This window comes from Cyanistes caeruleus, chromosome 1 (genome assembly GCF_971803275.1).
Source record: "Cyanistes caeruleus chromosome 1, bCyaCae1.hap1.1, whole genome shotgun sequence".
Lineage (NCBI taxonomy): Eukaryota > Metazoa > Chordata > Aves > Passeriformes > Paridae > Cyanistes > Cyanistes caeruleus.
This window is the reverse complement of record NC_141701.1, coordinates 46,545,576-46,617,664: the sequence shown is the minus strand read 5'-3', so window position 1 is coordinate 46,617,664 and position 72,089 is coordinate 46,545,576. Positions and strand designations below refer to the sequence as shown.

The window sequence follows — 72,089 nt, the reverse complement described above, 5'->3', positions numbered from 1 at the left end:
ACGTACTGTGTGACTGGGCATAGGAAATTTGCAGGAAAACAGAGCTGCAATCTGCAGAACACGTGAAAATCCGCACCCTCCTGAAGCTACCATATCAAAGAACATCTGTTTTAAAAACAAACAGTGAAAACTATTTAAAACAATTTCAGCAGAAAGTTTAATCCAAGTCCCATGCTTGGAAGAAACGACCTAATTTCTGAGAAATAGGAACTCTGGGCCAGTTCTGTAATGGATATTGGTCTTTTCCAGATTTTAGTAGAGTTTGTAACTGCCATTAATTCCATCTGTGCACTGTACTGAGAATTTAGCTCTTCTTAGTGAATCTTGCTGAATGTTTCTGAAACAAAAATATGCACCATATCTTCCTGTGCAAGAATTTTAGCTGTAGTTTAGCACTTTTTATGCTGGTGGGTTATTCTTTTTTAAAGGCATTTCCAAGCTGGATGCAAGCATTCTTAGAGAAGAAAATAAAAATGAGTGGTGGGTGGTAGCTTAAAGGAAAAAAAAAAAATACAGGAAATGGTAAAAATGGGAAAGACTGCAACTATTTCCAATTACTTCTCAAAACATTCTAGATCACAAAATCACTATATTAAAAATGATACAGAAAAAAAAAGTGTTTTTTTTAATGAAAGTATAATAACAGAAATATTTAAAATTTAATTTTCATTTAAATTGCAAATAAAATTAGCTGGGCAGTAATTAATGATAATTAGGTCTTTCTGTCCAGTCATGAGAGAATAAAACCTTTTTAAGAATCCACATGATTTTTACATTTCTACCAATAATAGCATCAGAGGATATGTTGCTCTGTGCACCAATACAGGATTCTGGGTTCCTGCTGAAATTAATTTGGATCCATCTTCACTGTATCCAGTACAAAAATATGCTTGTGTTACTCATCAGCTTTTAGAGTTCCACTGCATTTTTTCAACTGTATTTTGAGTGGATGGCATTAAAATATATCTCTTGTATAGTATTTTTTATTGGTAAGGAACTCACATGTGAAACACTTTTCTAAATGTAGCCATGCCTTTGTTGGAACAGGACAGACTTTTAGCTCAACATTTCACTGTCTGGCATCATACCACTGAAAGTGAAGAGGAGGATAGGAAAGTGGAAAATTAGCTTTGGAAAGAATTTGAATAATCAGAATGCTATTTACTCAGTTGGAAGAGAAGCAAGGTCAAGAGCTTGGCCTTGGGGAAAAGATAATGGGATCCTTAAAAGATACTTGGTTTCAGAAGGGTCTTGTACTCCAGTGGAAGCCTTTCCTCAGGACCTTTTGAAGAGCAATCATGCTGATGTAGCACATGACAGATATGTCTAAGACAACACCGATAGTGGGGTAGACAAGAAAACAGAATAGGTCTTGCCCTCTTCTATTTTCTGTGACTCAGGAATCTTGGCTTTTTATTTTTCTGAAAGATCTCACCCACAATAGTGTGGTACCTCTTGTGGTTTTATATTGATCATGAAGATTTCCACTTCTGGAAGCCCTTGCTTTGCTTGGCAGGCTGCAGCAGGGATCAGACAAGACTTGGCTTACTTTTTAAGCTTTAATAAGGCCATACACCTACAGACAATAAGAATTGAGTTCGGTGCCACTATGTCAGATTACATCTCAAGATTTCTTGGGCTTTGCTTGATGCTCTCACATCTATTCCTTTTCCCTTTTGTGTAAAGAAAGCACATTACTTCCTCCACATCTTTCTCTTGTGTTGCTATAATGAATTCCTTGCTATTCCCTCAGGGGGCTGACTCACACTCTTGCATTTGAAGTGAAGTAAACTGGAATTTGTATCTTTGTGAAGGTCAGTCACAGTGCATAAGAACAGGAAAGAGGGGTCAGAATGGTAATGCAGATCAGAGATATGCTGGCAGTACAAATGCAAATGCTGACCATTGGAATATTTCAAGGCTGTCAGTGCCACAGCATTTGTTGGGCTGGGCAATGTGGTGCTAGCTGATGCCCATTTAAAAGGTTCCAATCAGCCAGTGGGAAGCTTGCCCATATAGCAGAAAACTCTTCACATCTATCAGAGAAGGAGGAGGATAGCTATTAAAAAAATAACCAAGCAAAGCACCCAAGCAAGAGCAACAATAAAAAAAAAGCCCTAAAAAACCAGAGAAACAGACCTCCAATAACCCCACAAACCAAACCAAACCAAACCAAACCAAACCAAACCAAACCAAACCAAACCAAACCAAACCAAACCACAAAGCAACTTTGCTTCCTATATCCTAGAAAATTCCTTATCTCTCAGTATACATAATCCAAAGCAGAAATGGCTGCTATTTACAGTGGCCCTGCAGCTGGAGAAGTAACAAGCCTAGTTTTGCAGAAACTTTTTGTGTAATCATGGAGTGGCTTGGGTTGGAAGGGACCTTAAACATCATCTAGTTCCATCACCCTGCCACAGACTAAGAATATTCCATGAGAACACACTGCTCAAAGCCAATTTAACCTAGCCTGGGACACTCCCAGGGATGGGGTATTCACAGCTTCTCTGGGCAACCTGTTCCAGTCCCTCAGCCTCCTCACAGTAAAGAATTTCTTCCTAATATCTAATCTAAACCTGCTCCCTTTCAGTTTAAACCCATTTTGTCTTGCATGTCGCCAGTGTAGGATTATTCTCTGCAAATGCTTTCCCTAGTGCTTGGGTGGGTTCAGAAACATAGAAAGTTTCTTCCCCTTTTTCCTTTTTTTGGCTCATCAAGAGCAATCTGGTGACCCTGGCCCTATAATTCAGCTTTGTTCTGGATCCTGAACAAAAGTCCAGAGAGATGAAGAGTTGGTGGCAGGTTCCAGTTTCAATAATTAATTTGCAAGCCATGAAAAATGGCTTAGTGCCTAATTGAATAGTCTGGCCTTGTGTTTTGAGTAACTGTGAAAGATCAAATCTTTAAAATAATCATCTAAATACCATCTCTCTTTCCTCTCTGCTTGAGTTCTCAGTGTCGTTTAGCAAGTGGTCTTTGAAACGGGAGTTGTAGAAAACAATGCCTTTTACACTCCAAAACAATATCCTCTGTTGTGGCATTTCAACAGCTAAAAGAAAAAAATTGGAAGGAAAAAGAGAAAGTCAGATAATGATCAAAGCGAACATGTAGCAGCTTTTCATAATTAGTTGGCCAGAACAAACTATTTGAAGTTCAAGATAAAATAGTGAAAATAAATGAAAGGAAAACCAACAGAACTTAGCCAACAAATAAACAAAATATAACAAAAAGATCAGCAGCAAAAGAGAGGAGGAGAAGGAAAAAGACCCAGCCCTAACCTTCACTAACTTCAGGTTGACACCTATGTGTTTTCCTTTGCTCCAGTGTCCTGCCTGGTGCACTGCATCACCTGGTAATTCCTTCCCTATTGACATGAATTTTAGGTAAATTTGGGTCAAGGTCATTACTCTGTTTACTAATGAACACCTCCTTTGTTTCTTCAATTTTTGGTAAAGAGATGTTTTCACACACCATATAGGTCAACTCAGCTGGTTCTCTTTAACCCTTCGTCATTTAGAGGTGGAAAAAAATGGTCATGCGAGCACTCACCCAGCAGTAAGGCCAGCTCATAGCATATGCAAAGTTGTCCTGCTTTTTCTTGGCTCACCAAGCTCACTGAAGGAGACAGTATTTTCAGAACTTTCTGGCAAGCAGCCATGAAGACTGCAGACCTAAGTACTCCCACGAGCAGGGGCTACACACAGCGTGGGTGCTCGAGCCTCCGAGGAGCAGCACTCAGCTTCTGCAGCCCCTGGCTGCGTTTGAATTTAGTTTTTGTTGCAAGATTCGAAATGATTCCCACTGTGCTGACCTGCACAGGGCCAGTGTGAGTTGGTGCAGTGAAGCAAGAAGAGTTAACTTCTAGGTGTTTTTTATACTGCCTGAATAAGGAATTTTTCTTCAAAACACTATTTTAATCAGAGAGAAAACAACTAGTTGCATGGGTCCTAACTTCTTTCAGAGCATAACAAATTCAGTGTATCCAGAGGCTATCCGTCCCCTTCTGTCTCTTCTTGATGACTGTGCTTTTTCACTTGCACAGGCATCTTCTGAAACTGAAGGAGAATTATTGTACACATGTAAAAATGAGAAGGCTACTATATGTTATATGAAACTATGTGAAGAAAAGAGCATCTTAAGTAAATACCAAGCTACTTATTTTATGATTTTTAAATGTCATTCTTTTGTCCAATATTGACTTTTTTTTATATGGAAGATGAATTATAGATCTTAGAGCACAGGGGAGTCCATGGAATCCTTGCTTTGACACAGCTGGTCAAGATAAGAATTGAAGTCCCAGTAATTAGGTATGAGCTTCTCTGGACGGGGAAGCCAGGCCAGGATGAGAAAAGTTCATGATGTTACTCCCCCCCTGAAGTAAAGCCAAAGGCACTGGGAGAGAGTGGGACTGTCCTCTGAAGGAGTGCACTATGACATCCCCATCTCATTGCTGCATAGGTATTTCTTTGGGCAGTGAATCTGTGCACAAAAATTTGTTGTGCAGCCTTTTGCTGCTCTGACTTTTCTCTCCAAGAACATCTCTTAGAGCATCTGTATTCATAATGGAAATCACAGAGTGTGTTGAAAGCTAAAGGTAGAGCTTGAATTTAACTTCAGAAATTGTTTATTGAGGCAAAACCCCTGGGCTGATGCTGATGGACTATGATTGGGGAAATTAAGGACAACGGGTGACAAGGGAGAATTCACTGCTAAAATTTGAGCAAAAGGAAGGAAATTAAAAAGAGAAGGAGGGAGGGAGGGAGGGAGGGAGGGAGGGAGGGAGGGAGGAAGGAAGGAAGGAAGGAAGGAAGGAAGGAAGGAAGGAAGGAAGGAAGGAAGGAAGGAAGGAAGGAAGGAAGGAAGGAAGGAAGGAAGGAAGGAAGGAAGGAAGGAAGGAAGGAAGGAAGGAAGGAAGGAAGGAAGGAAGGAAGGAAGGAAGGAAGGAAGGAAGGAAGGAAGGAAGGAAGGAAGGAAGGAAGGAAGGAAGGAAGGAAGGAAGGAAGGAAGGAAGGAAGGCTGGCTGTTTGGTGAACCAATTTCATGGTGGACATGCAAATCTGTAACAGTGTAATGATCTGATTGCTCTGAGAATATAAAATTGCCACCCAGTGTGGTAATTCCTTGGACACACACATCTCTAATCTACTTCTTTAAATGCCTTTAATTGAAGTTTTAATATTATCCTGTATGTGGAAGCAGGAAATCAACATTTCACAAATAATTAAAACAGACAGTGTGATCTCTCTGAACACTGGACAAGAACTCAGAAGATCTGGGATTTCAGAGCCATCACTATCTAAGACAAATCCTTTTCTCTTTCTCTGTCACCAGGGGGTCATTAAGAGCTCTCACAACACAAATAAATCATGGAAAAACAATACATTATGCTACTCTTGGAGAGGAAGGGTCTGAAATCCAGATCTTCTGCTTCTTGCTCTGATATGCTTAGCTCAGGACTATACTGGCTCTTTTATTTTATTTAACCTTTACCAATAAATGAAGGTTCATTTCTGACAGGTTTGAAGAGGCACCCAGACTTTAGCGTGTTTTTCAGTTATAATCTGCAATATTAATGTGTTGTGGGCATTCTACACCGTGCAGGAATTCTGTGATAAATTCATTGTTTATGTTGGTTTTTCATAATGAAATAGTGTTTGATTAATACTGAAATTTGGTCATGTTTCAAAATATTTTTTAAAATACGGGAAACAATTTATCAGTATTTATATATTAAAAAATAAGAAAAGGCAAAAACCCTGATAATTATGTCATAAATTTCCTATTTGTTTTCACATGCAATTGAAATACTGTCTCTCATAACATCCACATAAAAGATCAGAAAGCTGATTGAAAAACTTGGTGATATTTCTAAAATACTATTAATACTAACGATATTTTTCATGAAAATGTCCAAAAATGTAATTATTGATATCTTCTGAGTAGGTTCAGAGAACTGGTTGTATGAATTTTTTATGAGTTTGTTCTCAAAATTAAAACATTTTTATATTTGACTTGGGGGTTGTCAGTATTTTTCTTTTAATTATTATTTTCAGTTTCCTATTCTTTCCATTTGTCCTCTGTTTTCCCCCCTTTGTTTCCTGTATTGCTATGGAAGAGAAAAGAAGGAGAAAATAGAAAAAAAGAACCCCAAAACTATAAAAGACTGTTAGATGGTAATTTTCATATTTCTGAAAAGAATAGATATATACAGTGGCAAATTTCAGAAAACTAATAAACCATTTCAAGGAGACTGACAATTTTGTGACTAGTCTCTTTTCAAAATGACTTTAATTCAGTTTTATGAGATTCAAAAATATATAATGATGAATGGAAAATATTTTAAACGCATTTTTTTACTAGACTGTCCATTTAATTAACCATAGCTAGCATTTCCTTTAATTGGAATTTAAACATTCTTTACAGATTTAAGATTTCCAAAGGCATTGACCTAATAACTCCAACTGGTGTCAGTGAAAGACATAAATAATCTGCAAATCTGTGTTGCATGGTTTTCATAAAAAAGGAATTAACCATACACTTCTTATGAAATTTGAGTGTATTTCATTTTCATCTTTAAACTTCAACATGCTTTTCTTCAGAAAGAAATTAATACTTTATGAATGGTATTTTTTTCTTATTATTATTACTTTTACTATTTGAAATTCTTACCTAGCCATGCGTGCACTATGTAAGTTCTTGTGCAGACCTTCCTGTACCTAGAATAAGACAGCTATGGCATGTAAAATGTTACCCTTGAAAACTGCTACTTCTCATTATGACAGAGGCCCAGCAGGGGACAGAAGGAAAAGCCAGTGGCCCATGAACTAGGAGCCCAGGGCATCATCAACCTTCGCTGCTGCCCCGGAGGAAATGAAAAGAAAAGGGTGAAGAGTGAACCTACAGGACCCAGAATGCCACTTTCCTGGACAACAGATTTATTCTGTCCCTCCTCTCTGCTGCTTTGTCAGTTGCCTGTCGAAGGACGACTGTAAGAGGCTGGAAATGAACACTTCTTAAGAGCACAGGGAAGGACACTTTTTATTTCTCCCGCTATATATTTCTATCAGGGGACTGTTGTTTTGTGGGGTTTTTGTTTTGCTTTGTTTGCTTTTTTTTTTTTTTTTTCTTTTCAAGCTTTACCTTCACTTAGGTTAGCCTTGGGAGAAGAAGGGAATGACAAAAGGAGCAAAGCCTGCAGCCGCGCAGATTTGTGTTTTCACACGTAAAGCAGACTCTGAGGAGTGCATGCCCCAGCTGCTCTGGCACCATGAGGACTGGCTTGTTCCTATGTCAGACTTGGAGGGGAGACACTAAATGTCTCTTTGCTTGCACAGAACTGTGCTCACTGTGTCAGCTGTATATAGGTCTAGGTTACCCACTCTACTCAAATAAAGCGTGGCTTTTGGAAAAGTAGCAGGATATCTTGACTGCATGGTGTATTTGAGACTGGAGATACCTTGTGGTTTAGATTTATCTGAAAGGACTTAAAAGGGGTTTTTGTGCTCATCTTCTTAACTAGGTAACACAGATGCATGAGCCATATCCACTGAGGCATTTCAGCATCCTGCAGCACCCTTAAGATTTTATCATAACCATGTCTTAACTTCCAGAAACCTTTTCCTGAGCAACATGACATTTCTACCTTTTCAGTGTCTGGAGAATTGTGGATTTTCTCTTTTGTACGGCTGTACTACTCATGGGTCTTGTGGCAATGTGCATCATGATGTCTAAATAGAACTGACAACATTGAAAGAAACAAAAGTAACTGATCCAGCATAACATCTGCCTGCCATATTACACTTGTGCTGCACAGTGGATCTGCATATGCACCACATGGTTGACGTGCCCCACGTGCAAAAGATTTATTCTCTATAATAAGGTCAGCTCCCAGCATACACTGTTGTGTGTCATGGCCAATCGTCCAGGGAGCGATGAAGCCCAGCTGAAGTCGCACCAGGCTCTTGGCAGGCAGTATTTGGGTGATTTCACTGGAGTGATGTGTGCCACTGGCGTCAATACAAACCCAGAGAGGAAGCTACACTAGAAACAGGAACACTGAAGACCCAGATTATGTTCTGTGATTGTCATGGGAGTGTGGATCTAAATAATACTGCTGTTCTTGTTTTCTTTCTGCCATTGTCCACATTGTTCTCCTGCATTTGGTATTGCATTTTGTGTTTTGTTACATTACGGACCTTATGTCTGCCAATTGCACTGTTGTTATAACTCTGGCTCAGGAGTGTAATAAAATCAACCTCTGCCACGTTTTTTACTGAATGCAAAACTTTGCTACAAGCTAAAATTTTTCATTCATTCATTAATGGATTTATTCCCAGAAAACGAGGGTGTGGTGCTGCTCTGAGTTGGAGACAACTAGTTCAATTGAACTAGGAAAGGTCTCAAATCATATCCCTGTTATTTCTTCATTTGTGGAGTCAACACAGGACATAAGATACTTTTCCCTTTCTATTCTTAGACATATTTATTAAGGCTGCCAATGTAAAATCTATTCTACTGCATAAATCCAGTACTACATTTATCATTTTAATTTTTAACTGATTACAAAGTAGGTACAAAGTGTTCTAGGAAATCCCCTTTACTGACAATCACAATCATTGTCTTAATTGAATGGAATGAAGAAAACATCCCAGATTTAGTCCAGGGTTATTTTTGATCAAATCTGCATCCGGAAAGGACTTTGCGCAAGAGTTTATGAAGGGCACCTTGAAAGTCAGCATTTTTGTGCTGATAAAATGCACAAGTTTGGTTGTTATAATGCATTTTCATCAGAGTTTCAGCTTGTCTATTCTTGACCTCAGCTTTTCAGACAGCATCTTCAGTATAGCCACTGCATGCAGCTGTAGAGAACATGGAGACAGTGGCTTTCAACCCATCATCCAAAGACACTCAAGGGCTACATCTAACAGGTTCTTCAAATAGAAGCAAGGGAAGAAACCTGTTATCAGGAGTCCACACCTCCACCAGAACATTTTTAAGGTTATTGTAGTCAAATGAGATCAGACATCAATAGATAAAAAAAATAAAAAACTACTTGAAATGAACTCAAAAGCATGTAGAATGCCACTGCAACAGAGAAAAGATGGCATATGTTTGACACAGCTACCTTTGGTAAATGAAAGAAAAGACATTTATGAGCATCAGCTAAAGTCTCTGGGAAACTTCCAAGCACAGCACATCACTGAGATACTCAAACCTAAAGAGACTTAAGAACCTATCTCGAGAGCCAGTAGAGACACAGTTATCTCTTGACAGATTTGTGTGGGGTACATAGCCTTGTTTTTGAAAATCTATATGTTGTTATTACTTTGATGCAAGCTGTTGTTTGTGTGGCTGGGCGTGGCACACCTCCAGAAGCACTCAGACATGAAAGGATTTATTTTCATTTGTGACGATTACTAAGTGACAGTCTGTACCATATTTGTCCAGGCTAGTCAGATAACATCTCCATAACTCATTAAATCTGGATGATAAACCTTGTTTGTCAAGACAAAATAATGACACAAGCTGCAGTATTTTAAAAGTACAGCACCCTTTTGGCTCATGCAGAATTGGCTGCCCAATGATGGGTAAGTTTTTGTGGCTTACTGAGATTCCCTGCATCGGCTGTGCCCTGCCAGCTGTCTACATTAGCTACCTGCTGAAGTGAAATATTCAGGAATAGTATTGAGAATGGGAAGAGGTCTCAGGAAAATGTCTGGAAATAGTGAGAGACACAGAATATGCTGTTTATTGTGAAAGAATGAAGATGTTCAAGCCTTTTGGCTTATCAAAGAAGAGTAGAAGCAGAAACTTTATCCGACAGCTAATACTTTCTTAAGGAACAGAACAGACTAAGGGATGATTGCAGTCTGGCAGATAGAGATATAACAAGAATGTAAGTCAAGAAAATAGACAAAATCAAGTGGGAAATGAGGTGAACGTTTTGAACTGCAACAGTAATTGGTATTTAAACCAGTGTATTGTTATTTCAGTGGAATTTCTAATGCTGGATATTTTTCAAATGTAGAATGATTTTTAAAAAGCCCAGTATAATTCAAGTCAGGAGCGTCTGTTGATCTCAAAGTAGCAATTAACACATACGAATCTTTGGCCAAAGGAAAGCAGAATATAAGATGATCAGAACGTTCTTTTTACAGCCTTAAAATTTGTATGAGTAGCAAAATACAGAAAATATGCCCATTAAAAGAAGAAACTTAAACCAAACCCCTTTAAATCCTAACACTGTTTGAAAAGCACCCTGCTTTTGATTGTTTGGATCAGCATTAGCTTCTGAAAACAGAGAGGTGACAATCCCATCCAGCCTCCTTTTCTTTGTTAGTGGCTCTGTTCTTACCAGGTTTATTAATGGTTTTTTGCTCTTGTTATACCTCTGTCTAGTGGACTGAAAATTTATTATCTTCTCTGTGTTTCTTCTTGAAATAAAAATAGTGTTTGATCAAGTTACCTCTTAACCTTCTCTTTGATAAGCTAAGTTGCTGAAGCCTCCTAGGTCCTCTGACTTGGAGAAATTCTGGGGGAAGCCAGGCTGGGGGTGAATTTGCTTAGGTAGCGTAAGCCTAAAGCTTGTTTTCTCAGAATTGTTTTATGAAATGGACTTAATTGCTGTTAATAATAATTAGAATCAGCCAGAAATGTTCTAATTGATTTTTATCCATGCTTTGGAACGTATTTTGATTGTTTCGTCCAGCTGCTTCTTTTCACTCTTTGGTAATGGTTAAGGAACAATGACTTCCAACAAATGTCTGGGTTTTCATGTATGAATGCAAGTCTGTTCTTTGCCCTACTCTTTCAACAGCAAGAACAGCGAGATCTTTTCGCCTCTGCACTTAGATGTGCAAAGAAGATGCTCTGCGTGCAGTAAAAGCAGAACAATCAAAATCCATCCAGAGAAATCCCACAGCAGTGATTTGGAAAGCAAACGGAGAGCTCCTTTTCAGATGGTCCAGCCCCACCCCCTTGTCATCCGGATTAAGACAGTAAGGGTGCGGGTTGCATATTTGCAAGTGTATCAGCTGCTTACCAAAAGACTGTTATTTTTTCAGTAAAATAAATAGAATATCGTTGTTAACTTAATATTTAAGGGAAAAGAATGTTTTGAGGAAGTGTCTTTTTGAGAGGTAACTAAATGGATTTTTTCATGTATTAAAATATCGCAATATTTGTTTAAGTTTGAGTTATATGGACTGTGCTTTAATTGTTTATCAATATGTATAAATTGTAGAGAGGTCACTGAATTATAGGAAAAAACTTAATTCCCCACTGTCTCTAGAGTCTCCTCTTCCCACATGTAGCTCTCCCAGTATATATGAGTCTAAATGGACATGTGTTCTGAGTGCATTCCTTTGACTCTTCACAATTTAGAAAGATGAGGGTTCAGTGTTACAAAAAAAAACACAACATATGTCTAAAAGATTTGTAAAGGTGGGTGAATATGCAATAAGAGATTCAAAATCACAGTTCCGTGTATGTATCTTCTCGTAAGTGTAACAGCCTTCTTTCCAAAAGAGCCTTCTTCCCCTAGATGCAAAATTATACTTTACTGCAATTAAGCATTAAAAAATCTATAAATTTCTATATTAATACAGCTATATTAAGATATAAAATATATAAATTTATATATATATATAAAATTTCTATCTGCCAAAATTTGAAAATCTGAAAGCCGTGGCTTTCATATTCTCTGCAAAATTTCCTGGATAGAAACAAGTGCCTAAGATACAAACATGGTGAGTTTGTAGGACTCATCAGACCAGTTGCGTATGTGCTGGATAATTGATCCGTGCTTACACAGCAAGTTCAATGAATGAGGGATTTTCTGGGTGCATGCACAGAGGTGCAGGGGTGCAGAACCACAGGCTGTGGTGTTGCACGTGTGTGGGATTTGGAGTGCAGACTGCATGGAACCAGGTCTTGCACATGAACAGGCTGTCTGTGCAGGATCTCTGCAAGCCCAGCAGTCCACACAGGGCTCCAGCAACCTGAAACACTGAATGCTTCAAAACAAAACAAAACAAAAAAAAGGAAACATGAAAAAGAAATACAGCCTACTCTTGTACAAATATAAAAACTTCTTCCCTAAGAGATGTTGCCCAGATGACTAGAGAGTGCAGCAGGGCAGTATGTGATGTATAAGTGTGGTGGAAATGGAAGGTATCTTTGAAGGATTTATTGAGTTTAATGTGCCGTTTTTCCTCATCACCGTGGCAGTTCTTGGTGGCAGTAACAATACCAGTGCTGATGTATGGACCAGCAGATGTCAGTGTAGTTCTGTTCATTCATCTTCTCTTTTGATGGAATTCCAGTTATTTTCCTTTATCCCTGCCGTTCAGCTTTCTTATTTAACCATTGTCTTTTAGCTTAATGCATCATAATATTTGTAATTCATGTATTTTTTCAGTGTGTTTGGAAATGGACATACATCTTAACATACATCTTAGCAAACAGTCCAACACAAGGACTAATGCCAAAACACCGGCACTGCCAGACGGACCACAAGACAGCAGGAGAGAGGACAGGAAGACAAAGCACGGGGGTGACGAGTGAGGCATTGCTGCGAGAGACACCAGAATCCTTGTCAAGGCTCAGACCTCCCCAGAGGTCAGGTGTGTTGCAATGCAGAGCCACCCCCAGCTCTTATGATCCTTTCCACTGCATCTTTAAGGAGAAGAAAATACAACATGGACAAGAAAAGAATGTGCTCCCATGTCCCACTCTTAGAAATTGTTTCTTCCTCTCTTGATAGTTCCATCCAGGGTGCTCTTTTTAGTTGGGCTGAATCTCCATGGAAAACTCGATGATTTACAGCATGATAACCAAGCTACATGCTTTCTAAAACAAGTAATAACCTCTGAGACCTCAGCAGAAGAAGAGAGAATTGGTTTAACCACCTGGTTCCAAGGCTTTCTGTAGGAGCTGAAGGTTTGAGATAGAGAGAAGAAATTCCTGAGCTAGTCATTTAGAACAGTTTTCCATTGTAGTCATAAGGGTGAAGGGAAAAAACTAATGCCAAAGATGATTAGTAATGATTAGTACCAAAAAAAATAAAAAAAAAAAAGAACTGTATTTTCATGTGTGGTGATACTATATTTTTTGGATGCCCTAAAACTTGATGACATGAGAAGTTTGTCCTTCTTCATGTTGGACAGACAGTTTCTGGATGCACAAGCAGCTGCTCTGTCATTAAAGCTAAACAAGATTCATTGGAAGAATGAGCAGTGGTACTTGTCATATGAGACAGCCTATTCAAGCATCCAACCATGAGCAGTCCAGACCCTGAGCTTTAAATCTTCTCCCATCCTTCAAAGGACCATAACCAGGAGCATGGAAATGCACAGTAATTGCCATATAGCTCATCTTTTGCAACCCCTCACCACAAGGGATGGGACTGTTTCCATACCCTCAACAACTGGAGATAAAGACCCAACCCAACAGACTCAATGCCAAACCCCTTCCCTTCCCTTCCCTTCCCTTCCCTTCCCTTCCCTTCCCTTCCCTTCCCTTCCCTTCCCTTCCCTTCCCTTCCCTTCCCTTCCCTTCCCTTCCCTTCCCTTCCCTTCCCTTCCCTTCCCTTCCCTTCCCTTCCCTTCCCTTCCCTTCCCTTCCCTTCCCTTCCCTTCCCTTCCCTTCCCTTCCCTTCCCTTCCCTTCCCTTCCCTTCCCTTCCCTTCCCTTCCCTTCCCTTCCCTTCTGTCAGTGATAGCTTCACACTACTGAGCACTCCACAAAACAAAGACAGGGCCACATTTTGAGAAGTTTTGGATCTGCATGGATATGATCCCAAAATAGATAGGCTTCTGGTCCCAAATTTTGGCACAGCCTGTTACAGTCTAACTGGCTTTACAAAAAGGTGGACTAGGAGCCAAATCTCAGAGGCTGGGATTATCTTGGGTTTTTTTTCAGGTCCATTTTAGTGTAAGAGAAATTATATTATATGCTATGATAAAATTGTGACATAGCATCATTATCAAGTTGTAACATGACGGTATTAATTCCTCACACCCTCTGCAAGTTGCTGTGGCCACAACCCTAATTGTTTTCTCAAGCTCACAGTATTGTGGCCTCTGGCTCATTATAAAATTACATGTAGAATCTCATGAGATGCAAAAGGAAAAGAAAAAGAAATGAAAATCTCTCTGTGGATTTTTTTGAGTTGTACAAGTCGTGGCTTTAGAGAGGGAGGAACATTCCAACAACAGAGATTGGCAAATATTAGAAAATTTGGCTATAGATTCTTGGAAGTTTCTCAGAAGCTTTTCCAAACCTCATCTTTAGATTATCCAAGACACTACACAGATCTCTTGGGTTACAATTTCTGGTCTTTGCTGACTCCAGCAAGCACAGACTTATGTGAAAATTGAAATATAAAATAAATAACTACCTACCCCAGGAATGCAAATCTCGTCCCTTTCTTAAATTTTGACTGACTAAATCTTTTGAGCTTCAGAAAAGCATATGCATATGTTCACTTGGATAGAAGATTTGGGTCATGTCCTAATATTTAGTTGAACCAATCTGAACAGCCATTCTGATCCAATAATTTGCTTTTAATGAATATGACAGGAAGAGCCAGGCTCCTTATTCCATTTAGCTTTCTCTGAGTAGTCCAGTCTTTGTTTTTCCCCCTTTGTTTTTCCCTCCTGCTGATCTCACAATACCAAAGTACCTCTTTGATCCATGCCAGACGACAGTAACTCTTGGGCTGGCAGTGCAGGACCGTGTTGCACCCTGGTTTCCACATCACTGCCCTGGTAGCAGATTTACCCACCACGGGAACATGCCAGAATGGGTCTCCATGCAGTCACTGCTCCCTTCCCAAGGCTGTCCTGGTGTTTCCACCATCATGTTATCCAGGAAAAACATCAGGGTGCCCTCGGGGTTGCAATGTCCCCTTGAGCACGTTTCCTTTGGCTGGAGTAGAGCTGTCCCCCATACCCTGTGCTAAACACCCTTCCACAAAATGGTGCTGGCTTGTGGGGAAGAGTTTGGCAGCTAATGGATTCAGTGTGTGGATTAGAGGCACTAAAAATGGTTTGGAAATTCTCCTAAGCATCTCCAGGTGTTCAATACATTAAAATAGCTGTAAAATAATAAAATGGAGGGATAGGCTGTCAGTCATCTTGAACAACATTGTGGACACTTCTGACAGTCAGTGCTATCTCATTCAGAGAGAGCTCCTTTTATTTTGTATTCCCAAGAAAGGTTTTGTTTGGTCTATTAGTCTTTGGGCAACCCAGAGAAGGGATGTGACATGAATTTAATGTGCCCCTTCTTAAATCCTCACTGTTCTGATAATCACAAAGAGTTAAAGTAACACAGCAGAAGGTTTCTCTGGGCCTCTAGGAGGTTCAGCAGATTACTAATACACTACAGGCAGTTTTAATGACAGAGCTTCCAGCTCAAATCTGGCCTTTTTATTATGATGAAGGGCCTGGCCCCAAGTGGTACAGAACACCTGCAGCTCTCATTGAATACAATGGGATCTGATGCTGATGAAAGGGACCGTTTTCAAACTTCCTTAGAAGTAGGCGCTCCCCAGATGTTATGCAAAAAGCCCTGCAGAACAGGCATCAAGTGCTGTGATACTAGGCAGGCCAGCCACTCTTTTCCTCAGCTGGATAAACCCAGGAGTTTGTGCAAGTGGTTTATGTGATCAGATCTCCTATCCAGGAGCAAGCAAATTAAGGTCAGTGCTGACTGAATTAATGGAAGTATTAGACATTCCTTGAGAAGAACTGGACATTCGAACAAAGAGGATTTTCTCTCAGTGGGAAGGTGCCTGATGACATCTGAGTTCTGTCACTGACAATAGTCATAGCAGGACTTTGAATATAATCCAGAAGAAAACTTGTGAGAAACTGGGAAGCTTGTGTATGAGGAAAGACAAAGGGACGTGCACAACTTCTCACGTGTAATTTCAAAGCAGAGCTTCCACAGAGACTTATTTTATCTGAACTAGTTCATATCTCTAAATTTCACTGTTCACCCACGGTCAAGAGGAAACAATGCTTTCCACACAGTGCTATAGCACTTTTGAAATTCCCCTTTGCAATTCCCCACAAAGCCCTTGGTAAATGCAGATGGAGATCCTGAGCCCTGTGTGGTGGTGGTGCCCCTGGGACAGATCACCGCTGTAGGCATGGGTGGGATTGGTGCTGGCAGTTATGGGTGAAATGCTGTAAAACTGTTGATGAAGTGCAAGGCTGCACCATTCATTTGGGGTCCTTATTGAATTTTATGTAGTCACATTCTCTATGCCTTTTAGCCATTTCTCCCTCCCTTCCTCATTTAATATATCTACTTATTATATAGAGAGCTGGTTCTAATTAAAGTCAATCAAAAATAAAACAATACACAAAAATTCGAATATATTGTATACTTGATTAGCCATGGCTGGGCAATAATATACAAGGGAAAAATCTACATTCCTACTCCTCTCAGCTGGGGATAAGATCCAGAATCATATTACCAATATAAACAGCATAAAGCAGTCTGCTTTATTAATACCTAATATATCAGATATCACACATTCATTGCAAAAGGCAAAAGAATAAAAGCATGCCTGCATTCTGACATTGACACAGATATTAAATAACACGTGTCCTGTTCTGGATTTTCCTTTCTTTGTTACAGGGGAAGAAAAGCATAAATACAATAATAGTAAAAAAAAAAAGTTCTGTGACAGTTATGTGGTGGTGGCAACATTGGCCCATTGTATGCAGTGAGTAAACATAAAAATGCAACAAACCTCTCAAATAATATCCATGTATTGGGCCAATTCCCAGCCACCACCAGCTGTCCAAGCACTGTGGATTTGCTGTGGCAGTGCAGTATGGCTGGAGGAGGGAGGCAGTATATGAGGACTTGGGCAAGTGATTTGTACAGCTCAGGAATGTCACAGAAGTGCTGGGTGTTGTCGGTTTATTTTTCTGCTCTTGGGTTCTCGTAGGACTGGTTTATTCTTTTCACAGGGCTGTTGTAGCTCACATCCCCAGTGCTGAGGGACTACTGTCAGGAAGAGAAAAGCTGAAGACTTAGTATTCCCTAGTGATGTTTCCTTTCTGGTATTCTCCCTCTATTCCCTAATCCCTTCCTCCACCATCATCCTGAGGGTGGAGGGGGAGGCGAGGTCCTGAAAAGGGAATGCTGAGGCAGTGCTAGATAAATGCTGCCAGATAAACCCCTCTCTGTCAAAGTTATTTCCCTGGACAGTTTCTTTGTGTCTGTGTAGCTGGCATAAAGTGGCCAAAGCATACAACTGCCTCTCATCAGAGTGATTGTGTGTACAGTGTGGGTATGTGAGTATAGAAATTAATAAGGTTGGACTCTCTCTCTCTCTCTTACTGGAATTTAGGTTTTCTCCAAATAGGAAATCCAGTAGCTGGGTTTCACTGTATAGAAATAAAACTGTGCACTTTGATAAACAGTGAAGTAAAACTTCCACAGTAGCTTTGATATGGCTGGTTCTTTTTTAAGCCACTTGGACTTGGCATTGCTTCCTGACAGTCTGCCAGCCTTGGATGCTGTTGTTTTTATCCATGCTGGAGAATGAGACAGCTTGCTGATGGCTTTCTGAGTACGGTATTTGTATGGGCTACCTGGCATCATCCTGAACTCAAGGAAATTGCAGTTCTTGACCTTTTACACATGTATGGGTACCAGCAGTACAAGGCTGAGCCATGCACAGGCATGTGAAAGCCTCTATTTCCTTTCTGATGAATGTAGCAGTCCCTCAGACAGGGGTTATGATATTACTGCCTTCATTCCCTTCCCACCACTGCTCTCTGAAGCTGGTGACCTAGGGCAATATTGTACCCATTTCTCTCTCCTCGCAGGCGATCCAACCCTATACCTCAGCCATCTACCCCTGCCCCTCATGCACCTGCCTTGACACTTCAGCCATCCGCCCCTGACACACAGCAGGACTCTAGGAGCTGACGAAGTTACCACCAGACAACTGATTACCTGCTAATCTGCTGCTTGGCAGCAGCTGGTTGTGTGAAAGCTCTTATCCTGCAGCTCAACTTTTTCACAGAGGGAGGTACGGCTGAACACGAACTCCTGTACAGAGGCAATTACACAAGCTACAGGGTTACTGCCTTGATATAGGCAGTTGAAGACTGCTGCCTCCAAGTATCATTTGAAGTATTTCACACACCAGCAGTGGTGCACATATCTCAGCCTGGTTTGGTGGACTGGGCATTCATGAATCTGTCAGGTTCACTGAGGTCGGCTCTGTGCTGATGTGTGTGTGTGTGTGTATACAGTCAGATTGTTTTGCCTCCCATTTGTAAGCTTGCTGAGGAAGATTGCTTTCTGCAGCATTTATTGGGGTCCTGCATAATGGGCTGCTCGCCTTGGTAGAGCTGTGAGATACTACCAATACTGGCACTCACCTAAAGAAATTCAAGGCATTTCCTTGATTGCATTTGCCTGACTGATGCTTTGGAGTGTGGCACATGGCACTGGGTTTGTTGATTAAGTATTATGGTAAGCCAGAAAGTGATTCACTGTGACATAATAAGATGTGACTGATGTGTCCTGATGTGATACAAACTGAGCTGTTGCAGAGAGATTCACAGTCAGACCCACACGAAGGTAAAACCTAAAGCACTTTTTCTAACACCCAGTTCTCAGATATTTGACTTGGACAATTACAGATTTGCCACCAAAGCTCTGCTGTCCTCAGTCACCACACTAAATCTTCCTAATTGGCAAATACATTAGTGAGAACTGACATCACCATGTTAGTCACTGCGCAAACATGGAGGTTGGCGGAGAGGTACAATCGTTCAGAGTTGTCCATAATTAATCACAGGCAGGTAGTTCAGAAAGGCTATGGGAACAGTCTCCACATTCACTTACTAACACTTTGTGATCCAAAACAGAATCCAGAAGTTATTCTGAGACAGGTGGTCATAAAATCTTGAAAACTGGTACTGAGAGTTGCTTTTGTTGTGCCCTACATAAATCTGTCATATTTTGGCTAAATTATATACTGTTTAAAGTCAGCACTTATAGTAAAAACAACCTGTGTTGTGCTTGGAAGAACCTTTGCTGCTGAAACCTCTGAGTGTTTGCAGGATGCTCTGTGCTGCAGAAGATGAAGCCTTGAAGGAGCTGAGCTTCCCCCACAAGGCAGTCCAGATGGGGCATTGCAGAAGACCTTATGGCTATATGCAGCCATCTGTGATCAAACAACAAGCAACACAAGAGCTTTTTTGAGCAAGGGCATATCCACCCTGCACCTGAGTGGAAGGGAAAGCACTGAGAAAGCTCAGCTCTGTGTAACCTACCCTTTGTCTCATGAAGTGCCTGTTCTGCAGCTGACTGTGTGGTATGGGCAGATCCAGAGTGGCCAATCAATGCCATATGGCACCAGGCAACAACAAAAATAACTTCCATAAAAAAAATAAAAAAAAAACAAACAAAAAAACCCCCAAAAAAACCAGTGCAAGTCCTGTAAGCATTAAAATGCTTTGGGACTATAGAATACAATTGGAGAAGGTTTAAAAAGTTCTTCTTTCTGTTTCTGCAAGTGGTGGGGACAATCACAAGGCAGCCTTTTTTCTAGCTGTAACTGGTGTGTGTGCCAGACTGCTGAGTTAGAGAGCAAAGGCTGATTGTGAAGTTGTATTTTAGAAATTTGAGGAGTTTCCGTACTTCATGTAAGAATGAAATACAGGAGAGGAATGTTATTAAACAAAATGAAAAGGAAGGGAAAAAAATCACAGGGGTGCTTGTGGCTGGGCTCAGGATGAAGACTGGGTTTTACAGTTCTGGAGGCTACCTGAGACCTGATAAGACTGTGACTGTGATCAAAACAAACTGGAGGTGATTACTGGCAGATTTCAAATTAATCCTTTAAGAAAACATTAGAATGCATCACAGCACAGCTTATAGAGAATGGACTCTCCTATGACTAGCTAGGTATGATAAAAAGAAACTCAATATTACTATAAAACTGAAACTGGAGGCCAGAAAAGTCCAGAAAAGAGACACAGGATGTTGCCCATGCTGGGCTAACAGCACACTCTCAACGAAGGACCAGCAGGTGGGAGAAGGCGCAAGAAATCCCTTGAAATTATGTCAGTTTGCCAGCTCTGCAGGCAGCAGGACAATATTTGTGGTCAAACAGAGGAGGAAGTAGACAGTGACTTAGTCAAACTAACACTTTCTAGGAGCAGGACATTGTGTTGCATTAGACCATTGGACTATAGTTTGGAAAGAAAATGTGTCCTTAACTCTACATGAGTTGAAGAACATTAAGTGCAAGTTACCACAGAGGGATTTCTTCACACTGCAGAAAAAGCTGAAGCACTAGAGAAAAGACAGCTAAGACCTCAAAATCCCCATGAGGAACATACCCTGGATGATTGTGGAAAAGACTCCACTTTCATTGCTACCAGAGAAAAGGGACTACTGAGAAAATATTCTCTTCTAGAACCTCTCAGTGGCTGACAGAAACCTGTTCTGCCTTCACTTCCAAGCTCCTTTGATGCGAGCCTTTTGTGCCTGTCCAACATTCTGGGTACATTTTGCTTCTACACTTTCCCTGAGCCTTTACTTTTCAGATGTATTTCTTTAAGTCTAATAGGTGGATATATTTCCTGTAGCTATCTGTTTCCTTTTCTCCTTCTCCTTCCATCTCATTCAGTGTTGGATCATTTGTTCCAGTGTTTCAGGTATTATTCTCCATAGGAGAATCACAGAATGGGTGAGGTTGGAAAGGACTGCAATGAGTAATCTCCTACAGCCTCCCTTCTAAAGCAGGGTCATCCCAAAGCACATTGCACAGAATTGCATCCAGGTGGTTCTTGAATATCTCCAGTGAGAGAGACTCCACGACTGTTCTAGTGCAGGGTCATCCACATGCTTCTTGTGTTCAGGTGGAACTCCCTGTGCACTAGTTGCTTCTTGTCCTATTACTTGTCACCACCACCAAGGAGAGTCTGGCTCCATCCTCTTGACACCTTCCTTTTAGATATTTATACACATTGATGAGGCCTCCTCTCACTAGTCTCTTCTCGATGCTGAACATGCCCAACTCACAGTGTGTCATTGTGACAGAGATGCTCCTGTCCCTTAATTGCCTTTGTTGCTCTGTGCTGGACCCAATCAGGGAGATCTCCATGTTTCTCCTGTACTGGGGATCCCAGAACTGGACATAGAACTTGAGGTGTGATCTCAATAGCGCTGAGGGCTGGAATCACCCCCCTTGACCTGACAGCAATGCTCTTCCTAGTGTACCTCAGGATGCCATTGGCTTTCTTGGCCAGAAGGGCACTGCTGGCTCATGGATGGCTTGTTGTTCATCAGGACCCCCAGGTCCTTTTCTACAGAGCTTCTTTCCAGCAGCTGAGTCCCCAGCCTGTGCTGCTGTGTGGGGTTATTCTTTCCCAGGTATTATTCCCCAGCCTTTGCTGAGCTTCACAGGGTTTGTCTCTGTCCTTCTCTCCAACCTGTCAAGGTCCTTCTGAAGGGCTGCAGAGCCTGCTGGGGTATTGGTCACTCCTTCCAGATTTGTGACACCAGGGAACTTGCTGAAGAAACATCTTTGCCTTCATCTAAGTCACTGATGGTTAAGTTGAGCAATACTGGACCCAGTACTGGACCTTGGGACCACTGATGCCAGGTCCCCAACTAGACCCTGTGCCACTGATTTTGACCCTCTGGGATCTGCTGTTCAGTCAGTTCTCATTGTGATGTCTCTCTTCTCAATAGTTTTCCACAGTAGGACACTAAGTCGGTGTTAGGTCTCCGTTCTCACCCTTCCACCCCAAAGCCATCTTTGCATACAGCTGTAGCTCTGGCTGTGCTTATCCACTCTCCCAGAGTTTCTTCACTTGGAAATTCAGACCTCTCAGTGGCTTAATTCCCACTGCAGAGCATCATAGCTGTTTCTCACTGCTGCTTTCTGTTCCTCTCTGTCCCCAGATTTCAGCAGGGTTTACTTGACCAGAGACTGCAGCAGGTATCCAGAACCACCTCCCAGGCAGTAACAGCCAGGGATCCTGTGCCTGTGCTCTGTCACTTGTACTTGACTATTTACAGAGGAAAGAAACTAAGGAAGAGAGTGGTTTCTGAAGAAAGGCAGGGAAAGAGAGGAAACATGAACTGCTGGAAAAAGAGCAAATGGTTTTTACGTGCATTGTGGGTAACAAGAAACATGTGGATGGAGCTGGATGGAAGGAATCTAAGTTGGTGTGGTTTCCCAGTTTTACAGGGGAAACCAATGCCTGGCTGCTTGAAGGTGGGAGGCAACAGAGACGGCAGGAGAATTGTTTTGTGGCTGTCACTATGAGTAGGGACAGAAACAGTAAGACTACAGTATTCTTGGAAATGTTACAGAAGATCAAATGTTAAATGAGAGTTCTTCCTTTTTCATTCCCTTGCATTCCTTGATTTACTTCATACTGCAAATTCTCATGGACACTGGAGGAAGAAAAATTTAATTCTTTAATTTCCAGACTCTTCTGTGCTTGCTTTGCAACCTTAATCTTCCTTTAATTGATGTTTTTGGATGTGGAAAAAATACATATAATATTAGCTACAGTTAGACATCAACTTTTATCATATGCCTTCACTCTTTCTTCCACACATTGCCCACTAATTCATCAACCTGTGCCACAGGTAATGGCTTCACACAACTCTTAAAAAAAAAATCAGTGTGAAATACCTTGGTTTTTCAGCACGTACTTGTATGGGTAAAATGCAGTAGCAACCAGCTTTGAGAACAAAGGGAGTAAGATACTAGAGTGGAATCGGTGAGGGAGGTTGGAGAGGAGGGCAGAGCAGGACAGGGCCAGGGAAGAGTTCCCACAAGTCAGGACGTGGAATTTCCTCCACTGTTATATAATATTTATATTGCAGCAGTGCCAAGAGGCTCCAGTCAGGATCAGAGCTATCTGACTATATGAACTCCACAGAAATGTACCAAGACACAACCCTTGCCCCAAGGAGAAGATAATTTAAAAGAAAAAAAAGCACAGACCACACTAATAAGAGGAGGGGTACATGTGTGAGTGGAGCTGATGAGAGGGAGGGACAGAGACAGCCATCTTAGAGTGGGAGCTGTGTCTCTTTCCCAGCTATAAAGGACTGGCTACCCACAAAGTATCCAAGGCAAGGTTCCTTCTGTAAGCAGAATGATTAGCCCCACAGGGAATTCCCACAGTAAGTGGTTATTCATGAAGAAAGGTGCTTGAAGAGAGGGGATGAATGCTTATGAGTTTCAAGAAAAAGGTATTTGGTAAAAACTAGTAGATTTGAAGACTGACTATGGATTTTGATGGTAAAGAAGGGAGATTTTTTCCATTTGTTTTCTTCTGGATAATATCTGGGCTGTACTAGCCCAGACACTGGTTAAATCTGTAATAAAAATATACACTTTATGCTGATGAGTTATAAGTAAAGAAAGTTTCAAGTCCCAGCTGGCCTCCTAGGAAAGCTCCATGGAACATAAGCTCTGAACATAAGTTTGGTCTTTCAGTGTCAAATGGAGCCATGAAGCTCTTGGTGAGTGCTGTGCAGCAGTACAAGGTCTCTCTGTCAGGGTTTGTAGAGGAATGTGACACAGTACACAATGCTCACAAGAGGGCTTTAGACCTCTGAGCCCACCAAAAAAAAGTGAAAATTTCCCACTGAAAGCAACATCGTGAAACAAAAAGCACAGAGAAGCCAACAGCATGGGGGCATTAGGCTGAACTGGCAGCACTTACCAGCTTAATTTATCCATAATACCTGTTGATGAAATGAGTAATTACACAGGCAAGTGTTCCCTTAGCTATGGAAATGAAAGACTGTCCAGAGGAATTTGGTGGGAGCTGGGCTGGAGTGCTTGTAGCTGCCCTTTGCTAACTTTGAAAAGATCTCCAAAGTAGCATGTGCTTTAGGGTGGGAACCAGTGAAGAAACGGGCCTGAGGAGGCTTGATTTTGATGAAGCCTGTGTACTTCTCCAGTTGGTGGCATTTAGGGGCCATGGCCGCAATTGCAGCTTGTGTTGACAGGGACGATACACTGCAGGGTCTAAAGGGAAACCTTTTGAACCTCAGTTGGTGGCTATTTGCCACACACTTCATCTGTAATTGTCTCTAATCCCAGGCACTTTACCTTGTCTGTTGGTGAAACATGGTCACATTCATTCTAAACAAGTAGAGATGTGAAAGCAGATTTGGTGCTGCGAGCATTAAATGCACAAGTAAAGAACATAAATTGCAAAAAGCAATAACAAAGCACCATAAAGTCTATGTGTTGATTAGTTTTGAAATAAAGAATTACAAAATAAATTAATTCAAGGGAGAAGTAATTGCAATTAATAAGTTGCAAATTCATGTAATGAATGCATCAGAACAAAAAGGTTATCTCTATAATCACAGCTGTGACCCTGATGTCCTTAGGGCACAATGGCTCAGAAATATATTTTTTTTTTCCTGCAAATTTTATAACCATTCAGAAATAAAGGTACAGTCAGAATGTTCAGTTTTACAGTACAGCAAGACCATATAATTGATTATTAATACCAAGGTAGGATAACATTTTGTTCCTAAAGCTATTTTATAAATGCATGGTGTCTCTTATTTTATGGCATAACCACAGTGTATAATAACTAGCTCTGATTCAGTACTTTAATCACTTGATCGTACAAAGCTCTTGGTTTCATGAGGTAATCACAGGTGAAATTTCCTTGTGCCTCTCACTCTCTTGTCTGAATAATCTAATGCAAGGAATGGCAGGGCTAGAGACTGAAAGGTATCCAAAAAGCAATCTCCTTGGAAAAAGAAAGGACACTTTGGAGTTAAAGGGCACATATTCTATGAGGCTGGACTCCAGAATGTGTTTATGCTGCATGATGTGCTGGTGTAGAGAGTAACATGCACTACATCTCACAGCATATCAGAGGCACCAAGCACTAGCAATTTCTGTGACCTTTCTGAAGGAGAGGGACAAACTGTCTCACTGTAATTGTACTTCAAAGTCAACATTTCTGTTGCCATCCTGACCCTTCATCCCTCTCCTCTTCAAACATCCAGCGTGTGTATGTATAATGGGATCTTAATAAAAGGCAAAAGAAAATTATGAAAGAAGACTATGCTTTTTCCCCTTTCAATTTCTAAATAGCAGTGAACATCCCAATTATATCAGCTCCATAAAAACTATGTCATTATAAATGTGACAAATATTGCACATACTTTCACCTACTAAATCATTAAATAAATTGCTGTTAAGTGCATAAATACATGCCTGACCAAAGTAAAGAAATAATCACAAAAAAGGACTTACAACAGAATTCTTTAAAACTCATGAGAGAAATCATACTACACCAAGTTAAATCCCAAGAAAGGTTTAAAGGTCAAGTTTTTCTTCACTAAGTAACTCAGTAAATGTCTATAAAGCAATGTAAGGGAGAATATAGAGAAAATCAAGAACCTGAATCCTCTGTGTAGAGCAAAGTGGCAAGCAGCTCTACATTGGGTAGACTTTTGATTTGATGACAGTGGAACCACTTATTTCTAAAGAACCATCTTGGACATTTTTCCACAGCCTGTTGTCCCTGTCCAGTGCTAATGTCAATAGGAGCTAGATGTGTGCAACCTTCACTAAAATGGAATGACGCAATTTTCTTAGTTGTTTTGGGACTATTCACAGTGAAAATTCAAAACTAAATGCTAAAAATCAGCTAACAGGGCAAAATGAAAAGTGGAATTACATTGGAGTATGTGGTCAGCAGCTCCAAACAGTAGCCAAGGTTTGCTCAGTCCTAGAGATCTTCTGTTTTTGTCCTGGGGGTAATTAATTTTGTCTATCTATTACCTCATACATTGGAGACAGAAGAATACATCAGCTTTGTTTGAGGTCTCAGAAAACTCTCATTTTTTCTCTGCTGCCTGTTCAGGGCAGAGCCAATGTACTGGAGGGCTTGATTTTATATGACAGAAACTTGGTATATTCTGGATTTCTTGAGTTGCTTTGTCTCTCTTCTTCTTTAAATAAGTTTTATGTCATAGAAAGATAGCAAGAAGCATTATAAGTTGGTGCACTTAATAGGACTGATCTCTGGTATTAACAGAGAGGACACATTTTCTGGTATTAACAAAGATAAAGCTTGCATCAAGTATCCTCCCACTGTCAAAGCACACCTGTGAAAGAAACCAGCAGAAAGAAACATCATTTCGTGCCACAAATGAAATATCTTTACAATCAAAATACATGTGAAAGAAAAAATTCTGCAAGGAGCTCATCTCTGATTTATCTGTGTTGCAGCCTGTTTCATCTGTGTCTCCCCTTGTGTCGGCACTTTCCTCCCTGAGCAGCAGTGCTTACCTGTGTGCCAGTCTGTCGGGTATTCCGGCTCTCCAGGGGCGCTAATAGATTTCTGCTCAATGTTGTCAGTCACCTGAATTTCTCTGTTCCCTGTTCTTGCCAGCTTGTGACTCCTGACATCACTAGGAAAAAAACAGCACTAGAGAAAAACACAGCTGATGCTCATCACTTGCATTAAGGTCCTGAATCTCTCCAGAGGTTAAGTATCATTAGGATTAATGCCAGTGGTGCTATGTGTTTGCAAAACAGGTGAGAAAAGAGAGTCAAGGACTCCAAATATAATCCTGTCTCTTGTTCCCCCAAAATGAACCAGGTGAAAGAAAGCCTGGTTCAGAACAAAACACAAACAGTCTTGTGAAGGGAAAACAAAGCCCATTCCATCTGGGGGGAGCTGATGTTTGCCAAGGGCTTGGTGGGTGTGAGACAGACAGACAGACCTGCAATGAAGAATATCATGATTCCTCTTTTTGTGTGCCAGATTGATGGGACTACAACAATAGAAACAAAAGATGGCTTGGATGGGCAGCGAGGTAGCAGAGACAGGCTGACACACCTTGATACCAGACTTGCACAGCTGCACATATGCCACTGCTGATCCATCAGCCCAGCATGCTGCCCACAATGACTGATCAATCTACACTTGCCATTGCTTGATGTTAGCAGCAGCAGATAGTGAGGGAGAGAAATATTCATAATGTACTGGAGGATATGTCTTTGTTTCCCTTTTGTGTGTGGCTTTTTTTTCAGTTGAGTTGTTTTTGTGTGTGTGTGTGTTTTGGTTTTTTGGTTTTGATTTTTAGTTATTGTTGTTTGTTTGTTTGCTTTTTCCTCACAGAAGAGCCTTATGGATTATAATAGTGAAAATATACCAGTGCAAGTATAACATCTGCTGACTTCAGGGACCATGTCTGTTACTTCAGTAAGATTGTCTGATGTCTTTTATTTCAGTAAGATTCTCATGGACCTAAAACATGGGACTTTTGTCCCCTCCACTCTGTGAAATGCAATGCTTTTCTGCAGGAAGCTGGGGGAACTAACGAGAAAGGAAAGGCAAAATGATACCTGGATCAGATGATGACTGTTATGATCAGCAGTTGCTTCAAATGAAAAGGAGAACTGGCCAAAGGCTGATACAGAGGAACTGCTGCAAATGGATGAGGCAGATGGATCTGCTTGCTTTCCAATAAGAGTTTTGAGCAAATGATTTGTATTGGAAAGATATGCTTCAAACTAATATGTAGAGTCTAGACAATAACCGCCACATAAGGGAGGCTGAAATTTTCAGATCAATAGATGAGTTTGCAGCACCCCTTCTTCTTATTATCTATATTATCTACTGCTTGAGTTCACAGACTCAGCAGTCATTCAGTAAAGACCTTCCATACTTCCATTACGACACTCTTTGCCCACTTTTTCCTCTACTCTAGATATGCTATTGGTATGAAGGAAAGCAAATTTCTGTAAGACCAAACAATCAAAGTGTGAAAGCTCTCTATTGCGGTTAGTGCTTGCTGATTATTTGGATGTAGCTTGGTACTGAGAACCCAGTAATGTTCAGAATATTCAAATATCTTAGAAGAATATACTGAAATTTGACACAAAGGAAAAATGAGGAAAAACCTGTCATTCTAAGGTGAACCAAAGCCCCATTCATATATGGGAAATTGGTGCCGACTTTAAGCATAACCCATGCTTATTAAAAATCTGCAAGTTTTATTTCATTTTGCACATGTATTTAATCCATCTGTAAATTGTTCATTGGATAGCACAGGACAATGATCTCCTGGGACCTGTAAGGTATGTGTATTCAACAGTGGAGAATAAACACAAGATTTTATTACAAAATGCCACTGCTGCTCCTGGCATGAGTAATTTGTGCACCTGCATTTTTAAAATGTTTCAAAGTTTTTCTCCTTTGTGAATTCAGTGGCAACACACATTATCTTTCAGGCTGCCACAACACAGTATTTGCAGACTGGGTCACGTCAGCCCTTGTTATCCAGAAGCCACTGTTTTCTGAGCAAATAGCAACTGAAAATGACAATGGTTTGCTCCAGACAGGGGAGAATAAGACAGTATTTCCTTATAGCCTAGTAATGTGTGTCTTCAAGATGAGCAGGAGACATATAGAGGGCTTAAATCCAAATTTGGTGTGGGTTCTTGGAGAGGACGTAGGCCCAAGGAAACGTGGAAGGAATGGAATCTATCTTGACAGCGCTTCCTCCAGAAGTTTGCCCCACATTCAAGCACATTCCGCCTTGCAACATGCCTGGATTTGCAAGCGTGGGGAATGAGAGACTGGGTCTGGAGATTGAAATACACTCTCTGGTGTAGCTCTGCACAGCCAGAGTGCTGGGCCAGCCATAGATATCATTAAATGTAGAGTCCTGAATAATTACTACTGTGCTTTAAATACACTGTCACCTTCCGGAAGGCTGCGTCCCCATGGGATCTTGACTGGCTGATCAAGGTTTGGCGCAGGTAGGGGAATTAGGACATTTTAGTTAGTTTAGGCTTAGTAATTTAATTTTTAATAGTTATTCTGCAGGTGTCTAAAGTCGGCTCTATATATACAATTTTTAAGTAAAAATTTCCCTTGTGTTCCCTGTAATCTCTCTGAAATGTTCCTTGATTCTCTCAGAACTCTCTCATTCAAATATGCAAAGTGTATAATTCCAAGAAATCTTATGTATTTGTACATCTTAAAGTCATATTATCGTCTTAAGGTCCTATATCATGCAATTCCCCCATTTGCCATGGATCTTTTGCAAAAAGGTATTGAGGTCTTGTGTTGTACCAGTCTGATCATCAGGGACTATCTCTAAGGGCAGTCACAAGCAGATGAGCAGCGTGTTTATTTAACTGATACAGCTAATGCTGATGGAGGGATGGAGATGAGGAAATTGCCTTGGATGAAGTTTTATTTTCTTGATTTCTTGAAGTGGTTGAGTGGCAACCAGCTTGTGGTTTACAAGGTCTCCATGGCATATACAGATTTTGAGAATGAGATTTGAATAGTTTGCAAGAGACTCCAGCTCCCTGGAGATGCACTTGACATTTCAAATGGTACAAATCTGTAGAGTTGGAAACACCCAATTCTGTCTGAAAGGGGACAAACATGACAGGAATCAGATTACTTTGCCATCAGGGCCAAGTGTCTGTCTCCCATCCTCACCTGTATCTGTATATAAGACATGTTCAGGTCTCTATTTATCTTCAGTCCTCACAAAACCTTGGTACGTTCCTCCTCCTTCAGGCTTTACTGCAGGTCAGAGTAATAAATGTGGAGCCTTGTTCTTTCCCTCTTTTGTCATTAAGAGATAATGAACACTATCAAGACATGTCAATGGAGGGGAACCAGAGAAATGGGAAATCACTGAATGGAGTCTCAATACCTGGCTGCTGTTTCCTCTAAACCCATTTGCAAAGCTCTCGCTGTTTGAGTTCATAGAAAGAATCAGAGAATAAATAGCTTGGATTGGAAGCAACCTGAAGGATGATCTAGTGCCAACCCCTCTGCTGTGGGCAGGAACACCTTTCACTAGGCCAAATTGCTGAGAGCCCCATCCAACCTGGCCTTGAATAGTTCCAGGGACTGGGCATCCGCAGCTTCTCTCGGTGACCTGTTCTAGTGCCTCAACACCCTGACAGTGAAGAGTTCCTTCCCTTTTATCTAACTGAGGGCTTATCTTACTCAGTTTGAACCTATTGCTCCTTGTCCTGTCACTACACACCTTCGTACATCAGGGTCATTTAAGTGCCGGTTGGCATTGGAAAGGCTGAGGCAGAAGGGGCTACTAGGGACTGTAAACAGGTGCCTCTTCTTTACTAGAAACCCCTCCTAGGATCAGGGCAAGCACAGCTGACCTGTTGGTGCCAGCTACCAGCCCAAAGCTGTTCAATAAGCCTATAAGCAGCCTGAATTTCCTGTAATGTTCATACAACAGTCCCAGATGGTGGGGCAGAGACATTTTCCAGCACATTCCAAGGTGCAAAGGTCATGCAGGACATGCCAAATTAATTGGGCCATGAAAGACCACTCCCCACAGCCACCCTGGTCATTGCTAAGGAGTGGTTATAACCAGAAACACCAGGTTATAAGAAGATTTGGACACTATGGAAAAAGAAGCCAAAAACAGGGAAATGGTTGAGAATAGAAATAGTTGGATGAATACACCAGGTTATACTAGGTGTTTACAAAGTAATGCAAATAAAGATTTCCCACATACTTCCACAGCACTGATGACAGAGAAAATCTCACTCTGGCCAATGAGAGGGAACTGGCCAACCCTGCTATCCATTTTCTTGATCAATGCAAAGAAGACAACATAGTAAATCTGTGACAAGGAGTAACTGGTAATAAAACAGAAGTACATTGAGTAAAAGTAATTTTCAGTTTGTGTAAAGTAAAGGAAAGTGGAAAACAGAGAGAGAGAGAGAGAAGGAAAAGCAATGAAGAATATTTAGAGTCCCTCCAAACAAGACTAAAGCCTTACTTCAGTCTCTAAACACGTGACTGGAAAGTTTGACTTCACTTTGAAGTTTGGAAATACAAATATAACTTGATTTTCTGTGAAATTTCTGAAAATGCAGCTAATCAACAAAACCAGCAAGTTGCACTTTGTCTGACTGAGCATAATTTGCTCAGGACTGTGATTGCTGTCCTGTCTGAATAGCACCTCAATTTCTGACACCTCCATCCATGGTGGTCTGGTCTTGTAGCACTTGGGTGAAGCAAAGACTGCAAGGATGCTGCTCAATACTGATACTCCCAGAGTATCAGTATACTCAATACCCAATACTGATACTCCCAGAGGATCAGTTTCGGCAAATTCACAGTCTAAGGAAGTGTGTTAAGTAATTTCAAATAAATATGAAGACAGTGCTATCTGCCCTCAGATATTACGCAGGCAGAAAAGTAGGCTAAATTCATCAGATTAATTATTCATTGCAAATTCTCTCAGCTCTATCATTGAGGTCAACAGCAAAAGTGCCACCAAAGTATAATAGGATACAGTTTCCAAAAGAAGGTAACACTCCTTTACTCCACAAATATGAGAAGCTTTACTAGTTTTTGAGGAACAGGCAGAAGAACCCAAACAATCAGAGGTGTGTGCAAATAAGCAGTTTTATTTCACAAAGATTGACTTCTGTTTCAAACCATGAGGGACTGTATGTCCCATATTCTGCTCAGAGCTTTGTTCTCAAATGAACCTAAAATCTCCACTCTCAGCTGAGTTAAAATATATACATATATATGCATATGAACACACATACAAATATATGTATTTGTATATATTTACACATACTTATGATGTGGTTTTTCATCAGAACTCTCCAAAATCATCATTTTGATGCAAAACCATAACCTGACTGGCACTCTATCAATGGCTTGTGACCTATTTGGTAAGGAAGCTCCAAACTTTTTGAATTTACAGCGAAACCCCAAAGCTAGTCAGTTTGGAAGTGGGAGGAGGGCTGGTTGCATCGCAAACACTTTACACAGCTGTTCAAATGAAAACACAGAACACTTGAGCCCTCAATCTCAAGAATCACCATGCTCTTTGTACTCCACAGAGGTCTTTCAGTCAGTACTGTACACCTGTATTTTTTAGACCCATTAATTATGTGCCTGAGCAATGTAATTATAACCTAAGCCATACTTTCTGATTAAATGCATCAGCCTAAATTCATGTTTATTTTAACTGCCTCCAGTTATCCAGCCCAGTTCAACCTCAAGAACACATGAAAAGACTTTTTAGAAAAATTCCTTAATTTTTCCACTCCCCTCCCTGTAAAACTGCGGTGAATATTTTCATTGGGGTAGGAAGGAGAAGAAAAATAAACAGGGAAGGATATGTAATTGAAGGTGGCATGAAGAACATGGCCTCTTTCTTCTCTCTACTGTTAAAGCCCCTGGGGGATTTAAAGGCCACAAATGATCTAGGTCTTCTTCTTGAACCACTGTGAACTTTATCTGCTTGGGTTTAGTATCACTAAATGTGTATTAATGCCAAAGATTGTTTGCGTGGATTATTTATAAGGCATTCACTTCAAATTAGTGCTGCTTAAAGCATGTGAGTTCATAACTTGCCAACAGCAGATGCAGTCTGCAGCAAGTGAAACAGCGAACGACTCCATAGATGCACACACAACAGCTGGGTGCAGATCAATAATAGAAACATTAACAATGGTACTGTTTTAGAGGCAATCCTTCACTTTGGAGATGTATTTTATTCCACATTAATGGCACCTTAAGTAAAATGGTAGAAGACATGTAAGAATGAATCTCCAAGTGGTCGACTGGGATTTGCCCACTCCTGCCTGCTTGTTACTAGCACAGCTTCTTGTTGTGCTGTAATTCTGCACATCTCCCCTCCATCCCCTGCCCCACTGCAGCGAGCACCTTGCTGTCAGCATGCCTGTGCTGCCACACCACCTCCCCTATTACCAGTAGCCATGATTTCAAGCTTTAGTACAGAGCCCAGGGCAGTTTATCCTGTGCGTAAGGGAACTGCTGTTTCTGCACCAGAAGAAAGAGTGAGCTGAACACTGTGTGTTAGTGGGAGTAATGCTGTCTCACAACAGTGACCACATGCAAAGCTGGGGCCCTGATGTGACTCTCGTTAATGATCTGATTCATCAAGCTCTTTGAGTGTCTGGAAAAGTGAATTTTCAATGACCATCTTCTTGAATGGGTTAGAGAGGTGTCCATTTGACTACCTGTAAGTCAATCAAGTAAAAGTCAGCTCCTCAGGGAAGTGATTATAGACACTAAAGGTCATAGTTCAGGCTTTTCAATGAACATTAAATATGCCTTGACACTACCAAGGGTACAAACAGAGATTTGGTGTGTATATATGAATATACAGAAGCCTAAATATGCCTCTCGCTTCCTCAGGTTCAATCTGAGCCTTGTTGAGGCTAAGTGAGAGTTCTAGACTGTTTTGGCCATGGCTTTGGGGAACATGCCAAGACTAGGTTGGGAAAACTTAGCCTTACTGGTCTCCACACTGTGGCTCTTCAGCATGGTCCCTGTGTGTAGCCCAAAACCAGTGAAAAATTATTTTTGTTCAGACAGATCATTAATTTTGGGGTCCCAATGTAAACTTTGGCTTTCTAGTGAGCCAAGTGGATGGGTCTTGGCAATGAGGCCCTTGACACTGTAAGATCTGCATTGTCTTTATATGTTTAAGGAACACCATTCCAGTTGTCACCAAATTAATCTAACAGAAATAGTTATGTTTAGCTATTTAGTGATCATCTTTGTTATAGTCAGGCTGTCTTTGCATAGCTGGATATGTTCAGCAGCTCCTCCACTGACCACTGACTGACAGAGCCATGAGAAAACATTTAGGAACGTTCCTTTTGAGCACTAATTCATCAATGATAGGCAATTAAATTCTCTTTGTAAGTGTTTGATACTAACCAGCAATGTACTTTGAAAGAATCTATTGAAAACCAGCATTGGTGCCCCCTTTTTATCTTGGGAAGGCATGTAAGTCATATCTTTGATTTTACTTCTGAAGAGAGAACATTTTCACCATCTTGTTCCTACCTTCTCTCTCACACTTGCTTTTTGTTGCCTCCCAGTCTTGTGGGCTCCTACTGTTTCTTAGTCTTGCTCTTCCCCTTCCTGTGGTGTCTCTGACTCCTGCTGAGTCTTTCTTGGGCCCCTTGCTGTGGTATCTGAGTGTTCTCCTCCTCTCCTTTTAGTTACTTTTGTTTTTCTCCACTCTTTCTTAAATCCTTTATTTTTCTCTCCAAGCTGTATGTCTCTCTTTCTGTTTCACTGTGTCCTTATTTTGATCTTGATAATAACATGGGCTTTCACTGATAGTACAAACCAGGCCCAAATATTTTCCAGAAGTATTTGGAGGTGCCTGGTGGGTGTTTGTTTACTCCAAGGCTCACTTTCTCTGTTGGGACTTTGGGTCTTCTTAATGAGCTTAATGGGACTTTCTTAATGAGCACCTCCTTATTAACTGCAAACCTTCCCAGCATATGCATCCACACTTGTGAGCTGTAGTAAAGGCCTGAACTGACAAAATTCAGAGTTGTCCCTCAAAGATCCTGAGTGTCTGTCCTCACATGTGATTTCTTGGGGAAATATGGACCCTTTGCACCTCTGAGTAGCTAATCAAGACCTTGTAGGATGGCACTTCCTGCAGCAGGCATTGCTACATTAAGCAATTAATAAAGATGATTACAGCTCAGGGCTATATATGGTATATTATGGTGTTGTACTTCACTTATATTACCCTCATGGCAAATGAGTTAGAGAGGCACTGCCATGTATTTTAGAGGAGTAACTCTATACTAATTAATGATATCAATATGCAGATGGTGATGCTGGTATAATTAGCACAGTGGATAGCACCAATATAAAAACACAGAAAGAATCAGACTTAGAGAAGCCAATACGGTGGATACATACTTAAAGCTGTATGAAAATCCTTTAGCAGAACCAAGGAGGTTCAGTTACCATCTCTTCTACCTGAGACAAGCTTATCCAAGGCTTACAGATGTATTGACAGCAAATCAAATTTGGGATTACAAAATGAGCTAATCTAGAAGGATCTGGATCAGGATTTGTATTGGTTTGGGGCTAGATCTCAGAATAGGCCTCAGATGTTACCAAGCATAAGACAAACAAAACTGAAGGGATAAACTGTCTGTGGGAGCCCTGCAGAGTCAGCCCAAGGTGTTTCCTACATAAATCTGGGAAGAAAAGTCAGTGTACAGACTATTGGCTACCTGTCAGCTGACACACTCTCGAGGAACCCCTACACAAGTTTTATGGGCTGGGCTCACAGCTGGCAAAAATGGATGCAACCCCACCAAAGTCACTGGGGATCAGCCAGCTTCTATCAGCTACATCTGCAGCCCAGCACCATTTACACTTCTGTAGTTCCAATAACCAAAAAGAGCAAAGCTGAACCAGAGAGCCTGTGCAGCCATTAGGGGCCTTCCTTGAGTTAACCTATGTGGATGATTTTAAGACATTTTCTTCGGTTCAGCCTCTCACAGTTCATTGCACCCAGGCAGGCCCCAGTACATGCTTACATTTCTCTCAGTGGTGGTCTTTTCTTAAAAAACATGTTGGAAAAATCACTGTTCTGTTATACTCTCTACCTCCTATTTCAAGCCAGGCTGTAACCTGTCAGGAGAAGGAGCATACCCTAGTAAATTTTGACAAAACCTGGGCTGCTCTGGTTATTCCTATTTAAAAAAAAAATACAACCCAGGGACCTTGGAAACAGCTATTTCATCTCAGAGTGCCTAAATGGTTCAATTTATTTTTTGCAAGGGATCAAGGCCTTTACATCTGGACATGACACACCCAGTGAAATATCAGCTGTTAACCTGGAGTTTTCTCTAGAACCCTGAGTTTTGTAGAATCTTCAGTTATAGCTTAAAGACTTTAGGTTAATCACTTAAATATTTGTGCAATGAAACTAGCTACAACAATTTTGTACAGAGATCATCTGCAGTATGTAACGATACCTAGAGAGACAATTTAACAAAGGTCTCTACCTGCTGCAACACCTTAGCACAAGGGTGTGATTTAAAGGTAATGTGGCAGGTTTAATGCAGAATTTCCTTGCTTTTCTAGGTTTAAGTTTCAACCTTAATGGTATAACTTGCATTGACATTGTTTCAGTTTGTTTTGACATCATAATTGAGTCTAATCTCCACAGACTTGCACTGCAGTCTTATTTCTTATTGTAGTCTCACAATGTGATTTTACCATAAGAGCACGGTAGTGAGGCCTTCTCCAAGTCATGCTTTGGAATCACGTTGTGTGTGTAATACTGCCTTGTAATGGCTTTGTAAGGGGGTCTCTAAAGATCTTCCCTGCGACAATTTGGCCATCTTAATCTCAAACTGTAATGACCTCACAATTCCATGAAGCAATTACCATTACAAATTTAAATGGTGTTATGTAGGAACTTCTGTGCTGCCTCATTAGGTGACACATTTTGCTGTGCCCAACCTCTTATTTAAATACAGCACATCTACTGGATAACCACTTCTCCTTTAAATTCCAAAACTGGGCTACATAATGCTTTTTATTACCTTTATTTTTTTTTTAACTGCAGATGGGCTGATGAGAATCTTCTCTAGCAGCACATTTTATTAGAACTGGGCTGGGTTAGTGGCATCCAGATCTGGATGCCACCACTGCTGGAATTTCTTTCACTTGCTGACCATAAGCCAAATCACAGCTAGGAATTTGCTTTGAAACCAAAATAACAGAAATCTGCTATGGTCTGTTGTCACTTGATACAGCTTTCCTTCCTCACTCCTTTGTTCCTGAAAGGGCTTGCAGCTGGGGCATTGATTTCTATTTTAGCGATTCTTTGGGGAAGTGATGGCCAGCACAATTCCCGCCGCTTTGTTAGACACCCAAGACAGTAGGAGATGGTGATATATGTTGGGAGGTAAAATAGGCTGCTCTGTCTTTTATAGTTAGAAATCTCAGAACTCTTTATTTCCCATGAAAATCACAGGCTTATCTAGGACACCTGTAAGACCAGCTATGGAGGACCTCAGGGTGCTTTTCCAGCCTCACTGGGAAGTTAGATCAGTTCCATTAGACAGAGGAGATTGTCCTAGTTTCTATGTAGCTCTAGAAAATGTGAAACTGTTCCATTCTTACTCCTCTAACTCACTTTTTGCTTAATTTCTGACTCTCTACAGGTGTATTTAAGGTGGTTTTATGGCTCATGCAACATCAAAAAACACGCGGCATGGTGTGAGGATGAAGGGCCCACTGCCACCACTTACAGCCAACTTCCAAGAAGCAGCAGAGACTTATAACTTCTTCAGTTCAGAGGCAGGCTCCTGAGAACATGTTCATCATTTTAATTCAAGTCTTCGTTGCTGGCTGACTGCCAAGTGGCCTACCAGATGTCTCTCTCTTTACTATGGTTGAAGCAGATTATGATGTTCCAGTTCATTTTTCCTTCACTGACAGCCTGGTTCTAAAAATGTGCCAGACTTTAAGGGCAATATTTTCAAAAGCCAGGTCAACTCACAACAGTACACCAATGACAGTGCATGCAGATACTACAAAACCGTATGATAGGCAATTAACTCAATGTTATTTCTGCTAGGTGAGTAACTTTGATTTTGTTAAGAGTCTTTAACACTAAGGAGAATTCTTAAAGTGCCAATTCCTAAAGTGAATATGGCAGAAGTGGAATTTTCGCTTGGAAAATGAAAAATTTTGGCATCTGTAGTTAAAAGGGAGAACCTAAATCTGGCATCTTTCAAAAAGAGTGAGGGGAGTAAAAAAAGAGCAACCTCCAAACTGATTTGATTACTTTGAATTGCATTTTTTTTCAGAACCATTAATTGTATCACAGGTATGGATGTACTTTTGGTGTATGTGCTTTTGCACACAGATCCCACAGTCCTGTTCCTGAAGCATTTCTGTTGTGTCTATTTTCTCTCTCTCATTCCCTCCACCCAGAAGTGAAAAAGAGTTTTACAAAACAAAAGTTATTCTTTATCAGGTCAAAAGTCTTTGAGGCATTTGCAGTACTTGGTTTCAAGGGAGGTCCCAAAGTCTTAGAATTTAGCCAAAATTTAGAAGGTTTCTAATGCCCCATAAGAAATGTTTCTTACAGAGTTCTCTCTCTCACTATAGGAACCTGCAGCCATGTGCCTAGTCATCTCTTTCCAGCCTTCAAACACATATTTTTTTTTACTCTTTTTCACCTGCTCAGGTAGACTCAACTGCTTTTCAACTAACTCTTCATCCATCGAATGTTCTGTGGATGTTTGATCATGAATGAATACACATTTCATACTGTGGCTGTGCATCCTGCAGAACACTGTATGTGCCAAAACAGGTAACTAGAACAGTAGGGAGATTTTTTCCACAGTCTCTTTAAATTGCTTTTGGTGTCTGCTGTCATCTTCAACATAGTCCCCTGTATTTAACTTAAAGATTATTTTCCAATGTGCATATGAGATGAACACACTCACTCTCTGCCTCTGCCTCGCTCTTTTGCTTTCATATGAAGGACTTCATGCAGTTTTCTTTTTATGAATTGCAATTCTACAGAAATTAGAAACCAAAATTACATTAGATGGTAATTCTGTCTCGAAACTTTTAATAAACCACATGGCTTTTGAGGCTCTTTGTCTGCATGTGTTCATGCACTTCCATTTCCTAGTTGTGATCTATCTACTCAGCAAAATATTACTATTATATTATCTTTATGCTACTTTTACGTTGCCCTGAGTCATGACATTGATACAATACTTCTTATCAAAACTTTAAAAATCCAGAACCATAACCTCTAGACAACCCCCTGATATGAAGCAGCAAGTTCACTGTGTTAAACAAGGGGCTTGACTGGAAGGAGGGAGTGCTTTGCTAATAAACCACATTGTCTGAACAGTTTTACTAGTGTGAAGACCCTTGTACTGATGATTTATTTGGAAGTTCTGGGTATATTAACTTTTGCTAAGAGCTGAGACTAAAAACTTTATGGGGAATGCTACATACACTCCAAAGACCGACAAGAGAATTTAAGTTAGATGTGATTAGTATGAAGAAAGTTACATTTATTATACTCTTATGTATAATTGATCATATGAAAGGCCTTTTGTAACTATAAAAGAGACAGCACATTAAATTGTTTTACCCTGAGGATTATACAAATTTGTAGAAATCGGATTGGAATATCAGCCTATTGGTTTCATTGCTATGGTAAATCATTAAGATGTTCCATGTTAATCATAAATCTTTGTATCTATTTATTATTAATCAAATAGCTCCTCCCAGCTGCTGCTTTGCTTCATCCATCTGAGCCAATCAAACCAAGCCGTGGTAGCATTAGCTGTGATGAGGGGTGGCTGCATGCACATAATATGCATGGCACATAGCACAGATTATACAGTGCTAGACATGGGGTATGAGAGCTGATGGGGTGTTAGCTCTCCACAGCAGGGGGGCCTGGTTGCGGGATTTGTGAGTAGGCATGCCTCATTAGTAAGATGATTCATGGTGAAAGGGAGTTTAGCTGGGAATAATTTAGTGTCTGCAGTGGGGGAGAAGAAATATAGTTTGGGATAGTGAGGTTATGAACCTGTATTTATTTGATAAAGTCTTGAACACTGACCGATGCCAACCTGCGCTAGTGTTACTGTTTGAGTTTAAAAAACAGTGCCGCAAAACCTTCTCAACTCAGAAGTAAGTAAATGAAAGAGACAATCTGAATACAACATAACTGACTGTTCTTGTATTACTTGTGGATTATCCTAGATTTCATGTAAAGCTAATTGGCTTTCTGAGCTGGTATGTCTACACAGACTAATGCTTCATTGCCAAGAAGAAGTCAACTCCAACTCAATGATATAGCATATTGATTACTGCCTATTTCCTTCTACTATATCCGGTGAGTGTAATGATATCTGATGTATCATTTCCCCGAAACTGCTGAAGTTGACATACTATTTAGTTTTGGCCCACATTTCTTCAATTAGCAGGAGTATTATAAATGATGTACTGCTCCAAGCCTTAGACACTTATTGCTCATGCCATACAAAATTAGGTAAGTGTGGAAACTCACTTTAAGAGGAGACAAAAATATTACTGGAAGAACTAGATATTTTCAGTGGTGCCATAAGATGATGAAAAGCAAGAGCAGTGACAATAATACAGCCCATTCAAAACTGAGCATTGAACTTTACTGTGACAGATTTTCCTTAAGTAACTCAATGTTTAAAAGCAAAACATCCCTACATTTCTTTAAGGGGGCCTGTCCACAAATGTAAATACACATTTTTCAAATGGTGACCAGGTCCCATTCAGCTTTACACTTTATGTGAAAGTAACTACTTGCTGGGAAAACACACACAGAACATACATTTCCTGCTCCGATTTTGTGCAAAATGAAATAGGAAAATTCTTGCTGATATTAGTGATGAGATTTTTTTTCCGATAGCAGTATGCAGCTGTGAGTTCTTCTGTGTGACTTTGCTTCTCCTCTGGTGTGTTCAGTAAGCTCCTGTGTAACATCAGTAGCTGGTCTGGGCTGACACTCTTGCACACATCGGTTCATGTGTTCATACATACCAGGAAGAGGGAAAAGTAACAGATTAGCCAAAAGTGGTTCAAACTTCCTATGCCATGAAAGTCCACTTCTTTTTTATCAGTGCCTGTCCAAGTTCTCTATTTTGCTTTTATTTCCAGAGATGAATTTTTCTGTAACTAAAATACCAATATATATTTATTTGGTCCGTGCAGTTCTGTGATGTATAGGAGCATGGGCTTGAACTGCATAGGTTGTCAGATCATGTCTTCTTTATTTTTCTTCATCTCTTAATTATTTTCTTTCTTGTTTTTTCCTTTCCTTTAAACAATGAACATGGTCAATGTGCAAAATTAAAAAAGCTATCCTTTCAAGTAACTGGAATTGTATTTTAAGACACAGAAAGGAGACAGCTTTGCAGCCTGCCAAACACATAGTGTTATATACAGGGCTGAAGGAACAATGAACAGATTAATCTTCTGCTCCCTGTCCTGATCCATCAGTATTATTTATTTATTCTGAAATAATTCAGTGCACAGCAAACCGACCACTTCTCACTTCTCACAAAAACCTTGAGCTTGCAGATTAGACTTCCTGTGCCACCTGATACTGTTGTATAAGAAATAAAGGAAAAGAATAATTGTCCCTGGGCTAATGGATGCCATGCCCATCAGAGACATTTTGCTCCTGTCTTTACGGATGCAAGGGGAACATCCCCCAGCAGGATGGGTCTGTTCCTGTAAGGGGACAAGGTATCACATACTGAGGAAGACGCTCTGTGCTGTAAAAGATGCTCTTGTCTTTCCATCTCAGGGAACTGGTGAAAATTAAGTGATCGTCTTGGAATCATACTTTGTCCTGTACTGAAGATATTTAGCAACAGCCAGTGTTTGAACTGCCATTGAGCTGAAGAACTTACTCATACACCATAAGGTGTAAACTTTTGCTCTAATCCCCACCCTGTCTTGGTTATTAGGTGAAACTGGCTTGAGGTTATGTTCAAGTAGTGCATGACGATTCTTCATCTGGCACTCTCTGTGTCGTCATTTCACCTTCTCCCAGACAGTGTCTACCTGTCATTCTGGCAGTTTGAGAGACAAGATGGAGGGATGTTTTTTCTGAGTTCTTTCTTTGTCTTTTTGTGGCATCGTATTCTGAGATGAACACTTTCTCCTATGCCTTTAGTCTTTGCCACAGCTTTGGTGTTGTTTTATCTTTGTTCCTGCTACCATGTTTTCAAGAGAAAATATTTTTCTGTAATCTGCTTTTAAAGCTAGTGCCAGTGGAATAAAGAATGAGATATAAAGAGTGGTACATCCAAAATTGCAACCCACCTTGGATGTGGGTTTGGTTATCAAAATATACAATCTGTGGATCCCAGAGCTGTGTGGAAGAAATCCTCTAAAACAAATCCTGTCGCAAGTATAAATTGGTGAAAAATTATTTGTGGGTAAATGTTTAAGAAGAAACCTCTTAAAAGATACCAACTACTTGTATGCCAGGTTCATCAGTCTAACAGGGGTCATACCAGTAGAAAAAGATAACCGGATTTGTATCCCATTTATACCTCTGAAAGGTCAGAATAAATGAGAACAACTCAGATATACCTCCAGAGGGCCTGAGATCAGAGCTGTATGCTCAATGACCTAACATTTTAGCATAGCTCGGGTAGAATATACAATCATTTTGACTCCTTAAAGACAAAAGACCAAATTTTATTGACCCAACAGGAGAAGAGACAGCCCAAGAATTGTACAAGTACTGTTGTATCTCTACCAGAGCTTGCAAGGGCTTACAGTTATCAATGATGCTGTCAGCAAGCACATTTGAAACCCGCCTGGCTGACAACAACTGTGCCTAGAACTGACTCTGGATGCTTCATTCTGCATTTTCCTTCAGAGACGGGGAGCATGTGGATAGGCTGCACATTAGCCAACTCTGGGATTTGGGCATACTCCTGATGAATAAAGAGGATGGCATGACGCCTCTGGAGGACTGGAATGCAGGGCAACAAGTTTGCTCCAAAACAAACGTCATGTACAATATATGTATAAGGTTAGTTTGGTTTAGCTGTGTTGTCAGGGTGTTGCCTGGCAAAGACACTGAAACATTTAGAGCCTTAAAGCTAAATGGTTTTGTTTGAAAGTCCCCAGGCAGCATCTCTCCGACCCCACATTAGGTAACCAGAAGTAACTGTAGGAGCTGGAACTGCGCAGCCTCAATGGTATGAGGAGCAGAGCGCATAGGCATTGATTGCACTGGTGGCAGAAGCATGCTGAGACTGAGAAATTCACCTCTGGGACCAGTCCCAGATTTTAAGCACGCAAATGGGTTAGGGAGTTCATGGGGATTTGGTTTGGCCTAACATAAATAGGCTTTCTGCTGAATTCAAAGCCACTTCAAGGTCCACATCCCAGAAAATGCTGAACTTCCAGGAAACTTGCGTTTATGAATTTTCACTAATTCCTAGTAAAAGATAATGTTGGTGTTTTCCACTTAAACACCTCATTTAATGTATTGCAGAGGCTAAAACACTTTACAAACCAACAGTAAAAGTAAGAAACCCTGAGATGCACCCTTCTTTTTTGCAGTGACATTAAAACCCCATCAGCCCTGCAGGGGAGCTGAGACCCAAGTTGAAAGAGGACTTGACCTGTTTCTCTTTTTTTTTGCATCAATGGCTACAAACACCTACAGCTGGCCAGGAAGACGCAAACCCAGGTAAGGACAAACAATGTTTCACAGGTGTTTTTCCCTTGCCTTTTATTGAGTAGCTGGAGTGTTTCTAGTTAATCATTTTCAGATGGAAATATACTTTACAGGCATATCAGGTTAGAAAGATACTAAGAAGCTCAAGAGATGTGATCACTTGCCAAACTCTGAGGTATGAAAGTTGTTAAATTAGGCCATGTGATGGGTCCAAAATGGGCTAATTTATGCTACTTTGAACATCATTCTAACCCTTTTAAAACATTTCCCCCAATTAAGCTGTTCAGGCCACAGATCTAAATAGCTGTCTGCACAGGCTGCCAATTGATTAATTCCCTAATGATGGATTGAAGCTACAGCTTTTGTTTCTTAATCTCTCCTTTCTCCATTAATGGCAAATCATTCATAAAACAAATCTTATAAATATAAGTAAACACACAGGAGTAGAGGGGACAGATTGCATGTAGATTTATTGCAGAACTTATTCTTGATTGCCCTTAACAATTTATTATTTTTATTTTTGTTTTCTCTTTTCTCACAGAGCCACAGGAGTCTGGTAGGCAATTTTCTGAACTTTAGCTTGTGGTTTTCAGGCTGCAGCCTACAAAGAGCTCAGATGGCTACCCATGCAGGAGACACACTGAGGATGCTCTTCTGGGGGGGTACTTTATAGGATCAAAGCTTCTGTGAACAAAATGTGGAAGATCAGACTGTAAGGAGATGACTGCTTGGTCCCTCTGACAAGCTCTGTGATTGCACTGCACTTGCAACAGCAGAATCTGAGTGTAAATGCTGGAAGATGGATGAGGTCCATGCAAACAATAGGAAATGCCTATTCCCTTTAGTAGTCTCCTCAGTGGAAAGAGTCCATTGCCCCACGTAATCACAAATGCCTGGGGGTTGTAGGAAGGTCTTAATCCTCTTTAGATGAGCACTCTTTGAGGAAAAACTTCCAATTCAATAGGCCACCGAAGTGAAATCTGGGTAGTGATCATTAAGGAAGATGTGGAAGAGGTCTAAATAAGCAAAGCAAGAGCAAGGTGAAAAAGTCTCAGTGAGAAGTGCCTCTGAGTCCTGTTGCTGCAGAGGTTGAAAGCTCTTTCACGCAGTGCAAGAAGAATTGCTGCTCTGAAGTGCATCACTCAGCCTGTCACCTCTGTGTCTCAAGCTGCATAGAAAAAGAGAAACAAAATAATGGGTATGAGAACTTAATTAATTCAAGAATTAGAAGAGTTGAGAAATGGGGCCCTTCAAAAGTATGACCCAGATAAGATTCACTGTACGCTATAAATCATCCATTATTGTTTAGAGTTTCCTTTCTCCACACTTGACCTTCATCATCATTCTCTTGCCTGAGTCTGGGTGTCATCACAGAAGTACTGAGTATGCAGATGGAAGCATAGGAGACACATTTGAAAGTATTTCCCTGACTGCTTGCATTTTTATGTAGTTGAAAGGAAACAATGAAAACGGAACTGATTTTGCTGTCTGTTATTTCTCTGAGCACCATGTGAGGTAGACAGCTCTTCAAAGAGAATAAAGTTTGGTTTGTGACATTCCCAATTAAGCCCTTCATCTTGGAGATAATTAGCCAGTGTTAGAGACTTCCCAGTCCTGGACAGCAAAGGATACATCCTACAACAATATATGCCTGTTTAAAAATGCAATGCTTTTCCCTACTTGTACTTGTCCTGGGAGAGTTAGCATGGGCTGATGTGGTGAATGTATTTGCAGACAGGTAGTTAGTTACTGCTCTACATGGCAGGTTTGGATGTAGGTAACACTTGGGGAAAATTGTGGAGTCTCTTCTGGATTAGGTTTTGGTGGCTGAGAGACAGAACATGGATGGACTTTTCTTCTGGGCAAAGGAGAGGTAAAGGACCTGCCTTTGCTTCCTGCTACAGCACTATGAACCCAGACTGGCTCAATTGATTTTGCTCTCAGATGCCCTTGAGTATCAGTCAGTTTACCACGGAGTGGGGAGATAGTGGCCTGTGCCACACAGTGTGCACACCCCCAGTCCTGAGGCTGGCTGGAGGCAGGTTTAACCCCTGGTGCAATTCAGAACAGCCTCAGGGCTGCTCTGGGTTGTGCTGTTTTTTGACAGTCCCTCTGGGACTGCCCTGTCTTGGCATGCGTCTGACATGCCACATCGGAGGAGAAGCAGGAGGAAAGGGTGACAGGGATCATTGCATAGAGCTACCCACTGACATACACACACTAAAATCCAGCTGAAAGTTGTTCCATTACAGAAATCTGCTTGAAAATGCATCTACTGACTGGTGAAAGAAAGTATTATGGAGAAGGCTCTATGGTTGGTCACATACTGTTTGGTTTTTTTTTTAAGTAGTGTTTTATGAGGTATAAACCAATTTGGTTTTTCCTTGGTTTTAAGGTTTCACATAGATTCTGGGTATGAGCTTATCTTATGAACTGGCATGCAGCCATGGCAAATACATGACCATCACCACTTATTTTCCGTGTAACCACTTCACAAATTGTTCCTCCAAGAGAAAAATATTCCTGAGTCCCCTGTCCTTGCTTCATTACCTGGCTGCATCTTCCATGTGCCAGGATACAACCGATGATACTTTCAAATTACAAGTCAACAGTATTTGTATTATTAATATGATTAGTAACAGCCTTAATAGTTCACTTTGATGATAGTTGCTTTCACCCAAGTCTCTCAAAACATTTACAGAGCACAATGCAAGATTTAATACATAAGCAGTAATTATTTATCCCTGTATCAGTGTTCTCTCCTGTTGATTTATTACCCTATTGACAGCAGCAGAGATACTGTAGACAGCCTCTTCTTTCATTCTGCTAATCAATTTTAATCTTTTGTTTGGATATTTGGAGTGCAAGTATTCCAGTCTTGATGTCCCAAAACCTGGCTGTACTACAGGTATGTCTCCTAGTTATTACCCCTTGGGTACCAGGCCCGCAGTTTTAAATGCCTTGACTCCAAATCTGAACTTCAGCAATTCTAATTGGCCTCCATGTCCACAGAAAAGAAGTGGAAGTTCTTGTGAGCGGGGATTAGGCATGCTTTTGTGTTTGTAGAGCACTGAGTGTAACGGGACCCTCACAGGATCTCTGGTTGCCACTCTAGTATGAATGTTAAATACTGTTCTTCCCAGTGCTAGACAGGTTTCGGGTAATTAGAAACACAGGGAATGCAGGCTATTTGGATGAGCAGAGAATGAAGCATTTTAAGCACACTCCCGAATTCTTGCTTGTCTTTTCACCACATATTATGTTGTTAGTCTCTATAACAGGTGATTTGCAGGTTAAATCCCATTTTCTTTCTCTATAGACTAAATTCATCTTTGATATAAGCGGGCACAAGTCCATTAACTTCAATAGAGTTGCGTTCACTCACTCCAACATTGAATCTGTCCCAGTGGGTTTATGCTGTAAATCTATCCCAGAATCAGTGGTTACTGAGGCATTGGTTCTGCTCTGAAATTCATTCGGTCCTTTCAAATAAGCCTTTTAGAGAAGCCTGGGAATGTTTCAGCCTCTGCACCAACACTTAAGCCTCACTCCAGAACCACTTCTTAGTTTCAGCTGCTTTTTTTCTCCCCTACCTTAACTCTTCTTTTACTCTCTGCTCTTCTCACACATTACTATTTGCAGCTTCTCCCCTCCTATCTGGGCAAGACTGGTAAGCAACAATCCCTGTAGCCACAGCATCCTGCTCTGTGTTTGCCTTATCAAACCTTATCAGTTAACTAAGGCTTGGTCTGGATAATACTAGGACAGAAGTCCTTGAAGAGGAGCCTCAGGTGTTGTACATATGAGCACTGGGCTACCAGTAAGTGCCATTCTTCCTTCCTAGGCCAGTGTCCTAAGTAGCCTTAACCAGTGGTCTAAAATACTGTCTAATGGCACTGCACTGCTCTCTTGATATGGTCATCACTGGATGACAAGAAAATTTAAGGTGAATCCTACCCAAACCATAAAATATTCTTCTTTTCAGCTGTAATTTGTCTGTCAGCCCAGCTAAACAGAATATAGAACATGTGTGAGGGTTTAACGCTGCTTTGCCTCTGTTGTATTTAATATTACTACTTCTGCAATACATTTGTTCACAGAACAATATGGAAGCCCTCTGGTGTCCAATTTAACACCTATAAATTTGTCTGTGTAATCTCTAACCAACTGGACAATTAAAATGTTTGTCTTCTATTCCAGTATTCCTGTGTTCTCTTTTGAAATACAGCTCTTTGATAATTTCTTCTTTCCCACTGGCAAGTCCCAGTGTTTGGAGTCTCAGTCCTGTGGGTATTTGGAAAGGAGAAGACCCTCTCCAGCCTAGCTGAGCCCTGGGCTATACCACAGCTGTTACCAGGTTTGCCCTGGAGTCCAGAAATCTCTGCTCTCCTTCTAGGTCTTGCTTCATCTGGAAGAGCCAGTGAATTCCTTCAGCTGGTGGACCCATGCCAGGGCAGACTTTGGCTCTCATTTGGACCCTGCCAGTGCCCCAGCCTTCTTTGTGCCCTGAGTTGGCCACCCAAGGCCAGCTTCTCTCAGACAGGGAACAAGTACATACCTTCCTCTGCCTCAAAGGGCAATATGGGGAAGGAGGAGGATTTGATTTCTTTCTTATGATGGTATTTTGGCACAATGTTTCCTTTATGTTTAACTACATTTCTCCCTTCAGGGCAAATGGGAGTCTAACCACTGTTGGCATGGAAAGCATCCAACCATCTATTTCTCTCTGCCATCTTCAGGTCCATGCTTATCCCCAGGAGAAACTCAGGAGTGATTAAATAACCAAACAACATTACAAAGATCTCTGCTCAGCAAAGGTGGAATAATCCAGAGGTTGAAATGCTGCTCCAAGGTTTTCAGGAACAGCCTAAGCTTGTCAGGCTGGTATGACTGCTCCATAGAGGGAACCAGTGTAACCTGGAGTGGGTTACACTGTGCTGGGTCTGGACAGGATAGAGTTCATCAGACCCAAGTGCCTCTTTTTGCATATGTTATCTTTATGTAATTCACTGAACACTGCTAAAAGGAGTTTCCTTCACTTCTGTCCATCTGGGCAAATAAAGGGTAGATGAAAGGGAAGGATTTGCTCAGAAATCATGGTATGGTCTTTGCAAAAGAATAAGGAGATTGAAGACCATTTCAAGGCAGAGCATAGCAAACATCCAGTTAATAAGGGCCCCAGAGGATCCAAAGGATTTGAGTTCAGAGATGAAGATTATGTAGGCAGTAGTAGCCCTTTAAGGTATCTAGGAAAATTGAGGGTGAGGAGGGGGATGCATTTAATCCCTACACTGAGTACACAGGAGAATTATACAGCATACAGGCATTGCTGATGCTCAGCATCACATTTTAAGATTGAATATAACTTAGTTTCCAGTCTAGAATTTACCCACCAAACAGAGAGGTTGAAAGGCAACATTAATTACACATCTGTCCAGCACGTAGTGAAACTCAGATGTCGGGTGTCATATAAATGTAAAATGTTGCTATTCTACAGGGTGGTTTCTATACAAGTGTAGATTAAACAATGGCTTTGCACAGGACTAAAATCTGCAGTGCTGCTGCTGAAAGGAGTTAATTGTATGGCTGCAATATTATGGACACTGTGGTTTTTCTGAGCTAAAAGAGGACAGTGATTCATGGCTTCATTCATGCTCTTCGTCATGAAATATAAATTAAAAATAGTTGTACTATGGTAGGCTACCTGTATTGTTACATTCATAATGGATATCACACATCCGTCCTTGCTCGGTGTTGCAGGCAAAGCATGTTAGAGAAACTATGGCAGTATTTTTCTTTTAGGTGTAACAATCTGTCAGTATCAAATTCTCTTAGTCAGTAGGGAGCATATAGTGTTGATTTACTGAAAATCTGGGATTATGTCTGCTCTGTGGTGAGCATAGATTTAAGAGGGGAGAGGTAAGGGGTCTCCAAAAGGTGAAGAAAAACACAAATGAAACCTAGCAAGGAAAAAATAGCTTGACAGCTAAGATGCAGTACAGCCACCGTCAAGCCTTCTTGACGGAAAACCCTTGCTCACAGCAATGCTCTGAGCACTGCACACTGTACCTTGAACAACCCACTCCATTACCCACTTCACGCCAAGGAACTGTAAATGTATAAATGAAGCTGTGGGTAGAAAAAAGCCTTAATATTTCTGTGTTCCAATGTACAAATGTTTTCAGAGATGGACCGGCAACACGGGCGTGCCCATTTGGGGACAAAAAACAAAAAGAGAGGATTTCCTTTATCTTTTACTCCTTCCATGGCCAATCCCAGTAAACAAAGAGTGGGTGACTGGCAGGTTCAGCGAGATGGGCTCTGCAGATGCCATGGAGGCAGCAGCAGCTTGACCCCCCCGTGTCACTCTCTGTGCTGCTGCACAGACCCTCTTCATCATGTCCCCACACAGCAGGGGCACTGCAGCTCACCTGAGGCTTCGCACTGTGCTGCATCAGGCCACAAAGATTGCAAGGGCTAATTCAGGCCATTTTGTTAAGGGCTGAAAGTTGCAGCCAGCTGAGGAGTAAACGTGCCGCAGTTACAGTCCTGTCCTAGTGGAACGGTGCCTCCTCCATCACAAAATACAGTTTGGCACTAATTGGTATCTTTAATGGCAGTCTCAGCAGAGAGCCTGGGAAGGCTTTCCTTCATCCTTGTTCTGGGCCTTCCACGCCGGCTGGGGACGCTTTCATTGCTGCTGCCTGCGTTGTAATTGTTCTGGGGATAAGTAAAGGATTTCCAACTCTGGCCTGCCAATCTGTCACCCTTCAATAGCCACAAAGTCACAGAGAAATTAATTTTAAAAAGCCAAATATCACATTAGTAGCCACTGCACAAGCAAAATACAAGCAATTAAAAACCACCCTGCAAATGTATTGAGCATCCAGCGTGCATTTTCCCTTGATTTTATCCCACAAAAAGGGGTGATTCATTTGTGGGGAAGAGAAGAAAAGTAACCCCAAACCCTCTAACCCTCTTCTCCCGTATCAAACACTACAAAACTTCATGGGATTTATTATATCTAAAAAAAGAAAAAAAAAAAGGCTCCTTTCCCTTTAAAAAGAGAGGAGCTACTTGGTCTGATGCTGCTGCCTTTATCAGCCATGAAGTTCCCAGCAAGGTGCTGTTAGTGCCTGATTAAACCTCATACCAATCTCTGTCCCCCATGGTAACCCAGAAGACATCCACTGAGAGTGGCAGCTCTTATTCATTTTAATTGCCAAGGATCTCTCTGTGATGGCCAGTTTTCTTGTCTCTCAAGGACTGGAATGGAAATCCATCTGATTACACGAACAATCCGGGTGCTCTGACAGATCTGAAATATGAATATGGAGATGGCATTGTGGTCTGCACTGACTCCTGAAACCCCAATAGTAAATTATGATCTGCCACTAAAACAATTTCAGGGCACAGTACAGTTCACATAAAAGCCCATTTTCTGTAATGGAACACAAATTATTAATAAATCAGTCCAGAGGGGGGGAAAAAGTGAAAAAGAGATTTTGTCGCTGGTGTTCTCATGAACATCACAAACACAAATGTACATACACATACAGGCATGCATCCCTTTCTCGAATACACCTTTTTCTACAGCTTAGAGTGGAGATGATACACAGAATATAAACAAATCTCCTGGGGCTACCACAGCATTGCTGGAATTAGCCCCATGTCCTCTTGCTGTAAGCTTAACCTTGTCCCATCCCTTGGGTGAACTGACCTCCAGCTTATGCAGCTTAATGTGGAGGGACATTTTTATTGTCCAAATAAAACTTGCAGACCTCATGTTCACAGAGGCAACAGCTCATCTTCCTCCTCAATCCCTCTGACATGTGCTGTCTGGTGTCAGGAGACCCTCTCAAGGAGAGCAGCCTTTCTGGATTTAGCCCAGAGCACCCACTATGCTGAGAGGGAGAATGACTGCCTTTATAAAAGTCCTGCAATGAGGACCTAGCCCAAAATAATGAGATTTACTGCCACATCCAGAAGAAAAGTGTTTGACTGAAAGTTAGAAATGGGGTGAGAGAACATAAAAAAAGAAAAAAAGGCAAAACCCAAAATGGCATCAGAGGTCAGGAAGGAAGTCTGCTCAAGTAAGCCATAACAGCCTAGGGCATCTCCTGAACACTCCAGCACCCCACAACAGCCTGTACAAACACCCAGCTGCTTGGGACGGATTGAAATCAGCACAGAGAGTTCATCAACAACATGCCATTGATCCCAGCCCAGCCTGCTCTCACTGCTCTGCAATGTGCTGACACGAGAGGGGAGGATGTGGCCACACAGGCACCTGGACGTGGCAAACATCCGCTGGCAGAAAGGAAGGCCAGCAAGGCTACTTTGGCTGGAGCTTGCCAGCAGCTCCAGGCAGCTGACAAAGCAGTGTGGTGACAGTATTAGCATGCACAGGGCAGGCGGGCACATTATTATTGCCACATATTTCTACTGAAACAGCGCCTGAGGCTTCAGAGGACCGTCGAGTCAGCCAGCTGAACATACACTGTGGAAACCATGTCCACAGGGCTTTAGGTCCTCTTGAAAGCCATGGAAAGAATAGAGGAAATATAATGCATATAAAGAAGGACAAGGGGGTTTAGTGGGTTTAGAACTGCCTCAGAGGTCAGGAAATGTGGGTTGTAACCCTGGCTTTAGCCCCAGTCTGGTGGATGACCTTTGGTCCCCTGAGTGTTTCCTGTCTGCAAAATGTGAAACTTCCATATGTTTGGCTATGGCATCAGTTTCAAACTGGAAAATTTGCCTGGGCAGGGAAAAAAAAAAAAAAGAGAAAATAGACACTGGAGTTTTGTCAAAAACTTCTGGACATCTGGAAGTCAGGCCTTCACAGTGAGGATATGACCATATGACCACTGGACATACATGGAAAACACAGCAGTAAAAATACTCTCCCAAAAACATCCATCTCCCTATAACTTCCCTCACTGCTGCACAAACACTTTATTTTGTTTTGAAAGTCTCAGAGCCCGAGTAAAATCAGGATAACAAAGCAGGTTTTGTGAAGCGTTTGGAGATATGATGCTAGGTGGTAGACAACAAATCAGAATTTATTCACCAGGTCTGCATTTGAAACACTGTAATTAAAGAACAAGAATAAAAATAACCCCACTGCTTTATCCTTAGCTCTGTGCACCTATCTCTCACCTTCTCTGTCCTGGGGGTATTAGCCTAGGCTGGGGTTTCCAAGTGGGATCTGAAGAGGGCTGCTCACCTCAGGAATTCAGGGCAGGGATGGTGATCCCTTATTAGTGCTCAGAGGTAGCATTACAGCCCAGAGGGTTCAAACATTGGGCTGCCATGTTTGCCAACAGCACAGCTATCTAACACTTCATATTTAGGCTGGCTTTTTGCATTTATTAGCAGCGTGTGGTACGACTAGTAATTAATTTGGTGATCCTTGGAGCCAGTGTCCGTTATCAGAGTTTTCTTTTACATAACAGATATAAACATGCGGAATTTTTTGAGACACACTGATGTGCATTTAACCATCTGTGTTCCTCTCCTCTAGAGAGGAAGGATTCCCCACAAAAAGAAGTGCCTTTGGGAGTGAGGCTTCAGTGCAGCCAGAAGATAGTCTAGGGCAGAAACAGAGATACACAAATACCTGCTGCATACAACAGCTGTGGCATTTCATTCTGCTAAGGAACCAGGAGCATGAAGCCTGCAGAAACTTGTCTCTAGTAGATAATGCTGGTAATAACTGAGAAGAAAGATTTCTGAATCCCTATCACATTTGTTGTCCGAAAGTGAAGAAATAATCTGATTGGTTAGTTTTAATTTATTCTTCAAATGGAAAAGAACTAGAAAGGGAGAAAATAGAAATAGTTTTAATAATAAAAAAAAAGACGGAAGTAAGTAGAGTTCACAACCTCCATAATTCATTTAAGATGCATAAATGCCTCAGATTTTCATTAATTAATGAATATGTGTTGTTTTCTTGGTGTACAAGGATGATATTTTTGAACACCAGTGAACCAGTCAAACGAAAACTAAAACATACTCATTAGGAATCATACTCCAAAGGACTCTTTCAGAGAGATTACGGCAGGAAGCAGCTGATTTCAGTTTTTCCATTATTTCACCCTTACATGAGATGCTTACTTTGAGTGCTTGCAACTGATTGAAATGTAGCTGTTGATCACAGTCTGGAGGGTGAGCACAGAGAATAAAACCCCCGTCTCCACAGTGCTGTTTACTGACCTGCATGGAGCATGTTGGTTGTTTTGGACATTTCAAATTTGACAGGTGAACAAAGCACAAAAACTGAATTCAGCCAAGACTTAAAATTAAGTATTTGCCTTTTTGCTTTACTGAATAGGAAACAAAGCGGTCACCGTAGTTTTCACAGTGTTTAGCTGAGCACTACCTGTTGAGGTTAAACACTGCATGAAACATAAAAAAAGAATAACTTTGGCAGATTTTCCCTTCCCTTCCCTTCCCTTCCCTTCCCTTCCCTTCCCTTCCCTTCCCTTCCCTTCCCTTCCCTTCCCTTCCCTTCCCTTCCCTTCCCTTCCCTTCCCTTCCCTTCCCTTCCCTTCCCTTCCCTTCCCTTCCCTTCCCTTCCCTTCCCTTCCCTTCCCTTCCCTTCCCTTCCCTTCCCTTCCCTTCCCTTCCCTTCCCTTCCCTTCCCTTCCCTTCCCTTCCCTTCCCTTCCCTTCCCTTCCCTTCCCTTCCCTTCCCTTCCCTTCCCTTCCCTTCCCTTCCCTTCCCTTCCCTTCCCTTCCCTTCCCTTCCCTTCCCTTCCCTTCCCTTCCCTTCCCTTCCCTTCCCTTCCCTTCCCTTCCCTTCCCTTCCCTTCCCTTCCCTTCCCTTCCCTTCCCTTCCCTTCCCTTCCCTTCCCTTCCCTTCCCTTCCCTTCCCTTCCCTTCCCTTCCCTTCCCTTCCCTTCCCTTCCCTTCCCTTCCCTTCCCTTCCCTTCCCTTCCCTTCCCTTCCCTTCCCTTCCCTTCCCTTCCCTTCCCTTCCCTTCCCTTCCCTTCCCTTCCCTTCCCTTCCCTTCCCTTCCCTTCCCTTCCCTTCCCTTCCCTTCCCTTCCCTTCCCTTCCCTTCCCCCCCGCCCCAGGGAAAGGCACAGCAGGAGATTTAAGTATGAGACCATCTCCCCAGTAACATGAATCCCTGGAGCAATGGGATAAATTTGAGAAAGACTATTTAGGCTGAATATCAGGAAAATGTTCCTAATGGCTTGGACTGACTGAGCAGTGGAATTGTCTTCCAGGCAAGGATGGAAACACCAACATTTGACTCACTCGAAATTGGACTGGACAGCGTGTTGGCAAGTGCACTGGGGGGAGAGATCCTGCTCTGGAAGGGGAACGGTTTCTTGGACACCAGATCTTTATGACTCTATTAAATATTCCAGTGTGAAGAATGTGAGGAAAGAAAATACTAGGAATCTCCCAGGGACACAGCTAATCCCACAGACATAACACTTGCACCAACTGCAGTAGAAGTTACGCACACGTGGAGGACCCAGGTTGGGACCCAAGTGGGATGCTTTGGCATCCCAAAGGCCACGGTACAGGCCTGCTACTCATTGTCCCACCTGCAGGCAGCAGGGCACTGGGACACAAGGGAGAGGGAACAAATGCTCCTGGACTCTTGCTGGCAGGGAAGAGGAACAACAAGCCTGTTGAAACAAACAGAAAGAAAAGAAACTTGAGCCCTGGCAACATCTGCTGCCTCTTTACATCCATGACCAGGTGACCTTACTCCTCTCTGTCCTGGCAAAGCGCCTCTAAATATATGTCCTGTGTCTGTCTTTGTTGCTGCTTTCTGATCTCCTCACAGTGCAGAGATGTCACGAAAATGCATATTTTGAAACTCCAAATGTCACTGCACCAAACAAAACCCACTGGTGTTTACCAGGGAGAGGGCTGGCTACAAATGCCCCCATATTCCTTCAGCTGGGGCTTGTCGTTGTGTTGGTAGTGGGGTAAACCTAGAGTAGCTGAGGGCAGAATGGGACCCTGACTGTGGTTTTAACTGAGCCCTGATTCCTTTTCTTGTCCCTCCGCATATGGATGTAATATATATTCACAAGGCAGCTTTTTTTTTTTTTCCCTACCATTTATAATATTTTTTTTTCATTTCCAGTCATGGAGCTTTTCTGGACAAAACAATTATGATCCAAATGTCCTGAGAACAGTCTCCAATGAGGCAGTTTTCCTGAACATGTACAGACAAAGGAAATGATTTCCTTACTGACAGAAATCACTTCAAAGTGCCCAGGCCAGACCCTGCTCCAGCTCAGGTTTCCTTTCTGTGTCACAGCTTGGACAAGAGCTCTCACGGACAGCCATGCTCCTTGTGCCTGGTTTGAATTTAAGCAACACTGGGCACTTAAGCACAGGGCAATGGGAACTCACAAACCAGCCCAGCCATCTCTTTTCTCCTTTCTTCCACCTTCCCCCACAATATGTCCCTCCTCCTGCATGGTGTTTGTTGCTTTTCCAATGTCAGTAAAATTCTCTGTGATGTGCTTCTAACTTCCAGTGCTCTGTGCAGATCTGTTTATCAGCCATTCCGACACAGCTATGTCAATCCGATGTGTCTCCTTTCCTAAAACTCAGCTTGAGTCAAAAGCTCTCCCCAGTTAGTCATGATCTTCCTATCACCATCTCTTGTGAAGGTGAGGTGGAGGGCAACAGTTCTCGTGAGGATGAAATGGATTGAGAATGATTTTGCATGACAACTGCTGGGGATCCAATATCTTTCTGTTGGTGTTGCTTACAGAAACAATAATGCCTGGAAACCATCCAATACCTGTGTGTTGGCCCATCTTCAACACATGCCAAATTCTTCTCTTGTGGGACAGCCTGGGCACAGCCCACATATATTTATGTGTGATCTCCTAGTCAAACTGAGATCTATTTTTGCCAGTCTCCTGAGCATAGTCCCTCTTTCCACATCCTGAATGTCATCTCAGACTATAAGGCGGCTGACCACTCCAGGAAGGGTCAGATGACAGTGCCTTTATGCACCTTTCTTTCTGTCCATGCAGAGTGTGGGGCATGGCCCTCACACCAGGACCACACTTTTTGAGGTGTTGAGAGGAGTGTGAGGTTCATTATTTTAGCAGAAGTAGGTAAGTACCACAGCATGGATCTGTTATTTGTGGGAGACAAAACATTATGTCCAAAGAGACATTTTATGCCTGTGACCTGTGCCTCTGTCCTTCACCAAGATGAGGCTTCTTCTTTCCATGGATTTGGCATTGCATAACAACTCCCATCTACTTTCCACTCAGAACAGTATTACACAGCACTGCTGTGACTGCAAAGGACTCATCCTGCTACCACGTAACCTGCTCTCAGCAATGTCCAGGGTACATTGAAAGAGGACAATAAAATCTCCCCTCAGTAGAGGCCCTCAAATGGCTTCTACTTACTGGCAAAATATGGCTTTCAGTATTCAAAGGAAGAATTTGGGGCACTTATGAGCTCCATCATTAGCCTAATTTTGTTTTTACTGCTAAAACTTCTCCAACCTAATCCCATGGCTACCTCCTTTGACCTAGTTAAACACCCCTTGACTAGGATGTGTCATTGCTCTACAACTTAGAGTACAGCAGAGATTCCAGAGTCCCCTGGCCAGGGCTGTGCTGGCAGTGGTCTGGTTTGAACCTTCAGACCACACCTGGAGTCTGAGTTACAGCTAATGGTCAAGACAACGTCCTACCTGTCCACTAAGGAACTGTCTGCCATCTCATGGCACCCAGCATTGTGTCACCAATCTCCAGAGATCCAGCACCTACCCACAGACTGGCAGGTCACTGAGACCCTGCTCTCCTTCCCTGCACATCAAACCCAGACTAATATGCCCCCTTCAGCTCCAGCTCCAGCTCCAGCTCCAGCTCCAGCTCCAGCTCCAGCTCCAGCTCCAGCTCTAGCTCTGGCCCTGCCTCTGTTCCTGAAGCCTTGCTTTATGCTTCCAAAACAATACAAAGAACACACTCCTACTTTGGTGCAAAAGCCCTGTTTAAAGGAAGCCTTTCAATTCTCCTGAGGATCCCCAACAGGACAGCCTGCACGCCAGCAGTTACTCCTGGTTATGACATTTTTCAGTATTACCTCCAACAAATCCCTGAAACCCCCCTGGAAGAACACCCAGAAGAGCTTCCCCAGCCTGATATTATGCCAGTGCTCTGCTCTCTGTGCAGTAGGCAGGCAGGTGAAATTCAAGGTTATGGGCACTACAGCCAAAGGCCAGGACATTTAAGAGCAGCCTCGCTACCTCCAATCTGCTGTACGAACTATTCTTAGCTGGAAGCTGGAGCTGAATGCTCACTGGGCACTCCAGGTTCACACCTCTGGAATACGCCCCTGACAGAAATATGCTTCAGCGTGAACTTGGCCGCATTTAGAAGAAGCTGCAAGATACACCTCTTTCCCAGACCTTTCCATCTGTTTAAACTGTGAAATCCTGGGTTCCTCGCTGTCTGGTCAGATTAAAAGCTGCTGGCAGTGGGGAAGCATGACAGTTCATTTCTCTTACTTGGAATGATAATTACTCAACGTAATCCCCATAAAACAAACTCATAATCTTCAATGATGAGTGTGTGTTAAGTGCTCATAGTAACTGAAATAAATAAGAAGAGGTCATTAATAATAAACCATGGTCTGGATTACAGCAGTCAACAGTGCACAGAACAACAGGGATAACAATTGATAAAGGAAAGTGGATCATAGCCCTCCACACTCTGCAGGTGTGATGTTGTAAGGTTGGATACTATCTGTGTGTCAGCTGGGGATCACCAGATTTCAGCCGTGATTTAATCATAACCTGTGCGTTGTCTGTGAAGAAAGAGATGAAATAAAGACTGGTTATGGTAGATGCAGCATGCTCTGAGTCCTCCTGCGCAAGCCAGCTAAACCTTGCTGGCTGCTTTACAGTCCACTTGGATCCATTAGGATTGCTACCACGTGTACTGTTGGGAGAGATCTTTCTTTACCTATGCTGCACCATTTCAGATTCCTCCATCTTAAGAGCTGCCAAGTAGATCCAGCTGTTCTGCACTAGACACTTTGTCTCCTCTGGTTCACTCGGGCCATTATCTGGAGTCTTGGGAAAATATCTTTGTCCTCCAGGTTAGTGGCTCTTCCTAGACACCGAAGTAAATTTTGTGCATGCACAGAATGGACTTGGCAACACTCCTAATTTGCAATAACTCTAACTAGGTTTGTGAGCTTTTCCCCATCTGAATTCCCAGTGGCCATTTCCTCACATAATGCCAAGATTACATGAAGGTTAAGACCAAGAAGACACAGGAATGGACACCTCTGTGGGAAGCTGACATAGTTTTGCTAGTACAGCTCACTGGATTGATGTTCCTTGTGTACCGAATAGAACTGAAATTTGGAGTTCTTGCTAAAATTAAAAATAAGCGGCTACATTTGTACAACTTATATATGAGGGATTGGAATACACAGCAAAGTTCAACTATCGCTTTCCTGTTTATATTCATGGATTGCTGTTTTTCTAGGCTCAGCTTTGGTTTTGCTGATGAGCTAAAATATAACCTCCTGAGCTAAAATATAACCCCAGTGGAGCAGCATTTAGTAAGTTCTTCCTTTAAATAATATTTCAGCCAAGGGATTAACTCCTATTTGCACATACAGCTAACCTGGAGGGAAGGCTCGGTGAGCAAAAAACCCTGGAGGGAGAGGACATATTTGCAGCAACAAAGACTGTTTCCACTCCTGCTGCGGTGGGGGAAAATCCCTGCCAGCTGCAATGGGAGGCAGAACAGGCCCATCTCCAAATCATGTAAAAAATTATCTGAGAGTATTTTTAATTAATTACTGCTCATAGGAAGGGGAATGGTCAATGAGACTATATCTGTAAGGGTACTGCCCCCACAGAGGACTGCGTGCAGCTCCCCTAGTTATGCTCCAAGCAGCTCCGTGCCTCAGGCACACCCTCCCTGCCTTCAGAAGCACGGAAAGTGTGATGAGACCACGTCTGCTTCGATGCCCCCTGGAATGGTGTCCCCTGCTTGCCCACTCACGTGCTGGCAGGTTTTTGCAGATCTGCAGAGGGGTACTACTCTTCCCTCAGCAGTAGTCTGGATTGTGGACCCCAGAGAAGATGTCGCTCCTACAAAGAAGCTGAAAACACTAGACCTGTGACTTGTCTGCTGCAGGGTCCCAAGGGAACTTAGGGGAACTGGGGTGCAAGGGGTCCTGCTCTTGTACTTGAGAAACCTCACAGGACTGGACTCTGTCTAGCCCAAACACAGGATTTCAGCTCTTCCCCTGAAAAGAGCAGTATCATAAGCATATGGTTAATGACTCATCCCAAGTGGAAAAACAGCATTTGTTATATTTTATGAAAATTTTATACATCTAAGGTACTGTACATCTGTTGCTATTTAGGCTGACATGTATGTAGAGATTGGCAGAACAAGTTCTCTGTAGGGATGACTGAACTCCAAACCAAACCACAGAACTTTCAAACACTCAGCCTGCTTCTTGAAGGGGAATGAAGGGGAAAAAAAAAAAAAAGAGAATGTTTTTCTGCTCTGCTGAAATGCTGCCTGACTGAGCAATATGCAAGGAGGACACTCTGCAGTTCTGTCTAATCCACAATAGAAGAGGGGCTTATTTATGAAGAGGAGCCTTTCTTCACAACACTGAAAATTGCAAGCAAACTTGTCTCTGTGCCAAAACTTTCCCCAGGTTGCTCGTGAAAGGGACGGGAAGTTCAACTCTTTGTCTGACTCCTGCTCCTCCTTGTATCCTTTCTTGTAAAACCCTCTTTTAGACCTGCTCCTGTCTCCCTCCTCTCTGGCAGCAAGCCTTTCTCTTGGTGAGTCTAAGGGCTCTTCTTGAGTTGCTCATACATTTTTCTCTCAGCAGCAGCAGCAGCATCTGGGTGGCAAGAAGGCAGGGAGCCTTACTGGTTAGCCTGGAAGTCTTCTGGGGTTTCTTGAGAAGGCACTAAATAAGTGGACTTCCATGGAAAGTCATGTTTTCCATTCTGCATCTGTGAGTGTTTCTAAGGTCTCCGGTGCAAAATCCCCTGGGGCAGAGGACTAAGTGGTGAAAACAACTAAGGACATGCCTGTACAATCCAACTCACTCCTCTGCAGAGAGAAAGATGGAGCAAGCTGTAAAGAACTGCTTGCTAAAACATCTCTTATTTATTAGACATGTCAGTCCAGCTCTGCCAGGATAATTACTCTGGGCACAACAGCTATCCTGTGCCCGGCTCCCAAACTGGCACAGTCCCTGTCTGCTCAGGGATCCTTCAGATGTAATCTGTTTCTAATCTAATCCCCAGAGCACAGGGCCTGGAAAATAAAGTTTTCTGCCTCCAGCCATGCTGTGAGGCTCCCTGCTGTCTCACTAGATGTGTCTGGGACAAATTAACATGAGAACCTAAGAAAGGCCGTACTGAATCAGACCAAAAGTCTGTACAACCCAGTGTCATGTTTCTGCCAGTAGCCAAAAGTAGAAGCTCACAAAAATGTATAAAATGATACCTCCAACAAGTGCTCTCCCAAACTCCAGCCATTAGTGGCACAGGACTTCCTGGACCAAGTGTACTTTCCACAGATATATTGATCTTCAATGCATTTGTCTGCCATGAAATAACACAATCTCCCCAGGAAACCATGAGGACATTTCAAATTGGCCACATTTTGGAGCAAGAAGCCCTATAGCTCTTTCTGTGGCTTGTTTTGAATCTGCTTCCTACTAGTTCGCCTTGATACCTCCCACTGATGTCCCCACAAGGGACATTTTGTGCTCAGAAATCAGTCTGTGCCCAGAAAACATATATGACAACAGGTTGACTGGTCAGGAGACAGCGTTGCCAGTTGAAAGTGGTGTTTAAGACTGGCCATTTGTTGATGATAATTGGTATGAAAGTGGTTTGGTTTGGTGCAGTTTGGATGGCAGAATCAGTAGGAGAGTTTTGGTGGTTAATTCAGTCACAGTGCATTTAGTATGAGCTTGGCAAGGCTGAGCATGGTGGCATGAGCAGAGAGGTCCCTTGAGGGAGAAGGACATGGGAGCAGGGTGGATTTCCTGGCAGGAGCAGGAACACAAAGGTATGAGTGCTCTACAGGTGAGGTAGCTTAGTTTGTAGCCATAAGGAGCAAGGAGGCTGTCAAGGTGAATGAGACTTTGGAAACTCTCGGTGAATGAGAAAAAACACGCTAGGAGCTTTCTTGAGAACAGGAGCAGATACCAGATGAGTCTGTGGTTTGTTTAAGGGCTGGATCTCAGCCTTCACACAGTGCCTTGTTTTTTCTCAATTCATATGGAACGAGGGCCTGAAAATCTTGGAGATGGTGGAGCCCTATCCAGGCAGGTGAGGACTGGGTCAGGAGACCAGAGAAGGTGACACAGTGGTGCTGATGCGAGAATTCATAACTCCTACCTTCAAGGGTCATTCCAGACAGTGCTATGAAACTCAGTGGTTTCTTCTTGAGTAGAAGGGTTTTTGTAATTACTAAACAGGAAGGTAAATGGGGGAATGGTGGGAAATAAGCTGGGGATGCTTTTTCCTGCCAGTCTGCAGTGCAAAGCCCTGCGATCAGATGAATGGCACACATCCTTGTGTAGGGTAGACCCAAAAGTCTGGCAATCACTCAGGGTAAATCACTGTCAATCACTTTCCTCTCCACCTGTTCTTTGGTTTTAAACTATGTGAGCTGGGATTGGGTGTCCCTGCCATGAGTTTTCTTATGGAACAGACCAGAAACCAATAATATAAAGGCCAGCCATATATTTTGGCTGCCCTTAGGGCTCATTCTGGCCATCAGCTTGCCTCAGAAAGAGTGTGGGGTCTCTTCAATATGGCAGGTGGGATTGGGTTTTGACTTATACTGTAATCTGTCAGATGTGCTCAGAGAAGAAGCATCATAATGGTGATAGCCACTCTCAGTGCTGTACCGCACTATTTGATGAAAGTACAGGTATTGCAGCAGCCCAGGAATGCCCTTATTTATGGCCTGTGTCAGTTCTGGGTTTTCACTGGTTCCTAACTTGAGACGACTAAGTGTTGCACTTTCTTGACTTCAGCCCAAAAGAATGGCATCTTGCAGGCATTTACCTTTTCTAAAATCACCTCCTTCATTTTTTATCAAAAACTAATTTATTTTCCCAGATTACCTCTGTAACAAATGCTTTGGTGCTCTTTTAGCAGCCTATATCCACTGTGATAATAACCTGGTTTTATATGGAAATAACTTTGTCTGAAGCTTTCTGGCTAACAAATCAAGTAGGATAACTTTGTCGTCTCCACCCAGCACTTAGTAGACATACAACAGTGTTATGCAATTTGACATGGCTGGCTGCTCCACCAGGAAAGGCAAAAGCCAGAAAGATATTTCTGGTGCTGTTGCTGCAGATTATACCACTGTAGGATGTAGGAGTACGAACAGCATTGTGTAAAGACAGATTTCTGCTTAAGTGGTCTGTGGACATACTTCTCTGTTAAAGGCTCTCTGGTATCCTTCATAAAAGCTCCTTATTTATACTTCATCTCAGACAGAAACTCTCCCAGATGTCAGTTTGGCATGATATCTGAAATGAAGAACACCCATCCCTGAAGACCAGTGGTTTTATAGGCTTGAATACACTTTTAAATATAACAAATTATCTTTCTTCTTGGGCTTAACAGCAGACATAGTCTACCAAATCCCTTTAAGTAATCAGCTATGCCTCAGAATCTGAGAAGTATTTGGGAAAAAAGTTTCTTGTTATTAACCCTTTGAATAAACTCAAGTCTACTTGCTGCCTCCCAAAGTGGCTTGTAGGAAATTAAACAACACTATGAAAAGAATGAACACAGAACACACCAATCAATGTGACAGTATTGCTGTTGTTACTTTTGGTGATGGCTCCACTGTATAGAATTATTAGACAACTCAAATTACTACTGAAATATTTTAATACTATGCCTTTGTATCCGAAACTGATAGAAATCTTGAGTAGAGTGGTTCAAGAATGCATTCACATGAACAAAATAATGGAAAATATATTTAGCAGTCACATGAATAATGTAACTCCCTTCTTGGAAGGATTATGAGACTGTAATTTCTGCATTTCTTTGACTAAAATTTGGCTTCAGTGAAGCTAATGGCTAATCTCAGTCTTGGCCTTGTTCAACAGTATGAGAAAAGATAATTCCTGCTTTTCAATATTTAAAAAAAAAAAAGCTGAAAGCTATTTGCAGTGGTCAAAAAAGCTGCCAATATAGTGTCTAATTTAGCAAGTGATTAAAAATTAAGAAGTGCAGCTATAGATCATCAGAACAGTGAGGTATGTCATGAAGGGCAAACATATAAGTAAACTAACCTGCTCAGTCAGGGTCTAAAAGAAATTTCAGTAGTCTAGGATATGGAGAAGTTAATTATATTTTAAAAGGGAAATTAATTATCCCCTTAAAAGTGAAATTATCTTTCCTGTAGAATTGGAGTAGCTTATTAATTTAATCCACTCTAGCACATAAATGTCCCTGTTTACACTAAGTTTGAGGTAAGAGCTTCAGACTTTGTAGCCTTGTCCTTTTCTAGCAAGCAACCTCCATAAGAGCGTTTCTGATACCAGGAACACTGCCTAAACCTGCCTCACTTGATGTGTCAATGAAAACCTTCCTAAAATTGTATTTTCTCCTCTTAGCTATATTTCACTTTTCATTTGCCTTTAAGGGTGAATGTGATTATTGAGATATGTGAATCTAGAACAGTGTGGAATACAAAGTGGCATTATGTCTCACAATTAAATCTGATGCTGATCTGTTTGCCTCATATTAGCTCAGTTTTCACTTCACCTGGTCCAAATTATGGCTTTATCTTTGTCCTGCAGGTTCCTAATTCACAGGTAACAAAACTGAGAGATAAAGACACCACTGTCCGAAGTTTCCACAGGATTGTGATAACCAGCTCTACTGAAAACATACTTCCTGGTTTAGCTAGGTACCTCTTCCTGTTCTTCAAAATAACCCAGAAATTCTAGAACTTCACTCCTCAGAGAACTCCTTGTCCATGGATACTGTGTATTTCCTCCCACTTCCCTCAAAGCACTGGTTACCTTTGCAGTTGAAGTCCCACATGCCACATCCTCAGGGTCTCTTTTTCTTTTCCTCCCTTGTTCTGTTGTTTCTTCTTCTTGCTCACTGGTGTGGGCTTGAGGTTTCATGGGCATCTCTTCTTTCTCAGCTGCTTCCTGAAACAGTCCTTACATTTTTTATGTACCCAATAATCACAGCTAAGAGCAACAACTGCTGCAGCCACATGCCTTTTGGTCTTTTTTTTTTTTGTTTTGTTTTTGTTTTTTTTTATTTTGACTATTCTTCTCTCATTTGAACTCTAAACTATGTCAATATTGGGGCTTTTTATGTTGTTGTGTGGAAGCTACCACATAGTAATACTATAGATATTATCAGAAAAAAACTCCTTCTTTTCCTTTTATCTTTTCTCCTAGAACTGTGATATCTCTCCCTTTTGAAACTCCTTTGGTCTTTCCAGATGCAGTTCCAAAAGTAATAGGGGCATTTTTTAACTTCATTCACTCTGTTCTTTTTCACATCTAAATACTTTTGCTCACATTTGTAAAAGAGCTTCAGATCTTTGCTATTTTAGACTGTAGTTCCACAGTCATGACCTATTTATCCTTCTAACTCTTGCCAAGGTTACCAAAACCACTCATGTTCAACCAGTGGGTTCTTTCTTCCTCAGCAATACATGATCTGAATCACTCACAAGGGAAAGAGTTCTGTTACCACTGGAGAGCACTCTTATACAGCTACAAATCTTGATTTATGTCCATCAGCTCCCTACTTTATCCCATTTTCTTCATTATCTGAAACATCTGGCAGGTATTTTAAGTGTTTGACCACCGTTGGTCATTAGAAGAGCTGGAGGAAGTTTTTTGGATGTTCTTCAGAAGACTGGATCCTGTTACACTACCTTCTGTGTTCACTTCCTTTATGTGCTTGTGGGACAGCAGCACTGAGTTTGCCACTGGAGGTGGTCTGAAAGCTGAGGAAAACCTTGAAAGCTTTGCTTCCTGCCTCCTTAACCCGTACTGTAAAGGAACCTGTGCTCTGTGGAGTCTAAGAAGTCATTTTACCAACTGCAGTCATTGCAAAAATTCATTTCCATCACTTTCTCCATCTGTTGATACTCTTTAATGAGAGAGGAGCAGTTCTGTGGTTAAGTGGTCTACCAGCAACCAGTGACGGCTTTCCTGAAATTTACCCAATTAATATTTGGGTGGGTGGCTCCAGGCTGGGATTTCAGGGGCATTTATGATGCAATTGCAGCTGATAATGCTCTTGACTATCATGGGATCATTGCAGTTGCTCAAGGCATTAGCAGGCAGCTATCACATGCTCCCAAAGGTATCTCATCCCCAGGCTGAACCAGCCCCACTTCCACAGGAAGTGCTCTATCCCTGACTGTCCTGGTGGCATCCACTGATCTCACTCCAGTCCAATATCTTTCTTAACCTCGGGGCGGGGGGGGTGTGCAAAATTGAGCACAGTATTTCAATTGTGGTCCAACAAGTGCCAAGTGAAGGGAAGTAAACACTTCTACTGACACCCTCCCTCTGCTCCTGTGAGCACAGCCAAGGATGCCTGCCTTATTGTCAGTGGAATCCACAGTGATGAATCCACAGCAGATTCATACTTTAGTCCACCAGGACCGCCAGGCCCTTTGTAACAGAGCTGCTCCCCAGGCAGCTGGTACCTAGACTCCTTTGCTATCTTAAGTATGTCTGTGGTGGTCTGGAAGATTGTTTTAGTAACTTGCTTGAACTAGCTTGGCTTGGGATTCTCTGGGCTTGATGTAACATCCTGCAAAACACCCAAAGAAAATTAGACTATTCAAATGGGCTATTTTGTACCATCAGTTGAAAACGGGAACCATCCGGGATGGGGATCAAGTCTTGTGAAGATATATTTCTAATGGAAGAACCCTTTATCACTTTGGACATTTTCTGAAAATTATTGCAATCTGGCTTGACTATGAATCAGCAGTCATTAAATCTTGCACTGTGAGTGCAAGAGGCCAGATAATACATTTTGCCAAGGTCTCTCCAGTACTTTCTGGAATGCGGTGGCTCTTTAGGCTCCTTTGAGTGATGCATGTCACATAAAAAAATGTACAAGTGTTCCATATGATCATACCAAGCCTCTGAAGATTTCTTTGGCTCTTCAGTTGCTTAGCTCAGATTCACAAGTGGGACACAGCGCTTCGTTCTTCAGCGTGCATGGAAATGCTGACTTGTTTAATTTAAGAATTATTAGTGGGATTTTTAGAAGGGCCTTAAGTGACTTATGAACATAAGCCCCATTGAAAGTCGAATCCTACTTTCCATAAATATTGACCATATTTCTTCTGGTAAAATGTTTCTGGCTCAAGGGCCTCCTGCCAAAAACAACCTGTCTCCATTTCTAGACAACTTCCACCCTGCATTTTTGATATGTGCAACGTCCCCACGGAGCACAGCGTTGCAGGTCAGGAAATGAGTGTGGAACAAAAGAAGCATAGGAAGCACTGTCGACGTGTATCTGACCTGGGAGACAAGACATGGTGTGGCTGCGGCTGGGCTGTGAGAGCTGCAGCCTCCTTGGGACTCCAGCCAGGAAATTGCACAAAGCCCAGAGTGAGAGACCCTCACCATTCTTTTTCCTTCACACTGACAGATGTCCCTCTCTAGCAACCTGTCATGCTAGAGAGAAGTTACAGAGGTGACAAAAAATGTCATTCGGGGATTATGGCTGTTTCTCTGACTGGTTTTCATTGTCTGCTTGCAGACAGAAAATAGGTGAGCTGCTTAGGCACAGGCTATGGGCAGTAAGAGACAGGGGACAATGAAGCCTGCAGCTGGAAAACAGGATGAGGCAGAAAGTCCAATGTCCTCTTCCTTTCCTCTTGCTCCTTTCTATACTAGCTGTTCATTCTGTCAGCTGATTCTTCCCCTTCCATACATGGATTGTGAAACAGCTCACTGACCACGGTAACTGGAGATTTCCAGAGTGATTTGAATACCCAGACCAAATACCTGATCAATTCAGGTTCCTTTCCACAAACAGAAATTCAGGACAAGGATATGAGGGGAGCTTTCTAAAGGGAAAATGTTACTGTGATACCAGTTGGAAAACCGAGTATTTGTTAATGTCCTTCTGTGTTCAGGGTGTCATCAACATAGGAATTTTATCATGGCCATCATTGGGCTACTGAGCCTTTGACAGAGAAGCATTTGCTGCAGTGTTGCAGTGTCTCCCATCTTTAAAACAGATGGGTGTCACTTCTGAGGTACCTTTAATGTTCCTTCAGGTTGGATTCCTCCAATACTGGGAGACTACAACTGCTTTTAAAAAAATATCGGTCCATGACCTGAAATGTATATAAAAGACAACAAGTCTTTTGACATACAACTAATAACAAAAAAAAAAGAGCAAAACTGTCATCACAGTGGGTAGAGAAGATGTACAGAAAAACCCTGGTTAAGAAGGGGTTGATTTTGGAGACAGTGTGGGCTATCGAGGGCTGTGAATACAGGAGGTATCAGCTTGGCTACAAGCTCTGATCTTCCCATCATTCAGCTGAGGTTCTGGCATCTGAAGGATGTCACAGCTCCTCCTCCCCTGGTTATCCAAGTCCTCTTACAGCAAAACTAAGGGGTTTGAGAGAGAAAATGAGTTAAGTCCTGACCATTACCTGAAAAGTGAGTTTGGATTTCCCAACCCAGAAGCTCACCCGTCCCTCTGGTCACATAGTATACATTGACCCTATGGGATCTGTTCCCACCTTCTTAGGAACAGGTCATTCAACAGACTGGAAAATATTGCTGAATGACACATTTCTGGTGAGCATAGGCTAATTCTCTATAAAAGAAGAAAAGGAAGATTTAAGAGAGAAATAATGGAGAAAAAGCAAAACAAATACACCTTTCTTGGTTTGTATTTTATTTTTGGAGAAGCAGACTACTACTTTTCTGCTGTACTTTCTTAACAGATACCAGGAGACTTTTCAAAGGTTATTTTTAGAGCCATTAGATCTCATTCTTTCCTGGAGCTGTAGGCAGGTCAACAACACTAAGGAATTACTATTTGTACCCAGTGAACTCTGCCTCTCAACCTCTGTGTCCTGTGGAGAAGGCACAGCTGCTTGAAAGAAGTCTAGCAGGGTTTGTTTTGGGGTTCAGCTTGTTTCCTTGAATCCCCTTGGAAAGTGACCATGGCAATTAGAAATATTAATTGAGCTGCACAGAAACTCAGCCAGAAACTTGTGCTCTCCTTCAGGGAGCAGCCACGGAGACCTGGATGCCAGCTGAGGTCTGTGAGGTTTAGCAGGCTGCTAAACTCAAGGACAGGAGCCAGCTCTGTGCTGGGGACACCAGCCATGCTGCTGGCTCATGGCTTGTAATGCCGATGTGACACAGCATCCTCACATGTGTGCTCCTCCATGCTGGGCCTGGGTGCCTAAGCACTCACATCTGCTGCTTCCAGACTGGGTCTGTGCTGATTCCCAGCCTGAGAAGTGTCTAATGTAAGTGAGATGCATGCTTGCAAGAGGGATGCTGAAATCCCAGCCCTGATGGCCAAACCACCTCTCCAAATTCTTGTGCAGCCACTGGCACAAGGGAGAGCAGGAGCCAAGATCTTTTCATCTCCAAGAGCTTTGCTTTTAAACCTGTAACCTGGGGGAGGAATATGCAAGCTGTTCCCTCTTGTGCTCTATATTTTTAATATATAGTGGGAGATTCAGTAAGCCATTACTTTCCTTTTCCCCTCCTGTGTGATTAATTTTGCAAAGGAGTCTGCCTATGACAGAAACAGTGACAAACACAAGCAGCTCCTCACCTGCTTTCAAAATGTGCCTTTGGGGCCAGCCCGTGAACTATTCCATCATGCTGATGAAGAGTCACACAAGCAGCTTCCACCACCCTTGGAGGGCATGAAGCCCCTGCCTCGCTGTGGTGCACAGAGGTGGAAGCTGCAGAAAAAAAAAAAAAAATGGAACGCAGGTGACACCACCTGACTGAGAAAGGCAGCTGAGAAAACATACCCAGCGTCACATGCTCAAGGGATGCCAATTTCCATGCTCTTAGGAATATCTCCCTATCAGTGGATGGTGGGATACTGACACAAGCACGAAAGGCAGTCACCCTCTGCCTTTATTTTACTTTTCTGTATCCACAGGCTTAAAATTTTGGAAAAGGTTTTCAACACTAAATCAATGATGCTTCAGCCTAGATCAACCGTCATGAAGTAGTCTTCTATTTGTCCCTGTTCACAAAATCATATAGTATTTAAAACTGGCAATGAACATTGGCTGTAATCATTATATGTAAATGTTTTAGACAAAAACAAATTCCACAGATGATTGAATTTTAGAATACACCAAAACACATGTGTCTTGAAGGATTGAAGGTGCTTAGTGACAGGGACTAGTTCACACCAGTAGCTGAAGAGACAAAAACATCACTATGGACTTAAGGAAAGCAAATGAGCTCACAAAAGTGATTCTTAATGTTTTGTTTTTATTTCGTATCATGCCAACTGGATATAAATATCCTGTTCCATATGTTGTTTTGCTAAATGTGGCACAGAAAAAGGAAGTGTACATCTCTCTTCAGTCACACGTAGTGACTTCCACTTCTACCTCAGCCTGGAGGAGTCCCTTGTCCACACATGGGCCTTCCAAATTTTCCATGAGGGAAGGACTACTTTTGGTTTAACACAGCCTCTTTTTGCAGGGTGCCGCCTTGCTGGACCTGTTGCATGAGTGACCCTCAGTCACCCCAGAACTCGCTGCAGAACAAGAAGCTCTGCCATGTCCAAGCCACTAAAGGTGGTAGGTACCTGCAGAAGTAGCTGTTTTCCTGATGTCAAAGTCCTTTAATGCAACAACAACCATATCTGAAAGCCCTGTCTTGTGCATTCATCAACCAACCATGAACATTCCCCAGGTATTATGAATATTCTGCTACCAAAATCTTAGCACTGCAGAGAATCCTAACCTCATGGCTTTTTTCTGCCTTCTCTCTGCCCTGTATTTATCAATGCCACACATTAGAGGGCAGGATGAGGAGTCTCTTTGGTGAGACAACAACAGTCTTGTTTCAACACAAGAACAAGTGGTTTCCTTATTTCTAGTTCAGCCTTTCAGGAGAAATAGCCTGAAATGGAATATATCCTGATCCATTGTTGATGAATGGCATGGATCTGTTTATACAGATGTTTATACAGTGCTAGTTAATTGTAATTATTTGTTGTTCTATATTCCAAAGCAGCTTGCAGCATTGCAGAGGTCTGTTAAGTGATCAGTGTTCTGTAGAGATGCTGTGAACATTGGTTTCTAAAATATAGGTGAGACCCAGCATGAAACTATACCAAAGACATTCTCTGCAAAACATGAAACTGCATTTGTTATTAGCAGCCCATTTCACCCTCCACTACCACTGCAACGTAGGTACCCATAGTGTGACATGGTGGGAGAGGAATTTTAGTGTGACACGTGGCACAGATGGGTCAGAGAAGGGGCATTTTGCACATCTTCTTCACCTCCAGTCTCCCAACACATCCAATTCCCTCCTGCCTCTAGCAAATGTTATTTCCTTTAGCTCCATTGTGTGGGTGCTGACAAAATTCAGGACTACAGCAGTGTTTTTCCCACTTGAAGAAATAGGGAAGCCTGAATTAAGTCTTCCCTGTTGATGTTTGCACTGTGATATGTTTGTTTTGGTTTATTTTTATGGAGCTTACAGCTCAGTTAATTCAGTCACATCTACTTCTCCTGCTCACCTTCAAGTTCACCATTATCAGCTTCTTGCTTGCTTACCATCTCTGTGTCACCATCAGGGATGTGCAGGGGTGTCATTCGTTGCTCCTCCACATTAAAAGCACTTTGGAAGGTTAGATTTTGCTGTTCAGAACCCTACACCTTCATTTAGCTGCTGCTGCTGTCCTGCTTTCATATGGGCAACCATATCCTTAATATTTTATTTTATTTTAAATTTCATCTGATAATTCAATTGACTATTCCAGCTCAAAATCTAGAAACTATACTTTCATTTTCCTGGGATCAGGAGGATGTGTGAACAGTGGTAGTTTGTCTTGATGAAGGATTCACGCATCTCTCTGTTCCACATGTGGATGTGGATGGAAAATGGCTTTTTCCAGCTCGTGGCCCTCCTTAGCAAGTCAGTTCTCTCATATTTAATATTTGATAATTTTGTTGGGTGAATTTTCCTAATGATATTTTTTTTTAACCTTTGCAGCCTTTTAGCTTCTGCTCTGTCATAAGGAGTTGCCCAGTGTAGACATATTTAGGGTGAAGAAGTACCATCTTTTGTGTTGAACCTTTTATTATGTTGCTCTTTCACCAATGTGATTTCAGTGCTGTGCTTTATCACTTGTGCCTCTATAAGCTCAGAAAAAAACTCCATATATTTTATTGCTTTGGAACAAAGCACGTAGTTTTGTAAGCAAAAATAAAGTGGTCCATAATGACTATGATGGAAAGTGTAAATTGCAAATCAGAGCTGACAATTGAATGCGTGAAAATCCGATGTTGCAATTTTTCTCCTTTCTTTAAGACCTTTGAACAAATCATTTGGGGCTCACCACATCTGAAAGTGCTTAGGTGAAAGTGGCATGAAGAGGTGTGATCAAAGCCATTTTCATAGCAGACATAAAAATCATAGCATATCTGATTCAAAACAGGGTAAGCAAAACCTAACCTGCCTGCTGGAGAAGATTCCATTGAAACTAGTTTTAGCTATCATGAGGCTCAAGTAGCATGTTTGGGACGCTGGAGATTTGGATCTAAAGGAAACCCTCACCAACAGGCATTTAAATACGCTAGAGACTCCGAGTCTTGCAATGTTATGATGTTATGTATATGAAGAAAACTCACTTTAAATTATGCAGTCTGATGTTAGGATGAAGTTAAATTGCATACGAAATAATAATTTTCATTATCGGTTAAGAAATCACCCCGCAT

General features: G+C 41.8%; 2 long non-coding RNA genes across 2 annotated transcripts; one reads left to right on the top strand and one right to left on the bottom strand.

The window, feature by feature from the left end:
- Window positions 1-17,218: 17,218 nt before the first annotated feature.
- Window positions 17,219-26,537, bottom strand: LOC147655473 (uncharacterized). Its single transcript, XR_015287076.1, has 2 exons — window positions 26,344-26,537; window positions 17,219-26,159 (listed from the first exon to the last, which is right to left on the bottom strand). It is a non-coding gene; the product is annotated as an uncharacterized LOC147655473 (long non-coding RNA).
- Window positions 26,538-43,185: 16,648 nt separating this feature from the next.
- On the top strand, window positions 43,186-47,297 carry LOC147655472 (uncharacterized). The gene is made up of 2 exons (XR_015287071.1): window positions 43,186-43,278; window positions 43,645-47,297. It is a non-coding gene; the product is annotated as an uncharacterized LOC147655472 (long non-coding RNA).
- Window positions 47,298-72,089: the final 24,792 nt, after the last annotated feature.